Below are 72,089 nucleotides of genomic sequence, written 5' to 3'. Positions count from 1 at the left end.
CCAGTACTTTGGCCACCTCATGCGAAGAGTTGACTCATTGGAAAAGACTCTGATACTGGGAGGGTTTGGGGGCAGGAGGAGAAGGGGATGACAGAGGGTGAGATGGCTGGATGGCATCAGCAACTTGATGGACACGAGTTTGAGTGAACTCAAGGAGTTAGTGATGGACAAGGAAGCCTGGCGTGCTGCAATTCATGGGGTCGTAAAGAGTCAGACTCGGCTGAGCGACTGAAATGAACTGATCTGAACTGAACTGAATATAAATGGGGAAAGTGTAGTTCTTAACAATAATTGTAGTTCAAGAAAAAGTTGTTGGATAATAGATTGATTAGAATTTATGGTAGAAGTTTCTATATTTCTTAATACAAAAACTGAATATAAGGAGTCAGAAACTATATTAATAGGATAAGAACGTAGGTGAATAACCTGAATGAGAGCATCTAATTCGTTTTGTTGAGCAGAGTGAAATTTAGTATAAAAGATTTTATATTCTTTGAGAGACCAGAATGAGGCTTCGGCGTTTTTAGTCCCATCTATATAGAAAACATCAGTTTGAGGTATAGGTTGTGATGTGACAATGTGAGAGAGAATAAATTCAGTATTTTTGAAGGAATTCCAGAGTTTGTTAGAAGGATAATGAAATGAAATTTCTCCAAAATATTCCAGAAGGCTATTTGGAAATCAGTAGAGGTTTGTAATGTGTTTTCCAATTGAGATTTATTAATAGGTGCTCCAATTTTATGAGGATCAGAGCCAATTAGAGTCTTAGCTCTCTTTCTTCCATTGATTAGCACGATCAAATCAAGATAGGGTGTAATTGACTTTGTCCCTCTAAAATGGGTATAGATCCATTCTATTGGGTATTCTTGTTGGGTAAGAAGTCCTATGGGAGAATGAAGAGAGGAGGGTATAAATAATTCTAGAGGTAAATCAAGTCTAATATGAGTAAGAAATTGTTTTTGCAATTTATTTTGTATTAAACAGTTTCTCGTGCCTCTTGTGAAAGTGAATGAGGGCTATTTAAATCAGATCTCGTTTTAAAGTGTTCAATAAATTTGTTGATAATTTGCAATGTCTAAAGAGTGTCTAATCCAATTTACATCGCCTAAAAGTTTTTGAAAATCATTCAAGCTTGATAATTTATTAATATGAATCTGTGTTAGTTGGGGAGTAATATGTTGTCTCTTAACAACAAATCTTAAGTAATAGTAAGGTGTAGATGTTTGAATCTTTTCAGAGGCAATGATTAATTTAGAAGCTTTTAAGCATTGTTGAGCTTTGTCAAACATCTGTTGAGTTTCTAAAATAGATGGAGCTGAAGACAATATATCATCCATATAATGAATAACAAGAAAGTCAGGAAATTGTTTTCTCACAGGTTCAAGGGCGTTGGCTACATAATATTGACACATGGTGGGAGAATTCATCATTCCTTGAGGCAACACAGTCCATTTACCATTTATGATGCCCGATATGATTATGATAAGGAAGAGGGTGTCAGTTCAGTTCAGTTCAGTCGCTCAGTCGTGTTCGACTCTTTGCGACCCCATGAATCGCATCACGCCAGGCCTCCCTATCCATTGCCAACTCCCGGAGTTCACTCAGACTCCCGTCCATCGAGTCAGTGATTCCATCCAGCCATGTCATCCTCTGTCATGCCCTTCTACTCCTGCCCCCAATCCCCTCCCAGCATCAGAGTCTTTTCTAACGAGTCAGCACTTCACATGAGGTGGCCAAAGTACTGGAGTTTCAGCTTCAGCATCATTCCCTCCAAAGAAATCCCAGGGCTGATCCCCTTCAGAATGGACTGGTTGGATCTCCTAGCAGTCCAAGGGACCCTCAACAGTCTTCTCCAACCACAGTTCAAAAGCATTGCTTCTTCAGTACTCAGCTTTCTTCACAGTCCAACTCTCATATCCATGGGTATACTAATAAAGCAATCCTGTAAGTCTATAATAATAATATGCCAGTTTTGAGGAATAATGGTAGGTGATGGAATTCCTGGTTGGAATGCACCCATAGGTTCATAGATGTATTAACTTTTTGAAGATCTTTTAAAATACACCATTTGCAGATTAGTTTTTCATTCCAAAAATGGGAGAATTACAAGGGGAACAAGATTCCTCAAAATGTTTTAATTTCAATTGTGTATCTATAAATTCCTTCAGTTCAGTTCAGTCGCTCAGTCGTGTTCGACTCTTTGCAACCCCATGAATTGCAGCATGCCAGACCTCCCTGTTCATCACCAACTCCCGGAGTTCACTCAAACTCACGTCCGTCGAGTTGGTGATGCCATATAGCCATCTCATCCTCTGTTGTCCCCTTCTCCTCCTGCCCTCAATCCCTCCCAGCATCAGAGTCTTTTCCAATGAGTCAAGTCTTTGCATGAGGTGGCCAAAGTAATGGAGTTTCAGCTTTAGCATCATTCCTTCCAAAGGACACCCAGGGCTGATCTCCTTTAGAATGGACTGGTTGGGTCTCCTTGCAGTCCAAGGGACTCTCAAGAGTCTTCTCCAACACCACAGTTCAAAAGCATCAATTCTTCAGTGCTCAGCTTTCTTCACAGTCCAACTCTCACATCCATACATGACTACTGGAAAAACCATAGCCTTCACTAGATGGACCTTAGCAGCCTCTAATTTCTATTTTGAAAAGGGCCACTCTGTTTGTCTCCAAGGCAAACCATTCAATATCACAGTTATCCAAGTCTATGCCCCAACCAGTAATGCTGAAGAAGCTGAAGTTGAATGATTCTATGAAGACCTACAAGACCTTTTAGAACTAATACCCAAAAAAGATGTCCTTTTCATCATAGGGGAATGGAATGCAAAAGTAGGAAGTCAAGAAACACCTGGAGTAACAGGCAAATTTGGCCTTAGAATGTAAAATGAAGCAGGGCAAAGACTAATAGAGTTTTGCCAAGAAAATACACTGGTCATAGCAAACACCCTTTTCCAACAACACAAGGGAAGACTCTAGACATGGACATCACCAGATGGTCAACACCAAAGTCAGATTGATTGTATTCTTTGCAGCCTAAGATGACAAAGCTCTATACAGTCAACAAAAACAAGACCAGAAGCTGACTGTGGCTCAGATCATGAACTCCTCATTACCAAATTCAGACTTAAATTGAAGAAAGTAGGGAAAACCGTTAGACCATTCAAGTATGACCTAAACCAAATCCCTTATGATTATACAGTGGAAGTGAGAAATAGATTTAAGGGCCTAGATCTGATAGACAGAGTGCCTGATGAACTATGGAATGAGGTTCGTGACATTGTACATGAGACAGGGATTAAGACCATCCCCATGGAAAAGAAATGGAAAAAAGCAAAATGGCTGTCTGGGGAGGCCTTACAAATAGCTGTGAAAAGAAGAGAGACAAAATGGAAAGGTGAAAAGGAAAGATATAAGCATTTGAATGCAGAGTTCCAGACAATAGCAAGAAGAGATAAGAAAGCCTTCTTCAGCAATCAATGCAAAGAAATAGAGGAAAAGAACAGAATGGGAAAGACTAGAGATATCTTCAAGAAAATTAGAGATACCAAGGGAATATTTCATGCAAAGATGGGCTCGATAAAGGTCAGAAATGGTATGGACCTAACAGAAGCAGAAGATATTAAGAAGAAGTGGCAAAAATACACAGAAGAACTCTACAAAAAAGATCTTCACGACCCAGATAATCATGATGATGTAATCACTCATCTAGAGCCAGACATTCTGGAATGTGATGTCAAGTGGGCCTTAGAAAGCATCACTACGAACAAAGCTAGTGGACGTGATGGAATTCCAGTTGAGCTGTTTCAAATCCTGAAAGATGATGCTGTGAAAGTGCTGCACTCAATATGCCAGCAAGTTTGGAAACCTCAGCAGTGGCCAAGGGCTGGAAAAAGTCAGTTTTCATTCCAATTCCAAAGAAAGGCAATGCCAAAGAATGCTCAAACTACCTTACAATTGCACTCATCTCACATGCTAGTAAAGTAATGCTCAAAATTCTCCAAGCCAGGCTTCAGCAATATGTGAACCATGAACTTCCAGATGTTCAAGCTGGTTTTAGAAAAGGCAGAGGAACCAGAAATCAAATTGCCAACATCCACTGGATCATGGAAAAAGCAAGAGAGTTCCAGGAAAACATCTATTTCTGCTTTATTGACTACGTCAAAGCCTTTGATTGTGTGGATCACAATAAACTGTGGAAAATTCTGAAAGAGATGGGAATAGCAGACCACCTGACCTGCCTCTTGAGAAACCTGTATACAGGTCAGGAAGCAACAGTTAGAACTGGACATGGAACAGCAGACTGGTTCCAAATAGGAAAAGGAATACGTCAAGGCTGTATATTGTCATCCTGCTTATTTAACTTCTATGCAGAGTACATCATGAGAAATGCTGGACTGGAAGAAACGCAAGCTGGAATCAAAATTGCTGAGAAAAATATCAATATGCAGATGACACCACCCATATGGCTGAAAATGAAGAGGAACTAAAAATCCTCTTGGTGAAACTGGAAGAGGAGAGTGAAAAAGTTGGCTTAAAGCTCAACATTCAGAAAACAAAGATCATGGCATCCAGTCCCATCACTCCAAGGGAAATAGATGCAGAAACAGTGGAAACAGTGTCAGAGTTTATTTTTTGGGGCTCCAAAATCACTGCAGATGGTGATTGCAGCCATGAAAGTAAAAGACGCTTACTCCTTGGAAGGAAAGTTATGACCAACCTAGATAGCATATTGAAAAGGAGACACATCACTTTGCCAACAAAGTTCCGTCTACTCAAGGCTATGGTTTTTCCTGTGGTCATGTATGGATATGAGAGTTGGACTGTGAACTAAGCTGAGTCCCAAAGAATTGATGCGTTTGAACTGTGGTATTCGAGAAGACTCTTGAGGGTCCCTTTGACTGCAAGGAGATCCAACCGGTCCATTCTGAAGGAGATCAGCCCTGGGATTTCTTTGGAGGGAATGATGCTGAAGCTGATACTCCAGTACTTTGGCCACCTCATGTGAAGAGTTGAGTCACTGGAAAAGACTCTGATGCTGGAAGGGATTGGGGGTAGAAGGAGAAGGGGATGACAGAGGATGAAATGGCTGGATGGCATCACTGACTCGATGGATGTGAGTCTGAGTGAACTCCGGGAGTTGGTGACGGACAGGGAGGCCTGGCGTGCTGCAATTCATGGGATCGCAAAGAGTCGGACACGACTGAGCGACTGAACTGAACTGAACTGAGACAAAAATGAAAGGAAAACACAATTCACATGTGGGAAACTTATACCTAGCTACCACCTACCTCAGGAAATAAGGAAAAATCAAAGAATCTTTATACCTAGAAAAAGAAGAAAACCCAAAAAGATCAGAACAGACAGAAACGAAACTTTAGAAGATAAGAAAAAAGATCGATGAAGTAAAAAAAAAAAAAAGAGGGTCAAAACCTATAAAATAATAAAGAAATTACAATCCACACCACAAAATACATAAGAATAAAAAAAACTCTAGGGCAATGAAACGGATGAATATGAACCAGAAAGAAAATACCGCATCAGCTTTCAGGATGATTTCTAAATCAGACTTCACTGATTCTTCTCAAGCTATTCCAAAAAATTAGAGAGAAGGATGCTTCTAAGACTTATTCAACAAGGCCTCCACCAAACACCCTGGTTAAAAAAAAAGGTTAAAAGGAATCAGCACCATGATCAAGTGGATCTTCCATGGTCACAAAGAGACAGTCAATAATTGTAAATTCATCCATGTGATACCAGACCATATTAACATTTTGATTGTGGCATTTTTGCACAAACTAAGTAACACCTGTGGTGTTCGTAAGAAAAGACTCCAGTCAAGTAAATGTTACATGCAGAAAAAGACCTTTTCAAAAAATTCACATCTAACATCAGAGTTGAGAATGAAAAGCTGAACATTCTAAAATCAAAAAATAAGGCAAGGATGCCCAAAACCGCTTTTATTCAAGTAAAACTGTCACTGTCTGAGGACATTATAAATATATATCACCAAAACAAAAATTATAGCCCACACCAGTGAACTTGATAAAAGTTGCAGGATATTAAACATACAGAAATCTGTTGCATTTTCTATACGCTAAAAGTCAGAAAGAGAAATTAAGGAATGGCAGGCAAATGGGAGTTTTCCTTAACTCCCACTCTGCCATATCAAAAAGAATAAATATCGCAGGGCCAAGATCCCTGTTCTTCACTGAGCACACTGCATGTGAGCACAGCTAAAGGCTGGTTTTTAACAAGATTCTCTCTGCCTAATCCCACTTCCTTCCTTTCTGTGCCAGATATGATTATCAATTACCCAGTTAAAACCCCAGGCATGCAAATCTGAGTTTCACCAACCACTGTGGCACCTCACACCAATTCCTTGATCCTGAAACTACCCATAAACTCAGCCTCAGGCTTCCAATCAGACCTGAGACGTCCAGCAGTTCCACACACTGCTTGATCCCACAATCACCTGCGATGCACACCATTCACTGGGTTCCTCTAGAGCTCCACACTCTCCTCCCTCCAGGCACTGGTGTCACAACAGGAATGCACACAAGCTGCAAATCCAAGGACACTGGTTGTTCACTTGAACTTTGCAGAACAAAGATGGAACCATCCAGACCTGCCCTTATCACTTCGTCTTTCCTAAGGATTACTCAGTCTTAACCCCTGCACACATGCCTACACACATCTCCAGAGTGACATGTTGCAGGCATGCGGGGAAGAAAATAAACACTGTGTGCCCGTCGATGAAGAGAAAGGAAGGAAAACTCAGTCAAAGGAGATGGGCAGTTCTGATGTGGTTGTTGATAGGTTGTTGATAGGGAGGCCATAAAACCATGGGAAAAGTACATGATGGATGGGAAGATATCTTTGAGCCTAGACCTGAAGATCTGAGAGAAAAAGGAGAGGAACAGGAACCTCAACTTTGAGAAAGAAAAGGTGAAAGTGACCGGAGCAGAGTGAACCATGAGAAAACGGTCTGTGCCTAGGGTGGGGTTGTGACTACATGTCCAGAGGACAGACAGCTAGAAGCCCGTGGAGTACATAATTTTTCATGTTTATCCTAATGCAGAGAAAGACATATGACTCCACCAGCCTGCACTCTGCCATTTTTTGTTTTTCATTCTGAAAGGACTGGCATTCCACACGACTTGTGCATCTTAGTTCCTCAAGTTCCTGCTGGAGGCAGTGAAAATACTGAGTCCTAACCACGGGACCGCCAGAGAATGTATTGGGATCCATTCAAAATTTGAATTACAAGTAGGCACTACCCTCGTGAACACACAGACACACACCCAACCACTTCAGCAGTCTCTCAATCTCCCTCAGGCCCACCAGAGAGACATTTCTGAAACTGTCTTGAGTTGAGTGAAAGAACCAGGTATAACTGAATTCTGGAGAGGTCACATGATGGGCCAGTCAGTGGGCAATTTGTCCTTAGTGTGCATCCCACTTAAAAACACTGGGGCCATCTTCTGTGTCCATAAGCACAAAGGAAAGCTCTCTTTCAAGATCTGATCACACTGGTGGTGTCCCACTTTGCCACCCCATGGACTATATAGCCTGCCAGGCGCCTCTGTGCATGGAATTCTTCAGGCAAGAACACTGGAATGGGTTGCCATTTCCTTCTCTACAGGGTCTTTCTGTGCATCCTGCATGGCAGGTGGAATCTTTACCACTGAGCAAACAAGGAATCCCTAGTCACATATATAACAACCATGTAATTCCTCTTTGCCAGAAAAATCTAAATAAAATAATTAAAAAAAAATTCTGAGTTGCAAAAACATAGCTACTCCTCAGGAAAACAGTGAAATGTAGTTAGGTTAGAAATATGCTGAACAGACACATCTATTTATCTCATCATGAATAGATAGATTCTCATTTACAGAACGGACTTAGGTGAATGTCTATTTAGTACCTCAGAGCTCACTGTTTTACATTATAAAAAAGGGAAGAAAAGAGACTGTTAAATGATCATCAACTTTCTTTACTGGGCTTTCCTGGTGGCTCAGATGGTAAAGAGTCTGTCTGCAATTCGGAGACCCTGGTTCTATCCCTGGGTCCAGAAGATCCCCTGGCGGAGGGCATGGCAACCCACTCCATCATTCTTGCATGAGAAATCCCATGCATAGAGGAGCCTGGCAGACTACAGTCCAAGTACTTGGTAATACTTGGTAATACTTCTTTCCAAGTACTCATCAAAAGTGTAAAATTATTAAGTTATTACCAATGAATTTTTTCAACATGTAACATAAAGAGGAGAAAGCATGCAAGTCCTGATCTAAACTTGAAATGAATGAAAAAAAAAAACTATAAAGTTTTTTTTTAATTTAAAAAAAGTCTGGTGTCACATAATTACAGCTACCCTAGGGGTCCAGTGGCTAAGATCCCACATGCTACAACTAAGACCCAGCATAGCCAAATATTTTTAAAACTTTTAGAATATAGCATAAGAATATGAGTGGATTATAGGAAGGCAGCAAAGTACATTTCAGAATAATTCTTTGTAGAAAACAATTCAATGTAAAGCAAAAAGAAAAACCATCACCAGAAGGAATAAAAGCACCTTTAACATTCCTTCAGAGAGGCACTGCATGGTGACAGATGTCACTTCTGACTCCACCAGTCTCCCCGTCCTCTACTCCACACCAGGAAACAGAAGGGGTGAGCCACAGCTGTCTGAGTCCAGTCACTGTCCCCTGGGCTGAACAGGATGGCAAATGGAAACTCTATTATGATACAAATAATTACAAGATGCACACATACAGACAGGACATTTTCAATTCTCATCCTTATCAGAATAATTTTAAAAGGTATTTTTTGGAGTCCAAAGCCACAAATCAAATACATCACAACTTAGTCATGCATAAGAAACAGCTCAGCACTCATCTGGGTCCAGATATCCACCCCCTCACTTCCCCGTCTTTCCCTCTCATTTGGTTTGTCTCTCTGTTCCCCTCTGCTGTCCTGCCTCTCTGCACGTTGTTCCCCCTCAACCTTTCTGACCTGTTTCCTTGTGTCCCTCTCTTTCAGTCCTCCAGGTCACCACCATTGAATCCGTGACACGCCCTTCATCCCCACTCTGTCCCGCCTCTCGTGGCCGAACTACCTTTCCACCCTCTCTTCCTCTGCTCACTTTGTCCCCACTCCAGCCCTTCTCCCCAGCATCAAGTCTGTCCCTACATCATGTCTTCCACCCTTTTATACCCTCACTATGCTGATCAGCCGTGGAGCAGGAAACGGCAACCCACTCTAGTATTCTCGCCTGGAGAATTCCAAGGACAGAAGAGCCTAGTGGACGACAGTCCATGGGAATCACAAAAAGTCAGACACGACTAAGGGACGAACCTTTCCTTTTCATACTGATCAGGGGCTCCTCTCCTATTCTGTCTTTACTCCTTCATGTCCCAAGAGATCCCAGCTTTCTTTCACTTTGTTTTTTACCATCTGCTACTTTCACTGTTTGTTCTTTCATTCTTACCATCTCCTTGCAGAACACCCATCCTCCACACTGCCCTCTGATCTCTCCACTCTTCTGTTCTCCTCTCGTTTCTATTTCTCTCAGTCACTCTGTCTCCTGATCCCTCTGCCCACACATTCAGAGTAGGTGGGATGCACTACGATGTCTGCCTCCTGAGAGACCACTGATGAAATGAAAACTCAACAGTTTAAGGCAAGACAGGAAAATTAAATGCAAACTTTTCCTCTGCCCATTTTGGCCCCCTCCCTCCTCTCCCATGAGCCCTCTGTTAACCAGACATCGGTGGAAGAACCTGCTCAACCATAAAGATCAATTTTTCTTCCTTGGAACCACGCCATATTACTCCTTAGAAGACAACATTCTCAATATTCTTAAGGATCACAATGAGACAGAAGGAAGGGGCAGGGCACAACCATTAAAAGAAGTGGGGGGACGGGATGACACAGTCATTGAGAAAAAAAGGATATGACAAAAACTAGGCACGAGATGGTGGAAGAGTCTACTTCCAGTTGACCTTAAACCTCATTACACTTCACCTAAACACGGACAGGCACAATGATAGTTCACAGGATAACCATAAAAGGCCAAAGGCAGGCAGAGGCCCAATTCCCAGAAACCCTGCCCCTTAAATAGAATAGTCCTCCCATCTACTTCTGCTTCATTGAATAGCCTTTGACTGTGTGGATCACAACAAACTATGAAAAATTCTTCAAGAGATGGGAATACCAGGCCACCTGACACGCCTCCTGAGAAATCTGTATGTAGGTCAGGAAGCAACAATTAGAACTGGACATGGAACAACAGACTGGTTCCAAATAGGAAAAGGAGTACATCAAGGCTGTATATTGTCACCCTGCTTATCTAACTTATATGCAGGGTACATCATTCGAAATGCCAGGCTGGATGAAACACAAGCTGGAATCAAGAATGCCAAGAGGAATATCAATAACCTCAGATATGCAGGTGACACCACCTTTATGGTATAAAGTAAAGAACTAAAGAGCCTCTTGAAGAACGTGAAAGAGGAGAGTGAAAAAGTTGGCTTAAACTCAACATTTAGAAAACTAAGATCATGACATTCTGTCCCATCACTTCATGGCAAACACTTGGGGAAACAATGGAAACAGTGAGACACTATTTTGGGGGCTCGAAAATCACTGAAGATGGTGACGGCAGCCATGAAATTAAAAGACACTTGCTCCTTGGAAGAAAAGCTATGACCAACCTAGACAACATATTAAAAAGCAGAGACATTACTTTGCCGACAAAGGTCCATCTAATCAAGGCTATGGTTGTTCCAATAGTCAGGTATGGATGTGAGAGTTGGACTCTAAAGAAAGCTGAATGCTGAAGAATTGATGCTTTTGAACTGTGATGTTGGAGATAACTCTTAAGAGTCCCTTGGGCTGCAAGGAGATCCAACCAGTGCATCCTAAAGGAAATCCGTCCTGGGTGTTCATTGGAAGGACTGATGCTGAAGCTGAAACTCCAATAGTTTGGCCACCTGATGCAAAGAACTGACTCATTGGAAAAGACCCTGATGCTGGGAAAGATTGAAGGCAGGAGGAGAAGGGGACAACAGAGGATGAGATGGTTGCATGGCATCACTGACTCAATGGACATGAGTTTGAATAAGCTCCGGGAGTTGGTGATGGACTGGGAAGCCAAGCATGCTACAGTCCATGGAGTCGCAGACAGTCAGATATGACTGAGAGACTGAACTGAACTGAACTGAACTGAGAGCATTACAGTATGTGTATCTGAGCAGGTCTTTGAAAAGGAGTACCCAGGCAAAAGAGCTTAGATAAATTCAAGAGATACACCAAAAACTCAATGACGATCCATCAGTTTCTAGAAAGAGTTTATCATACTTATAGGCACTGCTCTGATGCAAACCCTGAGGCCTCTGAAAATTTATGAGAATGGTAAACATAACCTTTATTGGACAAACCTCCCCAGACATAAGAAAATCACAGAAGTTAGATGGTCCACTTGGAATGACCCCTTCTCAACTGGCAGATGTTGCTTTAAAAGTGTTCAACAACAGGGAACAACAAAAGAAGCAAGAAGATGCAAGACTGAAAGCCACATTACCTGGTGGCAGCAGTGGATTCCCAGAGCATGAGTAACCTGAGGACAGGTGAGCCACCGTGGGGGAGGGAACAATGTGCTTAGTGTAAGAAGGGCACTGGAAAACAGACTGTCCTTGGCTAAGGAGTAAGAAGGAAAACAGTAACAGACAGGAGCCTGTCACTGCAGTAGAAAGAGATGAACACTCTGATGATGCCCCAGGAGCCCCGGGTACCTGTGACAGTGGGGACAAGCTGACTGACCTTCTGATAGCTACAGTGCGGCATACTGTGGTAGATACCAAGATGGCACAGAGAATGACTCAGTCCATCTCGGTCACAGGAGTTTCGGGAGAAGTGCAAAGCTGTTCTTTCTTACAACCTCTGCAATGCCGATTAGGGGACCTCAACCTGAAACACAGTTTCTTATATATGCCAACATGTCCAATACCTCTTCTGTAAATTAAATGCACAAATGATTTTTTCACCAGAACAGCTTGACCTCTGCATCCTGTCATGGCACCCTGTAAGCAGGCAGATGACATTTGTGGACACTCTGGAGAAGGAGACTGATTTCCCCTCCCCAAGTATACGAAACGGTAAGGCAGGAAGTGTGGACTGACAGCACCCCAGGGAAGGCCGACAAACACGTGGCCAATACAAATCCTGTTATTAGGGACACTGGAGGGATTCCCTGGTGGGTCAGTGGTTACAAGTTGGCACTTTTGCTGCAGTGGCCCAGGTTCAATTCCTGATGAGGGAACTTAGGATCCTGCAAACTGTGCAGGACAGCCGCAAAAAAAAAAAAAAAAAAAAAGGACACTGGGACACCTAATTTAAAACAATACCTTCTGAGGCAAGAGACCCCAAAGATAATTCAGACAATTCTTGAAAACTTGGCTTAACTGGGACTAACTAAACCTTGTAGATTCCTATACCAAACTCCTATCCTCCCAAAGAGCCGAACTCAGCAGTGTACGAATCATTGTCCAAGACGTGAGGGCCATTTGTGAGACAGCCCAAGATTTGCAGCCTGTAGTAAGTAATCCATATATGTTCTGCTCACAACTGCTGTGGGACAATACTGCTGGTTCTCAGTTCTGGACTTGAAGCATACTTTTCCCTGCATTCCTACTGCAGAAGAACCACTGCAGCTGTCTGCCTTCTGGTGGCAGGACCCAGAAACACAGGGAGTCCAACAGTACTCCTGGACATTGTTGCCTCAGGGACTGAAGATTCCCCCTACCTTGTTGGGGGAAATGTTGGCTCGGGCTCTTACTCCAATGTGTGTGGATGACTTGCTCTCAACAAGCAAAGTGTCTAAAAAATACCATAAGAACCCTGAACTCAGCCAATTGTGGATGGAACGGCTCCCAGAAGAAGGCTCAAGTATGTAAGTAACAAGTCATGTACCTGGGTTTCATCCTCTGCCTGACAGAAAATAGGCAACTGCTGGCTTGGGAACACCCAAGACACACAGAGCTGAGGGGCTTCTGGGAAAGACAGGATTCTGTCCAATTAGGATCTCGAATTCAGGCTTTAAAAGAAAATATGTTGAGCTCTTACTTTGACAAAAGAACACCAAACAGCCTGGGAAATGATAAAAACAAGGTTAGTCTCGGCTCCAGCTTTGGAACTAGCAGACTTAAACCTTGCACACTGTAGGTCCATGAGAGACAAGGCCTGAGTCTCACGTATTAATTCGAGCTCCGGGGAACATCCCTCAGCCCACTACTTACTTCTCAACTAAAACAGAGTGTTCAGGGTGGCCCCCTAGCCTTCGAGCTGTGGCAACTCCTTGTGCCAGACTTCAGGAAACCGACCAGTTCACCATGGGGCAACCCACCACTCTGTACATCTCTCACCATGTCCTTTCTTCAGGCTTCCCTGGTAACTCAGTTGGTAAAGAATTTGCGTGCAGCGCAAGAGACCTGACTTTGATTCCTGGGTCAGGAAGATCCCAAGAGAAGGGAAAGGCTACCCACTCCAGTATTGTGGCCTGGAGAATTCCATGGACTGTATAGTCTATGTGGTTGCAAAGAGTCGGACATGACTGAGTGACTTTCACATCATGTCCTTTCTTCATTGGAACAAAAAGGGGGCTATTGTCTGACTTCTGGGAGAATGGGGAAGTACCAAGCCATTCTCTCAGGCAATTCCACTCTAAAACTTCAGGTCACTTTGGCCCTGAATCCAGCGTCCCTGCTCCCGATGGTTGCTGCACAACCCCCTGAGCATGCCTGCCTCGAGCAGACTGGGCTCTAAACACAACCCTTGGCTGAGCCAGAAGGGGACCTGTTCATAGATGGAAGCAGCTTCGTGGACCAAGGCAGGGGACGTATTCGGTATATAGTGAAAACCCTTTGTGTGTTTTTTGCCACACAGCCTACAAGATCTTACTTCCCCAACCAGGGATCAAATCTGCACTCCCTGCAGTGGAAGTGCAGAGTCTTAACCACTGGACTGCCAGGGAAGTCCTGTGGTGCTAACCCTTGAAAAGGTGGTAGAAGCAAAAGCCCTGCCCCTAGGGAGCTCAGCTCAGGAGGCAGAAGTCACTGCTCTGACAAGAGCCCTACTGCTCCCTGAAGGCACGTGAGTGATACGTACAGAGGCTCCTGCTCTGCTTTCTCTGTGGTGCCTGCTCACAGGACCATCTGCAGAGAAGGAGGCTCCTCGCTGCAGACAATAAAGACAGAAAACATGCTTTGAGATCCTGTCACGATGAGAAGCCTTCCACAAGCCCTTACTGGTGGCCACAGTGCACTGTCCAGGCCACTAGAAGGGTGAAAGTCATATAATCCAAAGCAACCAGTTAGCTGACCAAGCTGCAAAGGCAGGCAGCAAAGGCAGGCGATTCTCAAGCCATGAGAGGGTCACTACAGATCAACTTGTCAAAATACCAGGTGGTGTATCCAGAAAAGGAGTGGGGATTCACTCTGGACCACACCACACTCGGGAGAGATGTGTGCATGTGGAACTGTCCTGACTCCTGAGGCCCTCTTGTACACTGTGCCACACCACACTGTAACAGCACCCACACCAGGAGAGATGCCACAACGGATTCACAAGTTCCTAATGGAGCCTAATCTGCGGAAGACCATCCAGCAAGCCCCTCAAACTTGCATGATTCATGCTAAAAATAAAGGCTGCTGTCAGGCCTCCCCAGATGGGGACCCAACACAGGAACCTTGGTCGCCCAGGACTGCCAAGTAGACTAAAGTAAATCAAGTTGGTAAGGACAGAGAAAAGAGACAAGAGTAGGTGACTAAACAGTTAATGCCACTAGGGGATTGTAAGTAAAGAGAAAAGTATGGGAGACTCTGTAAGTTAAAGGATCCACTCAAGAAAGCAGGTTTGCTCAGCAACAAAACCATGTGGCAAAGGCACAGGACCTGCCCCCAAACAATAAAACAGCAGTGGCATGAGCCCCACATCCGACCCAGTGGGCTCAGTAAGTTAATGACCCCCTAGGACATGCTTCTTTGTGTGCACTAAAAACAAAAATATAAGGAAAGTGTGACATTATGCTGAAACCTGAGATGATTTACCAAATTTTTGTGCATTTCCATTGAGCCATGAGAGTCCAAGCTTGACCATGTAAGGACAAGAAAATTCCCCAACCCGATGAGGAGGAGGAGCTGATGATGGAAGCTGACTTCTAATCAAGAAGTTTGAACTTAACTTTTCTACTGGGTGAGATGAGTGCAATTGTGTGGTAGTTTGAACATTCTTTGGCATTGCCTTTCTTTGGGATTGGAATGAAAACTCACATTTTCCAGTCTTGTGGCCACTGCTGGGTTTTCCAAATTTGTTGGCATATTGAGTGCAGCACTTTCACAGCATCATCTTTGAGGATTTGAAATAGCTCAGTTGGAATTCCATCACCTCCACTAGCTTTGTTCACTGTAATGCCTCCTAAAGCCCACTTGACTTCACATTCCAGGATGTCTGGCTCTAGGTGAGTGATCACACCATCATGGTTACCTGGCTCATTAAGATCCTTTTTTGTAAAGTTCTTCTGTGTATTCTTGCCACCTTTTCTTAATCTCTTCTGCTTCTGTTAGGTCCATGCTATTTCTGTCCTCTATTGTGCCCATCTTTGCATGAAATGCTCCCTTGGTATCTCTAATTCTCTTGAAGAGATCTTTAGTGTTGGAGATTGGAAGTGAAATGACACAAAGACAAGACACGCACAAGATACAGACACCACTCTGGCCAGAGGAAAAAGCACTGTGCAAGCAAGCAAGCTTGCGGTTTACTTTTATATAGCCCCCCTGGGCAGAATTCCAGACTGTATGACTAAGCCTTTTCAGTATAGCGCATGTGCATAAATGTTATCGTACAGCAAAAGGGAGTGAAATTTCTGCTTACTGCAGAGTCTGTCCAGAGCCCTTTCTTTCTTCTTATCACAAGAAGGGAATGTTCCCTCGTTTGCAAGGGACCATTCAACTCAAGGCTCTGTCCAGACTCCTTGGCAGAACGCCTCGTTTGCAAGCACGTTCAGCCCGAGCAGAGAGCCCCGTTTGCAGGCACATCTCCACTTTCCCTATTGTGGCTGCATTAACCCTTCACTTTAGCCTTTCCCATTCTATTGTTTTCCTCTATTTGTTTGCATTGCTCACTTAAGAAGGCTTTCTTATTTCTCCTGGCTAGTCTTTGGAACATTTCATTCAAATGGGTTTACCTTTCCTTTTCTTTTGCCTTTCACACCTCTTCTTTTCTCAGCTATTTGTAAGGCCTCTCAGACAACCATTTTGCCTTTTTGTATTTCTTTTTCCTTGTGATGGTCTTGATCACTGCCTCCTGTACAATGTCATAAACCTCTGTCCATAGTTCTTCAGGCATTCTTTCTATCAGATCTAATCCCTTGAATCTATTTGTCACTTCCACCGTGTATTCATAAGAGATTTGATTTAGGTCATACCTGAATGGTGTCTATGGTTTTCCCTACTTTCTTCCATTTCAGTCTGAATTTGGCAGTAAGGAGTTCATGATCTGAGTCACAGTCAGCTCCTGGTCTTGTTTTTGCTGACTGTATAGAGCTCTCCCATCTTCAGCTGCAAGGAACATAATCAATCTGATTTTGGTATTGACTATCTGGTGATGTCCTTGTGTAGAGTCATCTCGTGTTGTCGGAAGAGGGTGTGTCAACTAAAAAAGATGTACAACTTGAGAGTTGCGAGTTAAGTTTTATTTGGGGAAAATGAGGACTGCAGCCAGGGAGGCATCATCTCAGATAGCTCTAACAGGTGTCCAGAGATCTTTGACTATTAAGACCTAGTCCAGTAATAGCACATTGAGTGGCGTATCAGCAAAAATCTTCTTCAGAACTGGGAATGAGCCTTCCCAGCAATGTGGGACCAAATGGTCATGAAATGCCCCCCAAAGAGGGTCATATTTGCTAAATGATCATATCACCAGGACTTCCCTGGTGTCTCAGAGAGTAACGCGTCTGCCTACAATGTAGGAGACTTGGGTTCAGTCCCTGGTTGGGGAAGATCCCCTGGAGAAGGAAATGGCAACCCACTCCAATATTCTTGCCTGGAAAATCCCATGGACGGAGGAGCCTAGTAGGCTACAGTCCATGCGGTCGTAAAGAGTCAGACACGACTGAGCGACTTCGCTTTCATACCATAGAATAGTCTGAGCACTCTGAGAGACTGCTCCAAAGCAGCAGTGGGGGAAGTTCAATATATAAGGTTTTGGTGAAGGGGAAGTTCAATACCATGAAGCACTCGTTTCACAGAAACTTTTTTGTTAGTCATGAGGATCTGATGTCACCATGAAGGGATTTAGTGCTTCTATAGATAGGAGGAGATGCAAGGATTGAGATTATAAAATGTGTTCCTAAAAACATCCAACTATCTACAGACCAGTCCTACCAGTCCCTGGAACAGAGTGCCTCACTCCACTCCGAAGTCCCTCCAGGGCTGTTGAAAGTCAACAGCTTTAGAAGAATGGGGTTCAATCTCCGTGGAGGCAGAGGGTAAATACTTTTGCCATTCACTCGTTGGCAACGCCCTTGGTTCAGTTCAGTAGAGTTCAGTCACTCAGTCGTGTCTGACTCTTTCTGACCCCATGAATCACAGCACGCCAGGCTGCCCTGTCCATCACCAACTCCTGGAGTTCACTCAGACTCGCATCCATCGTGTCAGTGATGCCATCCAGCCATCTCATCCTGGGTCGTCCCTTCTCTTCCTGTCCCCAATCCCTCCCAGCATCAAAGTCTTTTCCAATGAGTCAACTCTTCACATGAAGTGGCCAAAGTACTGGAGTTTCAGCTTTAGTATCATTCCTTCCAAAGAAATCCCAGGGTTGATCTCCTTCAGAATGGACTGGTTGGATCTCCTTGCAGTCCAAGGGACTCTCAAGAGTCTTCTCCAACACCACAGTTCAAAAGCATCAATTCTTCAGCACTCAGCCTTCTTCACAGTCCAACTCTCACATCCATACATGACTACTGGAAAAACCATAGCCTTGACTAGATGGGCCTTAGTCGGCAAAGTAATGTCTCTGCTTTTGAATATGCTATCTAGGTTGGTCATAACTTTTCTTCCAAGGAGTAAGCGTCTTTTAATTTCATGGCTGCAGTCACCATCCGCAGTGACTTTGGAGCCCAAAAGAATAAAGTCTGACACTGTTTCCACTGTTTCCCCATCTATTTCCCATGGGGTGATGGGACCAGATGCCATGATCTTCTTTTTCTGAACGTTGAGCTTTAAGCCAACTTTTTCACTCTCCTCTTTTACTTTCATCAAGAGCCTTTTAGTTCCTCTTCACTTTCTGGCATAAGGGTGGTGTCATCTGCATATCTGAGGTTATTGATATTTCTCCTGGCAATCCTGATTCCAGCTTGTGCTTCTTCCAGTCCAGCATTTCTCGCGATATACTCTGCATAGAAGTTAAGTAAGCAGGGTGACAATATACAACCTTGACGTACTCCTTTTTCTATTTGGAACCAGTCTGTTGTTCCATGTCCAGTTCTAACTGTTGCTTCCTGGCCTGCATACAGATTTCTGAAGGCGCAGGTCAGGTGGTCTGGTATTTCCATCTCTTTCAGAATTTTCCACAGTTTCTTGTGATCCACACAGTCAACGGCTTTGGCATAGTCAATAAAGCAGAAATAGACGTTTTCTGGAACTCTCTTGCTTTTTCCATGATCCAGGTGATGTTGGCAATTTGATCTCTGGTTCCTCTGGTGGTCTGTATCTAGTAAGACTCATTCCCTGGATAGTTCTTTGCTGTTAGGGTATATTAATGTAAATTTTAATTAAATTATTAAGGATACTCTAGGTTTGTCTCTGAAGGTTATCTCAGTAATCTCTCTTTGGATGAAGATCAGATGTCTCATGCACAACCTGCAACCAAGACTGGAAAAAAACTTAAGTTGAGAAACTGTCTCAAACCTGGATGGCAGGACCTTTTTATAGGTACTCTTAACTAGCTCATGCATGGTGAAATTGAAGGGAAACTGACTCATAGATTAATTCCCACTTCCAAAGGCCCCTAAGCTGGACTAGTCTATAGAGAGGCCTGTTGACCTCAAACTCACCTTAAAGCAATGCTCAATCAGATGAAACTGCACTACAGTAGGATGAGAAAACGACGACATCAGTAGACAGCTTGCCCAAGATGCTGACCTGACTGGTATGATCATTTATAATGTTTTCATCATTCCTTGAACCTGTGCGTATCAGTCAAATGTTTTCTATCATAGGTACAATTCTATGCTAGTTTAAACCTCAGTCCAATTGTTGGGTTGTGGCCAATTATCTGTGTCTAGTACTTCTGGGTTACCTTGCTGGAGTTCTGTTCTTCAGGGCTCTGATTGGATACCACCTAGGAAATTCATTTTAGATGAGCATTCAGTCCTGTTCTGTCTATTCATAATATTACTAATAGGATCCTCTCACCTGGCCAGTTAATAATACCTGCTCTGATGTTACTTCCCTGGTGGCTCAGACAGTAAAGCATCTGTCTACAATGCGGGAGACCTAGGTTCAATGCCTGGGTCAGGAAATTCTGCTGGAGAAGGAAATGGCAATCCACTCCAGTACTATTGCCTGGAGAATCCCATGGACAGAGGAGCCTGGTAGGCTATCCCCATGGGGTCGCAAAGAGTCGGACATGACTGAGTGATGTTGGCCATAGATTTGAATTTTCTCAGGGTCATTCAAGCTCAAATTTCTCTTAAGGTCATTCAAAATCAGAGTGACGAGCTAAGTCTCAAAATTAACCTCTCATCTATTAAAAGGAAAACTCTCACAATTATGGGATGTATTCTGTATGGTTAACACAAGGCTATGGTTGTTTAAGTTTAAAAGCTCCTATATGTTGGGAACAATTAAATCATGCTAAAAGTGATCAACCTAGTAATATTACGAGACACAGCCAGGTGCTTATGAACTACGCCTATTATTACCCTTAGAGAGAGTGATTGGTGTAAAACTCAGTGGATTTGCGGAACTGATTTATGGCCTTGACATCTACAGGGACGGGTACAAAGGTGTAGCCTGGGATTCCCATGAATTTAAGGTCATACACATTAACAAATTAGAGGTAACCCCAACCAAACCTACCATTGGTATGATCCCAAAGGGTCAAAAGATCTGTGTTCTACTGGTATGACTATTTAGCAGCTGTTTTCTTTGTGTGTGTGTGTGCCTTCAGTGGGACTGGAGGATGTAATTTGCCATATCAAAGCCTTGACAACTTACATAAGCTTTAAATGATAGTAACTGGGCTATTAACCTATTGAATTCTGAGATCTCTATGGTGAGAAAGACCATGCTGCACCACTCCAAAGCCCTTGACACCTTACAGCATCTCAGGGAGATATCAGTGCTACAATTCAAAGTGAATGTTATAATTTCATACCTGATAAATCCTTTAATGTAACACATTTGATGAACCATATGAAAAACCAGATTTCTGCTTTAAGTGACCATTCCCCAGTCTTGATGATCTTTTAAAAAACTGGTTTGGTGTGGGAGGCTCATGGCTAAATTATTTACTTTTAATTCCACTAATGTTATTAGCTATACTATTTGTATTTTGCCTGTTTCACAAGATTATTGTTTCTTGTATAACCAAATGTATGCTGCTGCTGCTAAGTTGCTTCAGTAGTGTCTGACTCTGTGTGACCCCCATAGACAGCAGGCCACCAGGCTCCACCATCCGTGGGATTCTCCAAGCAAGAACACTAGAGTGGGTTGCCATTTCCTTCTCCAATGCATGACAGTGAAAGGTGAAAGTGAAGCCACTCAGTCATGTCTGACTCTTTGCGACCCCATGGACTGCAGCCTACCAGGCTCCTCCGTCCATGGGATTTTCCAGGCAAGAGTACTGCAGTGGGGTGCCATTGCCTTCTCCAAGTAGAAGTTTAGAATGTGTACTAAAGGAACAATGTGGTTTTCATCTATTTTTAAAGATGCATTGCTCTTTTTGGCCACATGATGCAAAGAGCGGACTCAATGGAAAAGACCCTGATGCTGGGAAAGATTGTGGGCAGGAGAAGAGGGCAACAGAGGATGCAATGGTCGGATGGCATTATCCACTCAATGAACACAAGTTTGAGAAAACCCTGGGAGATAGTGAAGGACAGGGAAGCCTGGTGTGCTGCAGTTCATGGAGTTGGAAAGAGTCAGATTCGACTTAGCAACCGATCAACGAAAATTGCTCTTTTTAAAGCAATGGTTAGTAAACTTCGTCAATGTCAAGATTAAAAAAAAAAAACAAGGTACCGCCAGAAGTTCCCATCCCATACCTTAGTCCTGCAGTCTCAGACTGTAGGTTTTGACCTTGTGTCTCTGGAACTGAGCCATGTGGAAAGAGGAAAAGTTGTTATACAGAATATCACTGTAAAATGGCACGTTTTCCCCAGGGATAGTTTTGTATTTCTTATTTTAGTTTGCAGTACAGAGAGAAATCCAGAATATTTTCATATTTTCTTAAGATGGTTAAATTATTTTAATGGCAGGAAATGATCTGCATCCAATTACCACCCTATAGGAACTCTTCGGAGACCCAGGTTCCCAACCCCTGAATTGCCAAGAGCAGGACAGCAAGAACCTGCTGACAAAACCATTTCTTTATTTATTTATTGCACTTGAAAATATGTGGGTTGTTTTCAAATACCTTTTGGTATTGATTTCTCACATAGTTTCACAGTAATAAGAGAGCAGGCCCTGTATGATTTCAGTACTCTTTATGTAGGCCATGAAACTTTTGCACCTTGTTTTACGTCATGTTCCAGTGTCTCCTGGTTAATAGTCTATGGGAACTTGAATAAAATTTGTATCCTGCTCTTGTGTGAAAATTGTATAAGTCTTAATTATGTTGAATTGGTTCACAATTCTTTTTAGGTCTAGTATACCCTACTTTCCTGTCCATTCTATTAATTTTTGAGAGTTTAATATTGAAATTCGAACGAAAACTCTTAATTTGTCCACTGAAAAAAATTGTAATATATAGTGGAACTGTCTGTAACTACTTTCAAAGCCTCATGTAAGTGTGTTGTCATACTTTTGTAATTTCAAAAAATTTTTAAAAGGAAAATAAAATCTTTATTGAAACTTTTCTACTTGTTAGGAGGACATATCCTAGTTTCCAGCATACTGGTCTACAAAGTTATAGGCTTTTGCCTTAAAAGTGTAACGGGGTGACACAGCGACCTGGGAAGGCAGGCCGCCTCTGCTTGCATGGCCGCGTGGAGCCCCACCACAGCGGTGCCTCTGGTCTGCGGAACCCAACAGCTTCCTCCTCTCCACTGTGCTTAGGGCATGTTTTCCTCACATCCCGAGGGGGAGCTCAAAGTGACCCAAGTCCTCAAAATTTCCAGGAGGCTGTGCGGAATGTATAAAATTCAAATTAAATCGGAAGAATTTAAGGAGAAGAGAACTGTCTAGCAGCCAATAGGCACGAAAAGAAGAACTCAAAGGTGGGCACGGATTGCAGATTTTTAAGTCTATCCCCATACCCTGGCTGCTTAGATGTTGTTGCTAAAACACTGGATGAGTCTTACTAACAGGGGTTTCCCTTGTGGCTCAACTGGTAAAGAGTCCCCTTGCAACGCGGGAGACCTGGGTTAAATCCCTGGCTTGGGAAGATCCCACGCAGAAGGGAAAGACTACCCACTCCAGTGTTCTGGCCTGGAGAATTCCACGGACTGTATGTATAAACCATGGGGTCGCAGAGTCGGACACGACTGAGCGACTTTCACTACTACCACCGTTCTTTCCTCAACATATGACAAAAAATTTCTTTTGTTCATCGACACTTCCATATTGTAATTATAGAAGAATATGCTATCTATTTAGATGTTAAAGGCAACAAATTAAAAAAAAACAGGCTGTAATTTATGGGGCATCACAGGACTGTTAAACACCTCCCGGCCCCTTGCCCAGCCTTGCTCTCGCTCTGCAGACCTGGACGTTCCTCGCCCCGCCCCTCGCCTGCAGCGAACCGCCCAGCCCCCGACCCGGAAGCTCCGCCTCGGAATCCGCGTGTGCGCAGTTTCCTGCGGAAGCGGAAGGCCGCGAGAGAAGGTAGCCCGGCGGCCCTTGAGGTTTTTTCTTCTAGTGTAAAGGTATGCTGTGCGCTTAGCCGTCCAACCCGCCCTCGCCAGCCCATCTTCAGGGTCCCGCTGGTTCTGCGGAAGTAACATCCCACTACCGCGCCGTCCACAGCAAATAAACCCAGAGGCCGCGGTTGCACGTCGAGTGTTCGAAATCGCTCTGAGGCTTGTCCTTGCCGTTTGCTTTTCGGCCTTCGGCCCCAGAGACACCGCTTTTCGGGATATTTTCCTGCTTAAAACTTAACCGTTAGTACCTACGCCTGTGCCCTGTAAAGTCCTCGGGCGCGAGGGGCATTCGGGCACGCCCACCTCCACCGCCTCACCCTGTCGGCCCCTGGAGGTCGCGTCGACAGCCCCGCTCCCGGAGAAGCCGCGTCCTCTCCCCGGTCCTGAGATTCTGGAGAGCCCGCCCGGCCCGAGACCCCTCTGGCTCCCAGCCTCTCTGCCCTCGCGTCTCCTCAAGCCGATCGTTCTGCCCCGCAGGCCTCCCTTCCTGGTCAGTCCCTTTTCCTCGCCCCTGGGCTGGCCGTGTGACATCCAGTGTTTTTCCGTCACGAGTCCGTCTCGTTGGAAAAGGTGCTCTTTTGATAGGCGGGCGTTTCATTTACTCATCGTTTCTGTAGACACGTGGGCGAGGGGGATCAGAAGAAGCAGTGACTGAGAGTGAAAGGCAAAGTCAGAAGTGGAAATCAATGAGAGAACCGACGGGGTCGCCCAGGATGGCTGAGGCGGTTGCAAAGGGATGGTAAAATGAAATAGAGTTAGCCCCTAAAACAGCGGGTGGGTGAAAGAATAATGGACAAAGGCGTGGGATCTCCAGGAGTTGGAGACAAGGAGTCAGGGGCCGCGCGTCTGCGGTAGGAGAGCTGACAGGGGTGATCCTAGGAGAGAAACAGGGATGGGTGTTGACTAGAAGAGAAGAGAAGGAAGTAAGCCTAGACACCTGGAGTGCCCCAGAGTGGGCTTGTAACAGGGAGAGAAGGGGTGTGACTAGAAGGCAGAAAGGGAGCAGAGTTGGAGAAAGAAAGAGACAGATGTATAGATGTTTAGGACAATTAGAAGGGTGGGGGTGGGGAGAAGAGCAGCAAGAGGAGAAACATGCTGCCGAGGGGGGCAGGACATGTGTGAGGGAAGAAATAGGAGGGCAGAAACAGCATCGCACCTGAGGCAGTGGACACCAAAGGACTGTTCCACATAGTGAGGTCTTCCTGTTTTTGTGGTTGTGGCGAAGGAAGGGGGGACGTTGATTCTAAGCCTGAAGCAGCCTGTTTTCCACTTGCCAGATCAACTTCTAAAAACTTACATTGTCTGAGGAAGAAACTGGGAAGAGGAGGAAAAAGGCAAGAAAAGAGGAATGGCTCTTTCCCAGGTAAAATCATATTCTCAGTTGATTCTCAGTCTGTCCTTCCTGAAATCCCTTCTTTGGACTTACTAATCATCTCTGACTCTGAAGTATCCTTCCTGACCCTGGTACATGCACACTCAGCAGGGAACTTCCCTCAGGGCCTGTCGTCTCCACTTAGATCCCAGCTCCCCATGACCCAGTGGCCTGGACCTTGTGTGGAGGGCACCATCCTGGGCAGGGCTTCACACCCACAGGTTTGAGAAGGGCTCTCAGTGCTGTTGGGCAGCAGGGATTGCCTCGGGTCCTTCTGGCTGTGCAGTCTGCTCTCTGTCAATCAGGATTAAGAAGCTGTGGGTGGAAGTCAGGTATTAACATGCACAGTACCTGGTAAAATCTGGAAGTAGACCTAAAAAGGGAAATTTGTTCTAAGGTAATTGAAGCGAAGTGAGTGAGTCACTGACTTCAAAATCTTGATTGGAAATGGGATGGAAAGTTCAGAGTCAGGTATCAGTGATAGAGAGTGTGCTATTCCATCATCTGTTTGAAACTGTGACATGAATCTAAGTCTCTGAGAGCTGGAAATTCACTTTCATTGCCTTCATTCTTCAGATTTTGTCTTTTCACTGTGTTCATTTTGTGGTTTGGCACAGAGATGTTTTTACTTTTGATGCAGGTGAGATTTCCTCTTCATTGTTTAACCCGTAGATTCACCATTTGTTATGGCAGCTGTCTTTTTTCCACTGGGTTTTCTTGGCATCCTTGTTATTAGGTTTTAAATATATGCAAATATTTATATGCATATGGTTATATTTTAAATATAGGCAAATATATGCAATTGGTTATTTCTGAACATTCTCTTCTGTTCCCTTGGTGTATAAATCCGTGTTTATGCCAGTACTACACCATCTGGATGATATTGTGATATGGCTTGAAATTTTAAAAAGGGTGGCCTTCATCTTTCATCTTTGTACTTATTGAAGATTATTTTTGCAGTTTGTCATCGCCTTGAGGTTCTTTATGATTTCTGGCAAGTTTTTTCTATTTCTGCCAGCATTTCTATTGTACACTTCATAATGAATTCATTAAATCTGTGGGACACTTTGAGTAGCTTGGAAATAGAGAGTGCTGAGATTTCCAGTCCATGACTACTAGATTTATTTGTTTATTGTGGATTTCTTTTAGAAATGGTTAAGTAGTTTTCAGGTATATGTTTCACCTCCTTGGTGAATTACTCCTAAATGTTTCATCCATTTTTAGTATAATAGTAAATAAAATTATTTGATTTTCTTTTATTGTTCATTGTGTATAGAAATGCAGCTGATTTGCACATTGACTTTTGTATCCTGCAAGTTTGCTAAAGTTGCTATTTGATGTGGCAGGGGGTTTTTTGTGTCTGTGTGGAATCTACAGTTTATACATAAAAGTCCTTGTCCTCTAGGAAAGAAGGTAACGTTCTAATTTTTCACTTTGGGAAGCTTTGATTTCTTTCTCTTGTCTAATTGCTCTGGTTAGGGGTTTCAGTCCTTTGTTGAACAGTGTTGCAGAGTGTGCGTCCTTGCCTTCTTCCCGATCTCAGAGGCAAAGTTTTCAGTCTTTCACCATTGAGAACAATGTTAGGTGTGCTCTTTTCGTACATCATATATTTTAGTTTGAGATACTTGTTTTGAAAACAAAACAAGACCCCAAATGGATGGGAATGTATCAAAAGTGTGAATAGACATGAGATCTCAGGGCAGGGAGGAAAGCACAGCTTTAATAGTGGTTGGAAATGTCTTGTAATGGTACATAGAAATGATAGCTTATGGTGAACAACATCGGATTCATGATCTCCAAAGAAGATATAGCTTTGGAACCAGGGACCAGGCTTGATCACTCAAGAGCTTTTGTGTAGCAGAGTTTTATTAAAGTGTGAAATGGGACAGAGAAAGCTTCTGACATACACATCAGAAGGGGGATGGAGAATGCCCCCCCTCGCTGTTCTTAGCAAGGGAGCTATACAGTTTCTCAACTGCTTATTACAGTAAGTCAAAAGAAGGTCTCAAGGTTGTAAAGCTCTTACCAGACCCATGCCCAGAATTTACATTTCAAGATGACAGGATTAGTCAGAAGGTTCTCAAGAAGGAGAAACCTGTCCTCAAGCAGGAAACGTTGTTCTATTATCTTCAGTTCAGTGCAGTCGGTCAGTCATGTCCCACTCTTTGTGACCCCATGAAGTGCAGCATGCCAGGCCTTCCTGTCCATCACCAACTCCAGGAGTTCACTCAAACTCATGTCCATCGAGTCGGTGATGCCATCCAGCCATCTCATCCTCTGTTGTCCCCTTCTCCTGCCCCCAATCCCTCCCAGCATCAGAGTCTTTTCCAATGAGTCAACTCTTCACATGAGGTGGCCAAAGTATTGGAGTTTCAGCTTTAAAATCTGACATAGATTCTGTTCCAAAGAACACCCAGGACTGATCTCCTCCAGAATGGACTGGTTGGATCTCCTTGCAGTCCAGGGGACTCTCAAGAGTCTTCTCCAACACCACAGTTCAAAAGCATCAGTTCTTTGGTGCTCAGCTTTCTTCATAGTCCAACTGTCACATCCATATTGACCACTGGAAAAACCACAGCCTTGACTAGACGGACCTTTGTTAGCAAAGTAATGTCTCCGCTTAGTACAGAGTTTAATACAGTTATTTTGTTGTGTAATCATCAGCTCTGGGCTTAAAGAAAAAAGTTTGTCCTTTTCTCCTCCTTGATAATTCCAGACCAATTTCTATCCTCCTCGAGAGCCCCAGACCCCTTTCTCCACCTCGGGTACCCCGGACTTCTCAACCTACCTCAGAATTGACTCTCTCAGCTCTTTGGCCAGAGAGAAGTTTGTTTATTAAAGTCCCAGAGGAAGCTTAACCTTTCCCCACGTCCTCAGCCTGTCCTTCAACATGTATCATGTATTCTTTCACCCACCAGTGGTGCTGCAGCTCCATCAGACACAAAGGCAAGGTTTGTATCCACAACACTCACCATCTCCCTGCTGTGAGCTGGTTGTTCTCGAGTGTGAGGAGCATGAGGTGGGCTGCCTCCTCTTCTCTCTTTGTGGGCTTGGATGTATTGGCTACTCAATTCTTGGTCCATATAGATCAGAGCTGATGCCCCAAGCGTCTAACCCCTGATCCGGGGCTGCTTTCATCACAGTTGTCATATTTGGAAGATAGAATCGGAAAATGGGAAAGTACTGGCTGCTGTTTAATTTTATCTGGCACCTCAGAACCTGTAATGAACTGTCTTAGTCCCTGTCTGCCTCTTGAGATCACTCAGCCATTTCTGCTGTTCTCCTTTTGCTGCCATACATGTCAGGGTGTGTGGAATAAGCTGGTGGATTGGATCTTCTGTGCCTGTTACTTGGGAAAACTGTAAGGACAGCAGTCCAACAAAGGGAATACATGTGAATCTTTCAGGCTCTTAGCTTGGCATCTCTGGGTGGACCAAATAGTCCCGTCTCAAGGTCTTAGGATATAAGACCCCATATCTCATAGTTTTCCACTCTTGTACTGGTCTTATTTTTTTTTAATTAATTATTTTTTTATTTTACTTTACAATACTGTGTTGGTTTTGCCATACATTGACATGAATCCGCCATGGGTGTACATGAGTTCCCAATCTTGAATCCCCCTCCCACCTCCCTCCCCATATCACCTCTCTGGGTCATCCCAGTGCACCAGCCCCAAGCATCCTGTATCTTGTATCAAACCTAGACTGGTGATTCGTTTCTGACATGATAGTATACATGTTTCAATGCCATTCTCCCAAATCATCCCACCCTCTCCCTCTCCCGCAGAGTCCAAAAGTCTGTTCTGTACATTTGTGTCTCTTTTGCTGTCTCGCATACAGGATTATCATTATCATCATTCTAAATTACATATATATGTGTTAGTATACTGTATTGGTGTTTTTCTTTTCTGGCTTACTTCACTCTGTATAATCGGCTCCAGGTTCATCCACCTCATTAGAACTGATTCAAATGAATTCTTTTTAATGGCTGAGTAATACTCCATTGTGTATATGTACCACCACACTCTTATCCATTCATCTGCTGATGGACATCTAGGTTGCTTCCATGTCCTGGCTATTATAAACAGTGCTGCAATGAACATTGGGGTACACGTGTCTTTTTCAGTTCTGGTTTCCTCTGTGTGTATGCCCAGCAGTGGGATTGCTGGGTCATGAGGCAGTTCAATTTCCAGTTTTTAAAGGAATCTCCGCACTGTTCTCCATAGTGGCTGTACTGGTTTCCATTCCCACCAACAGTGTAAGAGGGTTCCCTTTTCTCCGTACCCTCTCCAGCATTTATTGCTTGTAGACTTTTGGATCATAGCCATTCTGACTGGTGTGAAATGGTACGTCATAGTGGTCTTGATTTGCATTTCTCTGATAATGAGTGATGTTGAGCATCGTTTCAAAAATATGGAATGCTTCACGAATTTGTGTGTCATCCTTGCGCAGGGGCCGTGCTAATCTTCTCTGTATCGTTCCAGTTTTAGTATATGTGCTGCTGAAGTGAGCACTGTACTGGTCTATCTAGTCTGGGAGTGTAGACTCTTCCTGACTTTGCCTTCTCCTTAGTTTGTGTAATTTTTCCTTTTAAATTTGATTTGGAAGTATGTGGCTCTAGGGTCTGAAGTCATGTCCAGTTTCTTTGCTGTGGTAATCCGCCTGTGTTTACGCGGCAGCTCCTCATGGACTCTCTGTGGTGTGGGTTTACTGGGTAAGAGAAAAGTTTTAAAGGAGAATACTTTCCCTTATTGGTTGTAATATTTTCCTCCTGCATACAGAATTACCTTGAAGCTACTTAGTATAGAGGTCAGCGTGTTCTGTGATATGAGAAAGTATCTGAAGACCTTGACCTGTACATCTTTTTCTGGCTTTGAGTGATGTCAGAGAAGCCTGCGTGAAGGGCACTGTGATAGTGGTGTTCACGTGTACTATCACCATGCCCTTTGAGCCTCACCAGGAGGTGTAGGAACTTCTCCTGACAAGGGTACTGTCCAGGTTCACACCCTCAGAGTTGTGAGGCTGTTGACTAAACTGTTGCTGTTGCTGCATGCTTGTCACCTGGGTGCTATTGATCATTCTGCCTCCACATTTAATTTTGTAGCAACTTAATGACAGAGCTTATGTAGCGGAGTGATAACTTCAGTGATGAACCATCATTTGTTTTTTTTCAAGGCATAGCTACTTTCCTTTTTTTATATTTGTATGCATTATAAATGATTGTCTTTTATTTTTGTCATTAAATTTCTATTTTATGTTACTCTTTGTATTTTATTTGCAGTATGTGGGATGGTTGGTTAAGAAAGCTCCCCTACCCCTATGATGGAATTGGTGATTCGTACTTTTTAGAGTTCTTTATGTATTCTTGATGTTAAACTATTATTGAATATATGCTTGGCAATTTTTTTGTATTATAGTGTACATTGTTTTTTCACTGCTGAGGATGGTTTACTGCACAATATTTGATAATTAGGATGTGTGCAATTTACCTCTTTTGATTTTGTTGGCGTGAGGTTTTGGCGTTGTATCTGATAAATCATTGGTGAATCCACTGTCGAGAATCATTTTAGGTTATCTATACGAAATTATGGATGCTAGGCAAACTTATTGTGATAATCGTTTCACAGTATAGGTATCAGTTAATTTTTTGTCTGTAGCTTAAACTTACACAGTGATATTTGTCATTGTAAGAGTTGCTTATACAACCCCCTTTATGTCACTGTTTAAAGAGTTGGGTTTAGAAAGGGGAAATAATTAAACACGTTGGATGAAAGAAACAATAACGCAGTTTATATTCATTTAAAGTGTCTTCCTCTTAAAGTCTGTGGTTAGTGACCAAAATGATCACATCCCTTAAGTCCTCCATCTCAGACACCCAGGTACTGACCCTGAATTTGTTGAACTCAGCCCTATTCTATGTTTGCTGTTTTGTAGCGTGTGAGTAGGGAAAGGCCCATTTCTACCCAGGCAGAGTTTTGTATTTGTAATACAGAGACTAGTCCCATTCTTGTTTCTTAAAACTGCCCAAGTTCCCCGATCCCTGAATTGCTTCTGCCTCACTAGCCGGATTAGAGCACGACATGCTGTGAAAAACAGCTTTTTATTGAGAATAAACCCTTTTAAGAGGAAGTATCTTGGCTTCCAACATAACTTGAAGCTTTTACCTGAGCAGTGTTGCAGAGGGTAACTTAATGCTGTCAAGGTAACAGGCCCCGCCCCCTCCGCGCCCCGCCCCTCCCACGAACTCTGCGCACGGCGGGTGCTCGCCCCGCCCCTGGTCGGAAGCCGCGGCTCTAAAACCAAGAGCCCTTCCCCACAGAGCCGGAAGTTGGAGAGCGCGGAGCCGAGGTCCCCGAGCGGCGCGTAAGCTTCCTTCTAGAGTAAGTTTGCAGAGCTCGCCACCCCTCCAATCCCCACCTCCGCCCTCGCTCACTCGTCCTCATGGTGTGGGAATTGCTAGCGACCTGAACACCCTGGCACCCGGTGCTCGGGCCCGAATTAACGCTGCAGCTGCCGTTGCGGCCCAGTTATCTTTTCGTTTGGGTTTTAAGTGTTGCTGAGCGGTTTCGGCCCTCGGTGCGCGTAGACACCGCTTCTGGCGACATTTTCCTGCTTAAAACCCTTGTTTACCTCTGCCTCGCCAAGTAAAGCCCTCTCTCGCGAGTTGGACTCGCGCTCGCCGCGTCACCTTCTCGACCGCTGGAGGCAGAGCCCATAGGCCAGGCGCCCTCTCCCCGGTCCTAGGATTCCGGAGAGGCCGCCGCGCTCCTGAGCCCCCTCCCTCCCAGTCCTCTGTCCTCGCGTCTCCTGAGGCCGGTCTTTTTGCCCCGCAGCAGCCTCCTTTCCTGTCAGCCCGTCCCCTCACCCCTCATAGGGTAGGTGACCTGGGCTAGCCATGTGACAGCCAGTGCTGTTCCAGGCCCAATTCAACTCGGTCGGAAAAGGTGATCTTCCGGTCCGGGGGCGTCTCGTTCTGTCGCCCACTCAGTAAATTCAGGAGGCAGGAGGATCAGGAGAAGCAGAGTCAGAAGGACTGAGAGAAATAACTGAAGCTGAGGAGAAAAGCATCAGGGAGAACCAGTGGGAAAACAGAATGGCTGAGGGATTTGCAAAGGGATAGTCAAGTCAAAGAGGTTAAGCCTTGAAAATAGCCAAGCGAGTAAAATAGAGAAGTATTAACAATTTAGAAAGCCAGATCTCCAGGGACTGGAAAACAGCACAGGGAACACTGCCCTGTATCAGTAATGGGAGCGGGGAGGCGAAGGGCGATGAGGGACGTCAGAGCTGGAGAGACCCTAACAGGGTTTCAGCCGGGTTTGAGTCCAGGCCTCTTGGGTCAGCGTCCCGAGTTGTGTTTTCACCCGGTTGGAGTCCTGCCACAAGGGTTCAAGTCTCAATCTGAGGTGGCCAGTTTTACGGTGTTGGCAGAGAAAGGTAAGGAGCAGAGGAAGAAAGGGCTGGAAGGAAGCATAGCCACATGGCCTGCCAGGGAGCGGGGAGGAAGGGAGAGTCACAGCGAGAGAAGGGGAGTAATCTGGAGCGCAGAGAGGGAGCCCAAATGGGGGAAGAAAGAGGCAGACATAGGTATGGATTTTTGAAAGACTCAGGAAGGTTGGAGAGAGAGCATTTGGAGGGGGAACGAATTGCAGCAGCCTGGGACAGGACACGCGTGAGGGAGGAAATAGGACGGGAACAGCAGGAGAGCAGAGGGGGAGAAAAAGAGACACGGAGACCCAGATGAAATAGGGAGCTAGGGGAACAGAGGGGTAAGCTCGATGCAGGTGTGGCCAGTTATTTGGATACAGATGATTTTTTTAGTTATACAGAGGAGGATGAGAATTTCAAAACTCCTGTCTATAATGCTTGTGTCTTTTTTTATTAGTTGTGGCAGAAGATGACTTTCATTTGCAAACCCTGTTGAGCCTGGGGCAGTGGCTTGATTCACTGAGTTGTGAGTGACCCCCTTCCCTTGTCCTATCATAAGATAGAGGTCAGGGAAGAAGAGACCTGGGGCAAGAAATGACTGACTCTAGAGTGTCACTCTGTGGTCGCATTTTTTTGTTTTTTTGATGAATTTTTTGGGCTGTATTGTGCCATGGGCTCAGGAGTTGTGGTTCCCAGGTTCTAAAGCACAGGCTCAGTAGTTGTGCACAGGCTTAGTTGCTTGTGCTTGTGGGATCTTCCTGAACCAGGGATAAAACCCATGTCCCCTGCATTGTCAGGCAGACTCTTATCCACTGTATCATTATTGGATAGCATTTTTAAAGAAACACTTTGTTTTAAAAACGGATTCACAGTTTCTGTTTTCTTTATGTATGGTGCTTTTTGTAGCTTGGAATAGGTCTTAATTCATTCAGTTTCTGTACTCACTTTTAAGTTCAGAAATAAACTTTTTTAGTTTCCAGTATACTACTCTTATCATCCTTTTCTAACTATGATTATTCTCCACATATTTTTAAACTTTGACACCAGATTTTTAGATTAGAAATATTTGTTTGTTTGTTTGTTTGTTTGTTTTCAAATTTTTTTCAGATTCATTCCTTGCCTGAGTGCTTTCTTCCCTTCATCTCATACATTTGAAATTTTCTTTGGTAAGTAGTAAATCATCTTAGACAATTTTGTGCCATACTTAGCAAAAGCGTCACCTCGTTTATCAGTTCTAATGAGTTAAATGAACCCAGAGCCTATTATACAGAGTGAAATAAGTCAGAAAGAGAAAGACAAATACTGTATATTAATGCATGTATATGGAATTTAGAAAGATGGTACCAGTGATCCTACATGCAGGGCAACAAAGGGAGACACAGATGTAAAGAACAGACTTTTGGACTCAGTGGGAGAAGGTGAGGGTGGGATGATTTGCAAGAATAGCACTGAAACATATAAATTACCATATGTAAAATAGAATGATCAGTGCAAGTTCAATGCACAAAGCAGGGTACCCAAAGCCAGTGCTCTGCAACAACCCAGAGAGATCTGGTGAGGAGGGAGGTGGAAGAGGGTTAAGAATGGAGGGGCTGTTTCTGCTGCTAAGTCATGTCAGTCGTGTCCAGCTCTGTGCGACCCCATAGACGGCAACCCAACAGGCTCCTCTGTCCCTGGGATTCTCCAGGCAAGAATACTGGCATGGGTTGCCATTTCCTTCTCCAGTGCATGAAAATGAAAAGTGAAAGTGAAGTCGCTCAGTCGTGTCTGACTCTTAGACTCTTAGTGACCCCATGGACTGCAGCCTACCAGGCTCCACCATCCATGGGATTTTCCAGGCAAGAGTACTGGAGTGGGGTGCCATTTCCTTCTCCAATACATGAAAGTGAAAGTGAAGTTGCTCAGTTGTGTCCAACTCTTAAACTCTTAGCAACCCCATGGACTGCAGCCTACCAGGCTCCACCATCTGTGGGATTTTCCAGGCAAGAATACTGGGGTGGGTTGCCATTTCCTTCTCCAATGCATGAAAGTGAAAGTGAAGTTGCTCAGTCGTGTCCAACTCTTAAACTCTTAGCAACCCCATGGACTGCAGCCTACCAGGCTCCACCATCTGTGGGATTTTCCAGGCAAGAATACTGGGGTGGGTTGCCATTTCCTTCTCCAATGCATGAAAGTGAAAGTGAAGTTGCTCAGTCATGGCCGACTCTTAGACTCTTAGCAACCCCATTGACTGCAGCCTACCAGGCTCCACCATGCATGCAAGAGTACTTGCATGGCAAGTACTCTTTGCAGGCAAGAGTATTGGAGTGGGGTGCCATTATAGTCACTAGCAGTCTGTTAATGAAGAAAAGGAAGGTTTTAAAACTCAGAATGGCACCCGGCTCCTCATCCATAAAATGCATTTTGGGATAATCTTGGCACCAGATGATTCATCCCAGGCCATAAAATGATTAACTTGAATCTTGTAGAAGGGCAGATTACCATACAAATAGTTTTGTTTACATAGAGTAGGGGAACAGTATCTGAGTATAACCTACTGGTTTGTGAAGTAGGTGCTCAGCCATTAGGTGGAACTGACTTGAAGACAGAGTCTGGGGTAGGTGCATAGTCCATTCACATAGTTTAAGACAAACATTTCCATAAGAAAAATGGATTGGTTAACTCAAGGTTTGAGAATAGTTAACTTCAGGTGAAACCAGGTGTCATTATGGCAACAAGTATGTTAAGAGAAACCTCCTTTTAAATTTGTATAAAGAAGGAAAAAATTATCACTAGTTTATTTGCTCCTGCCGCTTAAGAGAGATAAAAATGTCTGACACTCTCAGCCTATTTCCTCCATTTGGAGACCCCTGGCCTTCCTGCCTGTTACCCTCTCAGTCCCCCCTTTTCTTTTAGAAGAATTATGTTTCCTAGGAAAAAGGGGCATCGTTCTTGTTCCATAACTACTTCCAAGCTGACAAGGGGCATTGTCCTTAAATTGGTGAGGCAACATATTCTCCTAACCCTCATACCGAAGGTGTCTGATCCAGGGCCCCCAAATAGTAGTTGGAAGTAGCTGCAGCCATAGCAGGAGTTTGAGCAACTATTGCAGGAAGGGGGACCCCTTCCAGGCCCTGAAACTGAGCTCTTGTCTAACACTTGGAAATGAATTGTCTGAGGAGACACCTGTGCTGACAAAGCAAGAGATTTTATTGAGAAAGGGCACCTGGGTGAAGAGCAGTAGGGTAAGGGAACCCAGGAGAACTGCTCAGCCGTGTGGGTCGCAGTCTCGGGTTTTATGGTGATGAGTTTAGTTTCAGGGTGGTGTTTGGCCAGTCATTCTAATTCGGAGTCTTTCCTGGTGGCGCACGCATGGCTCAGCCAAGATGGATGCTAGCCAGAGAGATTCTGGGAAGTGGACAGACACTCCGTGTCTCCTTTCGACCTTTCCCGAACTCTTCAGGTTGGAGGTGGCTCATTAGTTCGTATTCCTTATCAGGATCTCCTGTCATAAAACAACTCATGCAAATAGTTACTATGGTGCCTGGCCAGGGTAGGCGGTTTCAATCAGTGTGCTTCCCCTAACACAGCCATTTGTAACTTAAAAGCTTTCATGCAACTAGAAACAAATCCAGTTACACAGTTACAGATGCAGGGAGCAAACGGCAAAAAACAAAACAATCAGAATTATTGTAAGTAAGATAGTTTTCCACCAGGGGGCACTAGTTAACATCTCCCAAAATGAGGCAATTGAGGCTTCAGGAATATCCATAGCCTCAATCTTCTTGTTCATGTGTTTAGTCAAATGAATAACATTAGTGCTCATATCAGGTTTATATGTACAGCACTGGGTATGAATAATGGCACAAGTTCCTGCTTGCACAGCTGTCAGAATATCTAAACCTAATCTGTTTTGTAAAACCACCTTTCTAATTTGTGCTTGTTCAGCATTAAGAGCTGAAATAGCTTTTTGAGAATCTTGTAATGGCTGTTGAGTAAAATTTGTCAAAGATCCACTCGTAGCATAACATCTGTAGTTCCCAAAGAGGGAACAAAGACTGCAGCCAAATAATGATACCAGTGAAATACAGACCTTGCCCACCGAGTTTTAAGGTGGGGTAAATTAGCAGGCTTTTCTGGAAGCTCTGAAAATATAAAGCCATGAATAAAGGCTAGGCGCAGGGTGCATCTCCCTATCCAACCAAGAGGAAGCCATGCCTATAGGTAAGAGCCACATATCCAATAGGTCCCGTTTGGAGCAAGGCAGCTGACTGAGATATCCAGTCCCAATTAGTGCCTGGCCAGACAAAGGGAGGACTTGAATTGGGGTTGGAAGACATGGAAATGATTACATTGCATAGTTCCTGAGGTAAAAATCCCTATTGTTTCCAATCATTGTAATGAAGTTGTTGGCTAACTTTTGAGGATGGCTCTGTTTGCTCCCAGCATATAGTGGCAGTAGATACTAGACATCCTTTTTCAGGAGTTAGCCATATAACCTCATCCCATATTTGGTAAACGTCAGGTAAAAAACCATTAGATCCAGACCTGTTTGCCTTATGTGTAGCGAAATAGTCATTAAACCGAGACAATGTATAATCAAAATTAAAAGTCACCTTATGTCCATAGTTAAAGTACAGAGTGTTGCACCAGTCCATTTTAGGGTTGGTAGATGTCATCAGATGAAGAAGAGGCATCACATATGATTGTTGTCGAAGGTATTCAGAGACTTGGAGAAAGTCTTTTTCTTGAAGTGGAGATGTCCACCACAAAAGCCTTTCATGATGAAGAGGGGAGCGCTCCGCAGATCCAGCAGTTAGACCAATTGTGGAATGCAGCGTAGGAGTGAGCCCAGGACAGGAAGGCATTGTCTTGAGGATCAGACGGCACACTCAGGATTTTTGGAGTCAGCAGAAGTAGGCTCACATAGATTATCAAGCCCGTCTGAAAAGTACAAAGTCAGAGCATAGAAAGTAAAGACATAAAATGAAGTCACTTAGTTCTGGTCAGGTTGCCACCTCTTAACTCAAGTGTGATGTACCCACGAATCAATTCCTGGCACTTTGACAGCTGTGGAAGAAGAAAGAATAACCTGGTAAGGGCCTTCCCAGAGGGGCTTGAGGGATGGGGCCCCCAGATCCCAGTGTTTTTATGAGGACCTCGGTTCGTGGCTCAAATAAAGGCTTGCTTGACTCAGAGGCTGGGTCAGGAGTCGTCTCCCAGAGTTCTGTTATTGCCTGTTGAAAAGCTGAGAGCTGAGTTACATAACTAGTTAATTCCAAGGCTTCAGGGTCTATAACGATGTCTGTGCGTAAGAAAGGCCTTCCATAACTACATTCAAAGGGGGACAGTCCCTCCTTTTGGGGGCAGTTCAATCCCTCATTAAAGCTATGGGTAAGACTTTAATCCAATTGTCCTGGGTCTCTTGAATTAATTTGCGCAGATGTCTTTTGATAATGTCATTAGATTTTTCAACCTTTCCTGAGGATTGGGGTCTCCAGGAACAGTGTAAGTGATACTCTATTTCTAGAGCTTTAGATACTCCCTGAGTTACAGCAGCTTTAAATGCGGAGCCATTGTCACTCTGAAGGCTCCGTGGCAGCCCAAACCTGGGGATAGTTTCATGGATTAAAATCTTTATAACCTCCTTAGCCTGCTTAATATGACAGGAAAGAGCCTCAATCCATCCAGTAAAAGTATCTACCCAGACTTGTAAGCAAGAATATCAATTAGCTTTTGGCATATGAGTAAAATTCGATTACCCAGCCCTCTCCAAGATCCTTTCCACTTCGTTGTAATCCAGATATTGCTAGCTTCTCAGTCTTTGGGTTATGTTTCTGACGAACCTCACACCTTTTGATAATGTTCTTTAAAGTTTTCATTACATTTTTACATTTACATTACAAGTTTTCATTTACATTTTCATTACAAACGAGAAGCCATCTGGTAAATACTCTCTGCACCCAAATGAAAACTCTGGTGTAAACCCTTAAGAATTTTCCATTGAGCACTTGCAGGAATTATTAATCGTCCATCCTCAGACTGTAACCATCCTTTATCTGTAATCTTTGCTCGTCTTTTCTCATGTCTTTCTAATTCTTCCTCAGTATATTGTGGTGTTTCCTGTTCCACAGGATCTGTCCAGATCAAAGGCATCTACAGTGAAGGGGTTTAATAAAGTGTCAGCTTCTCTGGCTTGACAGTCAGCCAGCTGATTACTTTCAGCTGCTTTACTCCCATCCCTGCTGTGCCCTTTGCAATGCAAAACAGCTACTTCTTTAGGACAATATATAGCAGTTAAACGGAGAAGGCAGTGGCACCCCACTCCAGTACTCTTGCCTTGAAAATCAGAGGAGCCTGGTAGGCTGCAGTCCATGGGTCTCTTAAGACTCGGACAGGACTGAGCGACTTCACTTTTGCTTTTCACTTTCATGCATTGGAGAAGGAAATGGCAACCCACTCCAGTGTTCTTGCCTGGAGAAGACAGGGACAGTGGAGCCTGGTGGGCTGCCATCTGTGGGGTCGCACAGAGTCAGACACGACTGAAGCGACTTAGCATAGCAGCAGCAGCAGCAGCAGCAGCAGCAGCAGCAGCTTAGCAGTTAAAAGTCTCTCAATCTCTTTGAAATGCTTTATACGTTCTCCTGTTGCTGTTTTAAACTGTCTTTCTTTCTGTATTGCACCATGAGCATGTAAAGTCAAATAAGCATACTTAGAATCCATGTAGATTTACTCGCTGCTCTTTGCTTAACTCTAGAGCTCGGGTCAGAGCCACAAGCTCCGCTAACTGAGCACTGGTTCCCTGGGGGAGAGATTTTGTTTCTGAAACCTGTTCAGCAGTCACCACGGCGTAACCTGCTTTATGCTTTCCATCCCGAACAAAAGAACTGCCATCTGTAAATACTTCCATGTCAGGATTGTCTAATGGGATATCCATTAGATCCTCCCAAGCTGCATAGTTTAAAGTTAGGAATTGGGAACAATCTAGGTCAGGTGTTTCATTTGCCTTCTCAGGAAGGAAAGTGTCAGCATTTAAATGTCCACAGACTTTAAGGTTAGTTACTGGTCCTTCTAACAACAGTGACTGATATTTAAGAAGCCTACTGTCTGTCATCCAAATATTAACCTTAGAATTTAAGATTCCACTCACATCATGAGAAGTCAGGACAGTAAGATTTCGTTGATTAATTAGTTTTAAAGCTTCAGGTGCTAATAAAGCCGCTGCCCCAATTACTCTTAGGCAGTGAGGCCAACCATGTGAAATTACATCTGATTTTCTGCTTAGATAAGCAATGGGTTGCTGGTGAGGCCCTCAGGCTTGTGTCAAAATTCCCAAGGCCACACCTTTTCTTTCAGTGACAAACAAATTAAATCCTGACCCTGTGGGCAAGCTCAAAGCGGGAGCTTGCAGGAGGGCAGTCTGAAGAACCTTAAAAGCATTCTGAGTATCTGAAGACCAAAGCAGTTTGTCTGTTTGGGCCTGCTGAATTTCAGCTATAAGTTTATATAAAGGCCGGGCAAGTTCCCCATAACCCAGGATCCAAATATGACAGTTGTCTGTGATTCCCAGAAATCGTCTCAGTTGTCTTAAAGTCATAGGTAGGGGATGATTTAGTATGGGTTTAATTTTCTCAGGGCCTATGGCCCTAGTCCCTTCTGATATGATTAGGCCCAGATATCTAACAGATTGTTGACGAAGCTGAGCCTTTTCTCTTGATGCCTTATAACTGCAGCCTGCCAGAAAGTTTAAGAAATCTGAGGCTCCGGAACAAGCTTCCTCTGTCTCAGCACAGAGCAAAATATCATCTACATATGGTAACACGACTGCTTCGGAGCTATTAAAGTTTTGGAGATCCCGTGACAAACTTTGTCCAAATAAGTGAGGACTGTCACAAAATCCCTGGGGCAAAACTGTCCAGGTTAACTGAGAAGCTGGCTGCATAGGGTCTTCAAAGGCAAATAGAATTGACTTTCCTCTGCCAAAGGCACAGAATAGAAAGCATCTTTCAAATCAATTACTGAGAACTATTTGGCTCGTTCAGGAATTTCAGACAATAGAGTATAAGGATTAGGCACCATGAGGTGTAAAGGAACTATAGCCTCATTTATTATTTGCAAATCTTGAACTAGTTTCCATTTACCATTTGATTTCTTTATACCCAAAATAGGAGAGTTGCATGGACTGTTATAGGGAACTAATAGTCCCTGCTCCTTAAAATTTTCGATGATGTGTTTTAATCCTTCCTTAACCTCAGGTTTCAGTGGATACTGCTACTTATGTGGAAATAAGTGGGTCTTTGAGCTTGACAACTACAGGAATAGCATTTTGTGCTCGACCCACAGATATTCCATCAGCCCATACTCTAGGATTACATTTTGTTCAACTAAAGAGAGAAAGGGAGGGCTCCATATTTATGAAAACAGAGGCATGGACCTTGTTCAGTATATTCCTCCGCAAAAGGGGTGAGGTAGACTCTGGCACAATCAGAAACTTGTGTAAAAATAGCCCAGAATCTCAGTTACAACCTAAAGAATAACTGAAATAATACCCTTTGGCTAGTCCAGACAGTCCTATTATGGAAGCGGATTGGGAAGGATGTGGGCCACGTGCTTCAGTAAGCACAGAGGAAGTTGCCCAGTATCTAAAAGGAAATCGACAGATTGGCCCCCCACAGTTATTAATACCCGGGGTTCCTCAGGTGTAATTAGGACAGGAGCTTGTGTGGGGACCCCCGGGCACCTTCAGTCCTGATTGTCTTGAGAGTCTGACCCCAGGTGTCATTATGACAACACAGTATTTTAAGAGAAACCTCCTTTTAAGTTTGTATAGCAAAGGAAAAAAAATATCGCTAGTTTGTTTCCTCCTCCTGCTTAAGAGAGATAAAAATGTCTGACACTTGCAGCCTATTTCATCTCTTTGGAGACCCAGTTTGTTTCCTCCTGCCGCTTAAAAGAGATAAAAATGTCTGACACTTGCAGCCTATTTCCTCCATTTGGAGACCCCTGGCCTTCCTGCCTGTTACCCTCTCCACATCGTGTAATAAAATAGACATATTTTCAACTGTGGTTTTACCAAAGACATGAATTGTGTGTATGTGTTTATGTGTGCACACGCAAATGGATATTTCTGGTCTCAGCTCTTTACCAGAGAATGACAGAGGTATGACATTAGATCTTGTGAAATTAAAGGCATTTCTTTGAGAAATGGAAAAATAAAAGAACATTTAACATGATAAAACCAACAAAATGCTTTATTCTTTCCTTTCAAAAAATGAAAAAAAAAAACACAAAACACCTAGTTTAACTGGTTAGTCTAATGGTCTGTTTTCTCCATTGTCTATGATCAGTGAAAAAAAGTGAGCTGTGCGGTGATATGAAGATGTTTCCCTCAGGTCCCTTTGTGACTTTTCTGTGCAAATGAGGAAGGATGGGCTGGATTAACCTGGAACCTTCCAACAGAGCCTCTCTCTGCATAATGAAAAAGATTGCTCAGATCCTATTCCCAAGCTGACCCCTTACAATGTTTGTTGTACCAGTGGATATATATTTGCAATTCTGTATTTTTAAAATATTTTACTGCAGTCATATAATAAAGAATTACCTGCTTGGTATCAGTTTGACCCAATCTTGAAGGAAAAATTTCTTTTGCTCAGATACATGACAGATGTTCCTGGTCTTAAATGGGATGGGCATTAAGGACAAACTTGGCCCAGTTGCCCTTCAGCCTCCCATTTCATTATTCAGTTATACCCGGTTCTCTTCACTCAGTTCAGACCTTCTCATAAACGGGCCTGAGGGAGCCCACTTGTAACATGCAGATGAGAGACTAGACCAGAATCTCTGAGTGTGAACAACGCTGACCCCTGAAATGATTAGCTAATTGGCTGTGTGTCTATGTGTGGCAGTTCTGGTTGGGAGGGAGTTTCTGGTAGTAATGAGAATTTGAAATAGATCCCAGTCCTCCCTGAATGAAAAACGAAAAGAAAAACTGTAGGATAGAGGGAGGATCACAGGCTCAGAATTAGATGACTACTATGAATAAGGCTAAATCTGAAGGGAGATTTTTTTTTTTTAATGTCCTGACATTCAGACCTCCACTGGCTTTCATTTGTTCTTGGGTCAAAAGCTTGACTCCTCACTGTTTCTCCACAGCTGTCTGTCAAGCTCAGGGCCCTGTCAGTGTCTCCAGCCTCATCCTGGGAGCTGACCCTTTGCTCGTGGTTCAGCCTGTCCTTGTCTCATTTACCTTTTCTCTGTTTCCAAATACCCAAACCATTTCTGTCTGACATTGTAGTTCCTTTTCTCACCTTCACGTCACCGTGCCTCAGGCCCTTTGTCACCCTTCAAGTCTAGGCTCAGAGAGGTCTCTATCCCCTCCTAACAGTCTCATGTTACCCAGGTTTATTGCCTCTATCAGTTGCCATCAGCAGAAATTAATGCCCTTCTTCATGGGTTATTTTGAGTCCTTCCTGGTTCCCCTTTTTTAGGGCTCATAGTATTCCTCTTCTTCCCAGCGTGGCTGCAGTACCTGTTACTGGAAATGTCTGTAGATGACAGGACTATGGGTTGGGCTGAATAATCCTCAGGGAAGACCAAGAGAACAGGGCAGGTGATGAAGATATTTCCCATGTGTTATGGACATTTCAGCTGTAATTGATCTTTACCCCATGTGACTACTTAATTACTCAAAAGATGAGCCAAGAAATACAGGAAGTCCTGAAAAGCCCTACAGAACTGGTGTCCTCAAGCAGTGGGCTAAGATGTCCCCATGTTTAGTCTGCTGGGTTTCATCCTCTGCAGCCCCCAGATCTAAGTTCTGTTGGTACAGGACCAGTCACCATCGTGGACAGCAGCTTTGCCATCTAGGAGTTCATGTGCTCAGTGTCAGCGTTGTGATTTCAGTGCACTGAGGATGAGCAGAAATCCAAAACCTAATGGGGCAGGAAGGAGACGCTGAGCTCGAATATCTTCCAAGTAGGTGTGAGTGGAGAAAACAGGAGAGAGTGAGACCTGGAGACCCTTCCTTTGAGAATTCCTCATCTCAAATGCCTTTGTACGTGGACTCCATAATGTCCCCAGGTGGTGGCAGACTTTCCCAGGAGGGTCAATCTCTTGATTTTCATACTACATGTGCAGTGTCCTTTGGGTGGTAGCTAGTGGGCACTCCTCTTGTGCCTCCTTTGCCTGGAAACTCCTGTGTGCTTTAGTCTTGCTTAGTCCAGTCATAAGGAAGGAGAGGTAGACAAATGGGGAAAGCAGAGGGAGCCTGGTGGGGTCTGCAGGAGGGTTGTGCCAGTACTTGGGGGCATCAAGGTGAGCCCAGTGAATGGAGCGTGTGCCCATCCCAAGTGTAGTTGCAGGGACAAGGGGTGTGTGGATCTGTTGGAAGAGAATGTCTCTGTTCCAGGCTGGAGCACCAGGAAGCGGGTTTGTTGGAGAGCCCGCATGGAGTGGTTTGAGGTTCTACTGCCTGAGCTCATGTTCCCTGGGACAGCAGTGCTGAGGCTGACATGTGCCTGCACAGGTTTGATTTGACAACTCATGACCACACGTGAGCAGCAATGAAGAACGTGGAATTCAGCCAAGAGAAGTCTTTTCCACTGTTAGAACTGTGGCTTGGGCTGAGCCTGCAGGGAGCTGTGGATGCAGGAGGATGGGAGCCTTGTGCTTGAGGGGCTGGTTCTAGCAGGTGCCCCCAGCATCCACTCCATGCCCTGGCTTTTGTTGGCTCTTTTAGCAGGCAGGCACTGTAGAGTAACAGGGAAAATCTCAGGTCATTTTCTGCATCAGCTTTGGTATCATTGTGTACTTGGGGTTGCCGGTGCAGAAAGGTTCATGTGCATTTGGGAGGATACCAAGAGAATCTGGAGTGTTTCCTTGGAAGATGCTGAGATCTCAGTGGGCCATGTGCATCATTGGAATTATCCCTCTTTTTTATAGTCTTTGGAGATTTTGATGTTTGACCTGGATCACTCACTGTAATTGAAAATATCGTGTCGTGTCTGTGGATCCTTGGGTGTCCTCTTTTGTATTTTGCCTCATGCATGAGCTATCAGGGCTTGGAATGCTTTTTGTTTGTATAAAAGGGTTCAAGGCTCATTATGGGCTCTGGACACTGTTGGACACCATGAAAGTTTGCAAGTTTGTTTTGAGTCCCCCTGGGAAAATAGGAGTTCTAAGGTTAAGATCACAGAATGCTTGTTATAAGGTGGTCCTGCTTGGTAGGAATCTCTGGGCCCAACCTGAGAAGAGTCATAAAGTCCTGTGACGTAGGGGAGGATGGCTCCAAAAAATCCGAGGGCAGCGATGTCACAGTGATCTGTATCCTGGAACCTTGTCCTCTAGAAGATGCAGCTGCAACTGTCTTGCTGCCAGGCTGAGTTCTATGCACTCCTGTCCCTCCCAAAATAAGCACACATACAGCACAGTACAGAAAACACGGAATCTTAACTGCACTGTTGGTGATAATGTAAATGGTACTGCTATGTTGGAAAATAAAATGGAAGTTCGTTAAAAAATTAATATAGAACAGGCCTACAGTGTGTCAAACTCATTTCTGACCACAATTCTAACAGTGGAAAAGACTTCTCTTGGCTGAATTCTATGTTCTTCATTGCTGCTCACGTGTGGTCATGACTTGTCAAATCAAACCTGTGCAGGCACATGTCAGCCTCAGCACTGCTGTCCCAGGGAACAGATATCCAAAGGAAAAGCAATCAGTTTTTCAGGGATATGTCCACAGTCCCAAGAGTGTGACTGGATTTGCAGTATCCAAAGCATAGACACAGCCCAGATGTCTCTTAACAAAAGAATGGGTCACAAAAGTGTGGTATAGAAATACTTATTATATACTGTATATTCATGAACTATTGTTTCTCTGTATATAAATATAAAAATCAAGGATCCTGCATTTATGCCAGAATGAATGAACCTAGAGAACATTATGCCAAGTGAAATAAGCCTGACAAATGAGGACAAACGCTATGTGGAAACTAGACCTGTCGAACTCATAGAGCCATCGAGTAATAAGGCTGTTACCACGAGGTGGCTGAAGGGGGAAATGGGGCACTGGTAGTCAAAGAGTAGAGATTTTCCGTTGTAAAATAAGTAAGTTCTGGGGATCTGACGTACTGCATGCTGCCGGTAGTGTTTCTATATCCTTGAAATTTGCCCAGAGAGAAATAATACAGTGTAGTCATAGGTGGAAGTGTAACTTCCTTGACTATAATAATTTTTCATTGTATGAGTCTATCACATGATCACTTTGTACACAGTACATTTATACCAAGTTTGTTAGTTACACCTTAGTAAGGCTGGGAAAGAAAAAGAGAGTTGGGGGTGGGGGGGCGATGATTTTCTCTTCTGAATGGTGCTCAGTCCAGGCTTCACGTTTCATTGATGACGCATTTTGCATACACATGTGCTGGAGTCCAGCTCCAGCAGCCAGGGAATCATCCTGAAGAGATGAGCGGTGTCGGCAGACAATGATGCAGCCTCTGACTCAAGGTACAGGACTGCATGTAAATTTCAAGCTTCAGGTTCTGTGTTATACTTTGAGAAAAGCATTAGATCAGAGGTTTGGCATTTTCAGTTTCCCCTCACCCAGATTTATTGTCTCCATAAAAGATTGTTGCCCTTCCAACGGAGTTTCTGCTTCAGCGATTCTCTCAGAATCCTGTTTACTTTAACGTGTGATTACATTGTAACATGCTTTTGTCTGGGCTGCAAACCAGATTCCTCAGTTTATTTCTTATCGTTCTAAATCCTGTTTGCCCTTAGCATCCTAAGCTCACTATCGCCTAAAACGGCTTCTAGCTATTAATATCTCTGATTCCTAATCTGTATAAGCTAGAGTAAAACATGCTAGCACTACCACATTCCTTAAATTTTTAGCTTCTAACTATTCTTCAGTTCAGTTGCTCAGTTTTGTCCGACTCTTTGCGAACCCACGAATCGGAGCATGCCAAGTTTCCCTGTCCATCACCAACCCGGAGTTCACTCAGACTCACGTCCATCGAGTCAGTGATGCCATCCAGCCATCTCATCCTCTGTCGTCCCCTTCTCCTCCTGCCCCCAATCCTTCCCAGCATCAGAGTCTTTTCCAGTGAGTCAACTCTTCACATGAGGTGGCCAAAGTACTGGAGTTTCAGCTTTAGCATCATTCCTTCCAAAGAAATCCCAGGGCTGATCTCCTTCAGAATGGACTGGTTGGATCTCCTTGCAGTCCAAGGGACTCTCAAGAGTCTTCTCCACCACCAGAGTTCAAAAGCATCAGTTCTTCGGCGCTCAGCCTTCTTCACAGTCCAGCTCTCACATCCACCATACAACACTACTGGAAAAACCATAGCCTTGACTAGACGGACCTTTGTCGGCAAAGTAATGTCTCTGCTTTTCAATATGCTATCTATCTTGGTCATAACTGTCCTTCCAAGGAGTGTCTTTTAATTTCATGGCTGCAGTCACCATCTGCAGTGATTTTGGAGCCCCCAAATAAAGTCTGACACTATTTCCACTGTTTCCACATCTATTTCCCATGAAGTGATGGGACCGGATGCCATGATCTTCGTTTTCTGAATGTTGACCTTTAAGCCAACTGTTTCATTCTCTTTTACTTTCACCAAGAGGCTTTTTAGTTCCTCTTTACTTTCTGCCATAAGGGTGGTGTCAGCTGCATATCTGAGGTTATTGATATTTTCCCGGCAATCTTGATTCCAGCTTTTGTTTCTTCCATTCCAGCGTTTGTCATGATGTACTCTGCATAGAAGTTAAATAAGCAGGGTGACAATATACAGCCTTGACCCACTCCTTTTCCTATTTGGAACCAGTCTGTTGTTCCATGTCCAGTTCTAACTGTTGCTTCCTAACCTTCATACAGATTTCTCAAGAGGCAGGTCAGGTGGTCTGGTATTCCCGACTCTCTCAGAATTTTTCACAGTTTATTGTGATCCACACAGTCAAAGGCTTTGGCATAGACAATAAAGCAGAAATAGATGTTTTTCTGGAACTCTCTTGCTTTTACCGTGATCCAGAGGATGTTGGCAATTTGATCTCTGGTTCCTCTGCCTTTTCTAAAACCAGCTTGAACATCAGGAAGTTCACGGTTCACGTATTACCGAAGCCTGGCTTGGAGAATTTTGAGCATTACTTTACTAGCATGTGGGATGTTTGCAATTTTGCCGTAGTTTGAGCATTGTTTGGCACTGCCTTTCTTTGCAATTGGAATGAAAACTGACCTTTTGCACTCCTGTGCCACTGCTGAGTTTTCCAGATTTACTGGCATATTGAGTGCAGCACTTTCACAGCATCATCTTTCAGGATTTGAAACAACTCAACTGGAATTCCATCACCTCCACTAGCTTTGTTCATAGTGATGCTTTCTAAGGGCCACTTGACTTCACATTCCAGGATTTCTGGCTGTTGGGGAGTGATCACAACATCGTGATTATCTGGGTCGTGAAGCTCTTTTTTGTACAATTCTTCTGTGTATTCTTGCCACCTCTTCTTAATATCTTCTGCCTCTGTTAGGTCCAGACCATTTCTGTCCTTTATCGAGCCCATCTTTGCATTAAATGTTCCCTTAATATCTCTATATTTCTTGAAGAGATCTGTAGTCTTTCCCATTCTGTTGTTTTCCTCTATTTCTTTGCCTTGATCGCTAAAGGCGGCTTTCTTATCTCTTCTTGCTATTCTTTGGCACTCTGCCTTCAGGTGCTTATATCTTTCCTTTTCTCCTTTGCTTTTCACTGCTCTTCTTTTCACAGCTATTTGTAAGGCCTCCCCAGACAGCCATTTTGCTTTTTTGCATTTCTTTCCCTGTGGATGGTCTTGATCCCTGTCTCCTGTACAAGGTCACGAACCTCATTCCATATTCATCAGGCATAGTTCATCCTATCTGTCAGATCTAGGCCCTTAAATCTATTTCTCACTTCCACTGTATAATCATAAGGGATTTGATTTAGATCATACCTGAATGGTCTAGTGGTTTTCCCTACTTTCTTCAATTTAAGTCTGAATTTGGTAATAAGAAGTTCATGATCTGAGCCGCAGTCAGCTCCTGGTCTTGTTTTTGTTGACTGTATAGAGCTTGTCCATCTTTGGCTGCAAAGAATATAATCTGATTTCGGTGTTGACCATCTGGTGACATCCATGTGTAGAGTCTTTTGTGTTGTTGGAAGAGGGTGTTTGCTACGACCAGTGCATTGTCTTTGTAAACTCTACAATTCTTTGTCCTGGTTCATTCCGCATTCCAAGGCCAAAGTTGCCTGTTACTCCAGGTGTTTCTGACTTCCTACTTTTGCATTCCAGTTCTCTATCATGAAAAGGACATCTTTTTTGGGTGTTAGTTCTCAAAGGTCTTGTAGGTCTTCATAGAACCGTTCAGCTTCAGCTTCTTCAGCGTTACTGGTTGGGGCATAGACTTGGATTACTGTGATATTGAATGGTTTGCCTTGGAAACGAACAGAGATCATTGTGATGTTTTTGAGATTGCATCCAAGTACTGCATTTCGGGCTCTTTTGTTGACCATGATGGCCACTCCATTTCTTAATTATTCCTAAACCCTAAGTTCCACAAACTTCCTTTGCCATGAACATTTCCCTCACAAATAGGTCTCAGATGACCATCCTTCCCATGGCCTCAAGCTGCGGCCTACATGCTCATCCTGGAACACTCTTTGTAAAGATCCTTGAAGAAATGTCAATGGTTAACTTTATGGATTATTCTCTGGGCACAACTGCAGAAGGTTTGTGCCTTCTCCTGCTCCTCTCAAGGACAGTAAGCACCTGAACATTCTTTCAGTCAACTTAACCGAGTAAAGCAGAAACAAGTCACAATCACAAGACCTAACTCCTTCATCCCGGGTCCGTGACTGCGGGACAAGGAGAGGGGGTTGCAGCCATGCCTCCATTTTCTCAGTAATGCCTAACGCGGCTCCCAACACACGTTTTGTACCCTCTGATGAGAGATTCCCCTTCAGATAGTTTGTGTTGGTCCACAGCTCAAGAATGTTTAAGATGGCCCAGTTGATTTCAGTCTGGATCCGTCACTGAGGATCAGGACTCTTGAGTCCTCCCAGTCCTGAGGGCTGAGATCTGAGCTGAGGAGGGGGTGCTCTGTTCTGAGTCGGGATGGATCAGGGCCTGCTGTGTGACCTGAAGGCGATTGCCTGGTCAGCGGAGGTGCCTCCTGCAGCTGTGTACATGAGGCCTCATCAGGAGGGGAGTGTGATCCCGAGGGAAAGTGTGGGAAAGTTCCATGTTGGTCTCTCTGTGGAATTTGACTGTCCTGAGTCCCTCCTGAGACAGTGGCCACAGGGGCCTGTCTGTTCCTCTTCATGAGGGCTTCCCTGTGTGTGTGGTTGGGGCTCAGGAAGGGTGCTGGGGTCCAGCCCCGGTGGATCCAGGGTAATTCGAAGTGGGGACAGAGTCAGCGATTGATTTAGAGAGTGATAAGGAAAGAATGTTGTAAATAAGAAAATAGAGGAGAGAAAGAGGCTGATATCCCTTGGTTTACATAGTAAGCCAGTAAAATCCCAGACAAGGAGTTTGCCCTGTTCACGGAAGCCACAGGTTCCCTCCCGGTCTCCTGAGGGAGTGAAGACACAGAACGTCTTCCCATTCACGTCTTAGAAATCCGGGCATTAAGTGAACGCAGGGAGCCTCTATGCTCCAAGGGATCAGCCAGAAAAAAGAGTAAGTGAGAGTAAAAAAAGACACAGGGTGACCAAGCTTCTTCTAGCGAGGCCCGTTACTTTTATTTTCAAAAGGGACTTTTATACCTTTCCCACAAATGATGTTGTGAACGTTATCTTCTGGCCTTGGAGGCCTGTGAACATTTTATGACCCTCTTTTGATAAAGGCTGTTCAACCAGAAAACTTATTTTCCCTTGAAATATTTTTTCTTTATATTTCTAATCTATGTCAGCCTCAGAAAATGTTAAACAGAGTTACATTTCTCACGGAGCCAAAGTGCAGTGAGTTACAAGAAAGAACCAATTAGCTCAGAAGTCTGATGTGGTTAATTTCAAGGCTACACTTGTTTTTCTTACATTCCAACTATGTTAACTAATGCAGTCCCAGGTGCACAATGGATAAGAGATATGGGAATTTAGCAACAAGCATTGGCCCAATAATGAAATCGTACACCAGGACTACTCTAAGAACTTTTAACTCTTATAAAAGGCTCTATGTTTTAGGCTTCCCGTGCCTCTCACAGCTGGAAGGCTGTGAACAATCATATGCGTAGCTGTAAGAGTCTGGATAAACCTGCCCAGCAAGCTAGAATGCTAACAGAGGGGGTTTGATTTGAAATATTCCTCTCATGTCCAGGAGACGTATTAGCTAGAGCCCTAAGTTGATTTTTCCAGAGAAAGGTGGTCGGGGATAGCCCTCTGTTAATGTCAGAAGAGTTGGTGAAAGGCATGAAATAGTAAAACAGACAGATTCTGGTTTTGGGATAGATGCTCGAGAAGGGGGTCCCCTTGAGGCCTGATCTCGCCTTTGCCTATCAGGCCTTTTCCTCATGACCTTTGCCATGGGCGGGATTCCCCACGCTGGCTCCAGGCAGAAGGGCATGTGTTGACTCTAAGCATAAAACAGCATGTTTTCAACTTTCATGATAGACCTCTGAAGACTCGTGTTGCCTGAGGAAGCCCTGAAGTTAAGGAAGAGGAAAGAAAAGGAGTGAGGCATGGCTCTTTCTCAGGTAAGGTCATATTTAGTCTGTCCTTCCTGAAATGCCCTTCTCTGGACTCGCTAATTGTGTCTGACTCTGGAGTGTCCGGTGTGACTCCTGTACACGCACACTCACCCGGGGCCTTCCCTCAGGTCCTGTCGTCGCCACCTAGATCCTGTCTCCCCATGGCACGGTGACTTGGCACTTGTGAGGAGGCTCCCCTGGTCACCGTCCTGGGCAGGGCTTCTCACCCACAGGTTGGAGATGGGGTCTCAGTGCTGTTGGCAGCAGGGATTGCTTAGGGCCTATCTGGGTGAGCTGTCTGCTCTCTGTCAACCAGGGTAAAGAAACTGCACCTGGAAATCAGGTGATAGTATGCACAGTAGCTGGTAAAATCTGGGAATCAGAGCAATTGAGCCTGTCCTTTCCCTTTTGTGTATCTTGACATCCTTGTGAATATACCTTACATATACACAAAGAATTATTTCTGAGTACTGTGTTCTGTTCAGTTGGCTTATTTGTCTGTTTTTATACCAGTACCACATCACCTTGATTACCTTGTAATAGGTGTTGAAATAGAAAGACGTCCATCTTCCTTCTTCAAGAGTTTTGCTGTTTGCTCTTTGAATAGTTCTGTGACTTTCACCATATTTTATTCTGCTTCTACAAAGATTGCCATGGCAGCTTTGATAATGAGTTAATTGGTTGATTGACCTTTTGTGTGGTTATTAAAGACTCTTTTATGATATTACATGTTTGTTTTTTAATCTCTATGATTTTTACTGAGGAAACTTTGTCATGTGGGAAAGAAGATACATTTCCTTCTTTTTCAATTTGGAGACCTTTGATTTCCTTTTCTCATCTAATTGCTCTAAGGGTTTCAGTGCTTTGTTGAAGTGTAGTGCAGAGTGTGCGTCCTTGAGGAAAAGCTTTCATTCTTTCCCCATTGCTGTGCTCTTTTCATAATGGCATTTATTATGTTGATGTTGGTATATTTTATTGTTTGTAGTTTGTTGAGTGTTCCATCTTGAAAGGTTGTCAAATTGTTGTCGAATGTTTTTTTCCTGCATCAAGATGATCCTGTTTTTTTTCTCCTTTAATCTGTTAATGTAGTGTGTCATATTAATTGATTTTTGTATGTTGACTTCTCCTTGCCTTATATGAATAAAATCCACTTGGTTATGGTGTCATATCTTTTTATTTGTTTATTTAAATTATTTTAATTGAAGGATAGTTGCTGTACAGAAGTTGTTCTTTTCTGCAAATATCAACATGAATCAGCCATAGGTATACATATGTCCCCTCCCTCCCATCTTCTTCCCTATCCCACCCCTGTAGGTTGTTAGAGAGCCCCTGTTTGAGTTCCCTGAGTCAGTCAGCAAATTCGCATTGGCTCTCTACTTTATATATGGTAATGTAAGTTTCCATGTTACTCTCTCCATAAATCTCACCTTCTCCTTCCTCCCCTTCCCCCTCCATCTGTTCTCTGTGTCTGTTTCTCCAGATCTTTTTAATATGTGTTGAAGTGGGTTTGCAACTATTTTAATTTTGCATCAGTATTCATCAGGGGTATTGGTTTCTAGTTTTCCTTTCTTGTGTCTTTGGGACATCAGCAAACTATTGGAATCATGCTTGCTTCATAGAATTAGCAGGATTGGTGGTAATTATTTTGTAAATGTTTGGTTGAATTTGGTCCTGGATTTTCCTTAGAGGTTTCTGACTACTTTTTAAATCTCTCTAGTTATAATTGGTTTCCCTGATGGCTCAGATCATAAAGAATCTGCCTGCATTGCGGGAGACCCAGGTTCTATCCCTGGGTTGGAAGCTTCCCTGGAGAAAGGAATGGCTGTCTAGTCCAGTATTCATGTCTGGAGAAATTCCATGGACAGAGGAGCCTTGTGGGCTACAGTCCATGAGGTCACAAAGAGTCAGACACGACTCAGTGGCTAACACTTTCACTTTCAAGCCTTCTCAATTATTTTATTTCTTAATAAGTAAAATAGTTTGTATGTTTCTAAGAATTTGCCAGTATCTCCTGTATACTGTCACTTATAGGCATTATTGGTCATAGTACTTCCTTATCTTTAGAAACTTTCTTTGACATCAGTTGTAATCCCTCCTGTTTCATATCTGTTTTTAGTTATTTGGATCTTTTTTTCTCGTCCTTAGTCTAGGTGGGGGTTTTCCTATACAGTTTTTTCAAGACATCAACTCTTGGTTTGTTGATTATTACATTTTTCTACTTTCTATTGTATCTCTGGTTTAATCTTTCTTACATGTTTCCTTCTACTGAACCTGAGTTTAGTTTGTTTTCAGTTTTTTGCTTCCTAGAGGTCTAAAAATAGATTTCAGATTTAAGATCTTTTCTTTTTTTTACTGTAAGCATTTAACCTTTCAGCCTTTCCTTTTAGTACAGTGGTCTCTGTGTGTTATAAGTTTTGTAATGTTGTTTTTTCGTTTTGATCCATGTATTTTAAAATTTCCATGTGATTTTTTTTGTAGAGCCATTTGTGGTGTAAGAGTGAGCTGTTTAATGTCCACATGTGAGGAAGTTTCTTTTTTTCTTGTGTTTATTTCGTTGTTGTTAGGGAAGATACTTTTATGTTATCAGTCTCTTAAAATGGTTAATTTTGGCCTAACATGTGGTCTCTCATAGAGAATGGTTTCTGTGTCCTTGAGATGCATGTGTTTTCTGGTTTTCTTGGGCCGTGTGATCTGTACATGCCTGTTCAGTATTTGCTTTATTTTTCTGAGATATCCAATGTTAGATGTATATATATTTTTACTTGTTACAGCTTTTTGGTAAATTGACCGTTTTATCATCATACAATATTTATCTCATTGCACTTTTTTTTCCTTCATTTTATTTTGTTGATATAGCAGTCTCCCGTGCTCTCTTTAGGATGGACTGTCTTTTTCCATCCTTTCACTTTTCACCTTTCCATGTCCTTAGGTTTGTGAGTACTACCTGTTTCAATTCTCTGACAAACTCTGTGTCTCTTGCCCTGGTTTTTTCCTCCTGTTAGTTCTTCTAGTGGCCCCTGCTCCTGTGCATCGTATGGTGGTGAAAGACAGGCACCCTGGACAGCTCCTTTTGTGCCGCTGTAATTTCACAGGGAATGTATTGAATGTTTCCTTCCTATCATGATGTTTCTTCAGATAGTCTTGCTTAATGACTGTATTTTTTTCCATATTATTTTTTGCCATGATTTTTAATTCTCTGAGAAGTTTTTTTACTTTGCTGTTGTGATAATTCTTTTTTGTCATAATCTAATGACTCTTCTAATTTGAAATCAGTTTTATTAATGGAAAAAAAAAAACAAGAAAGTCTTTGGCTTCTGTTAATGCCTTGCTATGTAAATTTAAATGGATAAAATTGTATCTTTGTATATGGTAATGTTGTTATGAATTGAGTTCAAGTATTCTTTTTTTTTTTTTAATGTTTTTATCAGTTTTCTTTTGGTAGCCTAGTATAGAATCCTGTTGACAAACTCAGCTGAGTACAAAAAATACATTTTTATCATCTGAAGGATGCTAAAATACATGTGAATAAAATGATAATATAAAATTGTCCAAAAAATCTATCAAAAGACGAATCCTCTTATTTCAGTTATTTTTTTATAGATAAGTATGCATGCATGTGCAAGTCTGGTTTAGATAGAAGACATCATGATTTAAAAACTAAATATCACCTTTTTTTTCAGTTGAAATTATGTTATCAGTATAATCTGTGGCCTTGAAATTTTCTAAACAATCCTTAGTGTTTTAAGTAGTAAATTACTAACAGTTGTGTTTCTGTATCCACATCTATAATGACCTTTCATGCCATTTCACATTGTTCACCTTGGACTTTTTTTTTTTTTTCATATTAATACAGTATTTATTTGTTTTCCTTCTGTCAAACCCTGAGCCCACCACTTTGGCCAGGCTGCCTGGGGAGTTACAGGAAAGGGAACATACAGGGCAGACATAGGAGAAAGAACTATGGGAGGTGGAAACAGCTCCTTCATATCGTGAAGAAGGTGAGCTAGACCACCATCAGGCAAAAGAGCCCCATGGCCTTTGAGAGGGCCAAGCCCGTGGTGTAGAAGAGCTACTGTTTCAGGGAAGGGTTCCTGGCGTAACAGTGATGAAGCTCCCGAACACAGTCCCACTTCCAGCCCCGGAGCCAGCCACCCCTGCTGTGGCAGCTCCAGCTCCAGGGAACTTGGCTGCTGTGTCAAAGTCCTTTGAAATGGCACTGGTTTGGAAGCTCTGGGTAGGAATAAGTGAGATGGTCCGGGGATCTGGGGCTGCCAAGCTGCTGTGACTCTCATTGGTCAGTGTCTCCAGTCCTTCACCACCTCTGTGGACAGTGATCACTCAACAGTGGGGAGGTTCTCCCGATCAGGGAGGGGGTAGAGACTAATTTGACACAGGTGTCCATTTTCAAGGGATGAAGGCCCGAGGCCTGAGAGCTGCTCCCCCTACAGAGAAGAAACAGGGGCAGGGAGGAGGCTCACCTTGGACTTCTTTCAAGTTTTCTTTAGGAGCCCTCTGTCAAAGGACTTGTAATGTTCTCGGTATTACTTCACTGTTAGATGCTTAAGCTTCAGTTGCTGAGCCCAAGCTTCTGAGTTCAGGTGCTTCATGTAACATTTCTTACCTTCTTGATCTGAGTCAAGTTTCTCAGAGTGTCTGTGACACAGGTTTTCTTCTCTAAGGTGGGAACAGATGATTCTTTAATGAGCTATTATATTGATGACAGGTTCTTGCCTGTAAAGTACTTATTTAATGTTTAGAGTAATACTACAGTAATTTAGAGCAACAGGAAGCCTTCAGACACTTTTGTTCCTTGCTGCTGTTATCAATATCATACCTGAAAATTTTGACCTTTCCATTAAAAGTGCCATGGACTTTGTCATCTCTGAAGACACCACTCATGCTGTACCTCATTGAGATAATGAATTGCACTCACTGGGTAGAACATAATATCTGACACTTCTGTATAGCCAAAACAGTGTTGAGCTTTATTTTCATATATTTCATGGATTTTGAACAGTGATGAAAAATCCATATTAATTGGAGGATCTCATAAGGCCATATGAAACAGCATAAGAAATTAAACTTAGAGATGCATACTTTCTCCAGATAGCCCTGCATGGATCTGTTAGAACACATACTTCAACCAAGTCAATCCTTGCCCCTTACCGCCCTTTCTCTTTTGCATGAAAATGAGAACTTTTCATGGCCCTTTTGGTGACATGTGGTTTCATTTCAGGAACGACTGACCTCTGAGGATGTGGCCATCGAATTCACTCAGGAGGAGTGGGAATTCCTGGACCCTGCTCAGAGGGCCTTGTACAGGGACGTGATGCTGGAGACCTACAGGAACCTGCTGTCTGTGGGTGAGGATGACTTCCTTCCAGAGCTGCCCTTGGGTATCTGCATTTTCCCTGTGTGCCCCTTGGGAGGCCCTGATGTCTTTCATCTGAGAGTTCTGGTGACTCAGGCATGACACAGGTTCACAAGGTTAAACGGACCCTCTTCAGATGCTGTGTCTGTTTCATGTCATATCTGAGGTTGTCCTTGAGCTTAATTATCTACAAAGCTCACTAGCAAATGTTAACCAAAAAATACCAAAAAACCCGATTTCCTATTTTCTACCTTTTGACTTTTGGCTCAGTGTTTAAAAAAATCCACAGCACGTTAGATTTCTTTCTTCTGATAATGCTGAATATCTACTTGTTTGTTTTTGCTTACTTGTTTACTTTTTTTTGGCTGCACCATTCTGCATGTGGGATCTCAGTTCCCTAAGGATCAATCCCGCACCCCCTGCATTGGAAATGCAGAGTCTTAACCACTGGATCACCAGGGGAGTCCCAGAATTTCTGTTTCTGATCTGAATATTATCTCCACATTGGAGCCTGAGAAAAAGCTCTGGACAGTGGGGAGTGATGTAAAAGTAGCCAAAAATACAACATATAAAGAAAAAAGAGTATCTCTAAAGGGCTGTTTTTTTCTGTTTAGGAGTGGGACAAGATGGTGGATTGGATCCTCTCTGGTTGTTACTTAGTAAATTGTAAGAGTGGGTAGGGAGATCGTCTTTTTGATCCTAGATCCTACGAGGGGAGCATATGTGAATCTCGCAGGCTCTTAGCTTGCCATCTGTAGGCTGAGCGCATGGTCCCATCTCAAGATGCTGTAATGTCTGACCTTCATGTTGTATTAGTTTTACTCTTGTGCTGCTGCTCTTCCCAGTCTGGGAATGTCAACTGTTCCTGATGTTCCATTCTCCTTACTTTGTATCATTTTACCACTTCATTTTCTTTGAAATATATTCCTGAGGGTCTGAAATTTTATCTGGTTTCCTTGCTGTGATAATCCACCTATGTTTAATTGGCAGCCTCTGGTGAGTCTCTGTGGAATGGCTTTAGTAGGTAACAGAAAACTGTGATGGAGACACTATTCCTAATGTTATTTTCTTGCTCTGTACAAAGTCACCACTTGAAGTCTCCACTTGAAGCTATCCTGTAGAGTGGTTAGTTCTTGGATTATGAGAGAGAAAGTATCACGAGAGCCTGATACATCTTTCCAGGTTATTTTCTGGCTTTGGAGACTCTGTCAAGGGCACCATGACAGTGTTGTTGATGTGTATCAAGGACCATATATTTTAGCCTCTGTAAATGGTATGGGAATTTATCCCAGGACAACTTTGTCCAAGTTCACATTCTCGTATCTATGAGGCTATTGGATGCACTGTTGTTCTGTGCATTGTAGGTATTTTTTAATTTTATCACTGAGTTCAAATTTCTGTGTTACTCTTTGTGTTTCTGTTTTGTATTTGCAACACGTTGGATGTTTGATTGGGGAATGGTCCCTATGGTGGAACTGGTGATCAGTCCCTCTTAAAATTCTTTATATATTCTTTGTACTCACTTACTCTCAGATGTATGATTTCCACATATTTTCTCTTCTATTGTTGATTGTCTTTTCAAACTCACTGCAGTGTAATGCAGAGTAGTTTATAATTTTGATAGAGTTCAATTTATTAATATCTGGTTTTATTTTGTGGCCTGTGCTTTTGGTGTTATATCTGGTAAATCATTTGTGGGTCCAATTTCCAGAAACATTTCCTGCACATTTACTTCTAGGAGTTTTATACATTTGGGACTTAGGTTTAGGTCTTTGAACCATTTTGAGTTCGTTTTTGTCTGTAGTGTAAGATAATGTTCCAAGTAAATTCTTTTGCTGGTGGGTATTCAGTTTTGTCAACATGTCTTGTTTCATAGACTGCTTCCCCCATTTAGTAGTTTTTATACCCTTGTGAAACATCTTTTAGGAACATCTCCGCAAGAGGTGTTTTTGTTTTAACCATTCTTTTTAGGTATGCTGCTGCCTCTGCTGCTAAGTTGTGTCCGTCGTGTCTGACTCTGTGCGACCCCACAGACGGCAGTCCACCAGGCTCCTCTGTCCCTGGGATTCTACAGGCAAAAACACTGGCGTAGGTTGCCATTTCTTTCTCCAAAGCATGCATGCCAATTTTCTTAAGCTGTGTCTGATTCTGTGCGACCCCATAGACAGCAGCCCACCAGGCTCCTCTGTCCTTGGGATTCTCCAGGCAAGAATACTGGAGTGGGTTGCCATTTCCTTCTCCACTTTTTAAGCATAGTTAATTTACAATTTTGTGTTTGAGGTATACAGCAGTTTACAATATATTCAATATAGTTCCCTGAGCTATATCGTAGGTTCTTGTTGTTTATGTATTTTGTATATACATTAGTTTGTAAATATTCAGACTCTTAATTTATCTCTCCCTTTCCTGCCTCCATCACCATCCTGTAATATCCCCTTTGGTAACCATAAGTTTATTTTTTATTCTGGTGAGCTTATTTTGTGAATAAGTTCATTTGTATCATTTATTTCAGTTCAACATATAATATCCTATGATATTTGTCTTTCTCTGTCTGATTTCACTTAGAATAATCCCTAAGTCTGTCTATATTGCTGCAAAAGGCATTACTTCATTGTGTTTTCTGCTATGGAGGTGGCAACTCACTCCAGTGTTCTTGCCTGGAGAATTGCATGGACAGGAGTCTGGCAGCTGCAGGTCACGGGGTCTTAAAGAGTTGGACATGGCTGAGCTACTTTCACTTCACAAGATTCCCTTGTATATATGTACCACATATACTTTATCCCTTTGTCTGTCAGTGAACATTTAGGTTGCTGCCGTGTTTTGGCTGGTATAAATAGTGCTGCTAAAAACATTGGGGTGCATGTATCATTTTGAATTAGTTTTCATCCTTTCTGGATATATGCCCAGGATTGGAATTGCTGCTTCATGTAATAGCTGTATTTTTAGTTCTTTATGGAAACTCCATGCTATTCTCCCAAGTGGCAGTGCCAATTTATGTTCCTTCCAACAGTGTAGGAGGGTTCTCTTTTCTCCACACCCTCTCAAGCATTTATTGTTTGTAGACTTTTTGATGGTAGTCATTCTGACCAGTGTGAGGTGATACAGTTTTGTGGTTTTGATTTGTATCTCTCTCATAAGTAGAGACGTCAAGCATCTTTTCAGGTTGACTGTTGGCCATCTGTTTGTCTCCTTTGGAGAAGTATCTGTTTTGATCTTCTGCCCAGTTTTTGATTGGGTTATTTGTTTTGATATTACGCTGTATGAACTGTTTGTATATTTTGGAAATAAATCCCTTATTATAGGTAGCATCATTTGCATATATAGTCTCATAGTCCACAAGTTGAATTTTTGTTCTTTTTTTGCTTTCCTTTGCTTTGCAAAAAGGTTTTAAATTCAATTAGGTCTCATTTGTTTGATTTTGCTTTTATTACCATGACCCTAAGAGATAAAATTCAAAAAAATTTTGCTGACATTTAGTCAGTGTTTTGCATTTGTTTTCCACTATGAATTTTATAGTATCTGGTATTGCATTTAGATGTTTAACACATTTTGAGTTTATTTTTGTATGTGGTGTTAGAGAATGTTGGAATTTCATTCTTTTTCATGTAACTATCCATTTATCCCAGCATCACTTATTAAAGAGACTTCTTCATTCTATATTCTTTCCTCCTTTGTTATAGAATAGTTGACTCTAAGTAAGTTGGTTTATTTCTGGGTTTTCTGTCCTGTTCTACTGATGTGTGTTTCTGTTTTGTGCCATCATCATGTAACTTCCCTGCTGGCTCGGATGGTAAAGCCATCTGCCTACAATGCAGGAGACCCAGGTTCAGTCCCTGGGTCAGGAAGATCTGGAGAAGGAAATGGCAACCTATTTCAGTATTCTTGCCTGGAAAATCCCATGGACAGAGGAACCTGGTAGTCTACAGTCGATGGGGTCACAAAGAGATGGACACAGCTAAGCGACTTCACTTTCACTTTGTTGACTGTCAGTTTGTAGTATAGTCTGAACTCAGGGAACATGATTCCTCCAGCTCTGTACTTCTTTCTCAAGATCATTTTAGATATTTTGTATTTGTATTTTGTATTTTGTATCTGTATTTTGTATTATTTGTATTTTGGTACAAATTTTTTCTTTCTTTTACGAAATATGTCATTGTTAATTTGATAAGGGTTGCATTGAATATGTAGATTGCCTTGGATAATATGGTCATTTTGACAGTCCAAGAATATGGTATATGTTTGTGCCATCTGTTTGTGTCATCTTTGGTATCAGTGATCAGCATGTTGTAGTTTCATGAGTACACTTCTTTTGACTTTTTAGGTAGGTTTATTCCTTAGAATTGTATTGTTTTCCCTGAGATGGTGAATGGGATTGTTTCATTAATTTCATTTTCTGATATATCATTATTAGTGTATAGAAATGCAGCAGTTTTCTATATATTTTATATCCAGCAAGTTTATCCTGTTCATTGAAGAGGTCTAGTAGTTATCTGGTGGCATCTTCGGGATTTTTTGTGTGTAGCATCATAGTGACAGTTTTACTTTTCCTTTTTTTTTTTTTACCTTGAATTCCTTTTATTTCTTTTTCTTTTCTGATTGTTGTGGCTAGGACTTCCAAAAATATGTTGAATTAAAGTGGCAATAGTGAACATTCTTGTCTTATTCATGTTGTTAAGAGGAGTGCTTTCAGTTTTTCCCTGCTGAGTATGATGTTAGCTGTGTGTTTGACATATACAGTCTTAATTATGTTGAGGTAGGGTCCATCTGTGCTGACTTTCTGAAGGGTCTTTGTATCATAAATGGCACTTGAATTTTGTCAGAAACTTTTCTGCATCTATTTATGATCATATGGTTTTTAGTCTTCAACTGTTACTCTGGTGCATCATAGTGATTAACTTGTGGATATTGAGAAATCTTGCATCCCTGCAATAAATCCCACTTGATCGTGGTATGATCCTTTCATGTCCTTTAATGTGTTAGTAACTGTTTGAATCTGCTCTTTTGAACTCAGGGAAGGTCTAGGAGAATAAAGCCTTTTTCTACAAAAAAGAGTTGGATGCCTCAGAAAGGCTTTTGTAACTGGGAAGGTCTTCCAGAGTCAGTGTCAATCCCTCGTTTCCTTTGATGCTCCTCGATCTTGAGATGACCATGTGTGGAAGAAGAAACGAAGTAAATGTCCAATAGAGAGGTTAATCGAACTTGGCAGAGGAACCCAGGTTTAGATAGCCTTTTCCTGGATTTTCCTTCTGATTTCTGCTAATAAGATTCTTACACAATATCCTGGAATATTGTGTATGTTTTCTTGAATATAAGCATTCCGTTGTAAATTACAAAATCAGAGTTGGATACATTACATTGTAAATAGTATAACAGGTATTATCCTGCTTTCTCCATATATCACATGTTTAAAATCTCTCTTGTTTCTGTCCCATACCCATAGTATAATGCCCATAAAGTTGCTGAACCAGTTCTTTTCTCTTAAGGTCAGTATATTAGTTTACGCTCTCAGTTATTTTCACAAAGACATGCAGTCACAAGCTGATATCTGACATAAACCTGTGTGCCCTATGCTCCACGCAGGCCCTTTCTTAGTCCTGACCAGTCCTCACATAGTACCTTGATATGGATGGAAACATTGTTCTTACCTATCACATCCCTCCACCTTCTATATACTCTCACTGTAAAGATAATCTCTGATCATTTATTGAACATGTTTCTCAGGACATGACCTAAATCACTCTGGATCCATGATGACTCACAGCCCACTTTGAGATGGGGTGGTTGAATAATAGTTAAACAGACTACTTCTGTCTTGTATCTTCTTTGATATTTTCTTTCTAAGTTCCTTGTATTTATTTTTTAATATTTTCTAGTCTATTCATTTGGTGAGTGGTCATGTTTACAAATAAGTTTTTCCAGTCGTCCCAGTAGGTTCAGATTCATATCCTGGTCCTCTTAACACTTTGTGGGCCAGTTGGATGTGTCTCCTACTCTGATTAGAAGAAAGCTTGTTAGTTTACCTCAAGCCTTTTAAAGAAAATTAATGCTGTCAGTAGTACATGTTTTATAGTAAATACTCAAAATTTATTTGTTTAAAAAAGGTAATATCTATATTCTGTCATGTTCTTTATGATATGACTTTATCTACATTATATCTTTTTTTAAATATAAATGTATTTATTTTCATTGGAGGTTAATTACTTTACAATATTGTATTGGTTTTGCCATACATCAACATGAGTCCACCACAGGTATACACGTGTTCCCCATCCTGAACCCCTCTCCCTCCTCCCTCCCTGTACCATCCCTCTGGGTCATCCCAGTGCACCAGCCCCAAGCATCCAGTATCATGCATCGAACCTGGACTGGCGATTCGTTTCATATATGATATTAAAATATGTTTCAATGCCATTGTCCCAAATCATCCCACCCTTTGCCTCTCCCACAGAGTCCAAAAGCATGTTCTATACATCTGTGTCTCACTTGCTGTCTTGCATACAGGGTTATCGTTACCATCTTTCTAAATTCCATATATATGTGTTAGTATATTGTATTGGTATTTTCCTTTCTGGCTTACTTCACTCTGTGTAATAGGCTTCAGTTTCATCCACCTCATTACAACTGATTCAAATGAATTCTTCTTAATGGCTGAGTAATACTCCATTGTGTATATGTACCACAGCCTTCTTATCTGTTCATCTTCTTATGGACATCTAGGTTGCTTCCATATCCTGGCTATTATAAACAGTGCTGCGATGAACATTGGGGTACACATGTCTCTTTCACTTCTGGTTTCCTTGGTGTGTATGCCCAGCAGTGGGATTGCTGGGTCATAAGGCAGTTCTATTTCCAGTTTTTTAAGCAATCTCCACAGTGTTTTCCATAGTTGCTGTACTAGTTTGTATCCCACCTGTAGTGTAAGTGGGTTCCCTTTTCTCCACACCCTCTCCAGCATTTATTGCTTGTAGACTTTTGGATCGCAGCCGTTCTGACTGGCATGAAATGGTACCTCATTGTGGTTTTGATTTGCATTTCTCTGATAATGAGTGATGTTGAGCATCTTTTCATGTGTTTGGTAGCCATCTGTATGTCTTCTTTGGAGAAATGTCTGTTTAGTTCTTGGCCCATTTTTTGATTGGGTCGTTTATTTTTCTGGAATTGAGCTGCAGGAGTTGCTTATATATTTTTGAGATTGGTTGTTTTTCAGTTGCTTCATTTGCTATTATTTTCTCCCATTCTGAAGGCTGTCTTTTCACCCTGCTTATAGTTTCCTTTGTTGTGCAGAAGCTTTTAAGTTTAATTAGGTCCTGTTTGTTTATTTTTGCTATTATTTCCAATATTCTGGGAGGTGGGTCATAGAGGATCCTGCTGTGATGTATGTCGGAGAGTGTTTTGCCTATGTTCTCCTCTAGGAGTTTTATAGTTTCTGGTCTTCCGTTTAGATCTTTAATCCATTTTGAGTTTATTTTTGTGTATGGTGTTAGAAAGTGATCTAGTTTCCTTCTTTTACAAGTGGTGACCAGTTTTCCCAGCACCACTTGTTAAAGAGATTGTCTTTAATCCATTGTATATTCTTGCCCCTTTTGTCAAAGATATGGTCTCCATAGATGTATGGATTTATCTCTGGGCTTTCTATTTTGTTCCATTGATCTATATGTCTGTCTTTGTGCCAGTACCATACTGTCTTCATGACTGTGTCTTTTTAGTAGACGCTGAAGTCAGGCAGGTTGATTCCTCCAGTTCCATTCTTCTTTCTCAAGATTGCTTTGGCTATTCAGGGTTTTTTGTATTTCCATACAAATTGTGAAATTATTTGTTCTAGCTCTACATTATATCTTCTTAAAATTTTATTTATTTTTTAATTGAAGGATAATGGCTTTACCAAATTTTGTTTTCTGTCAGACCTCAACTACATTATATCTTGTATGCATTTCACTTGCAACGTTTTTCAGCAATATTGTGTCTGACCCTGGTCAATCACTACACAGAGCACTCGCTTTTTATTTGTTATATTTTGGTGCCATTAAACTAGGTTATTAAGAATAGTGCATGGCTAGAGATTAGCCTTCCTTGGTGGCTCAGTGGTAAAGAATTCACCTGCTAATGCAGAAGATGCTTCCTGATTCCTGAGTCAGGAAGATCCCATGGAGAAGGAAATGGCAACCCACTCCACTATTCTTGCCTGGGAAATCCCATGGACTGAGGAGTCTGGTGCACTACAGTCCACAGTGTCACAAAGAGGCAAACACAACTGAGTGACTGAACAACAACAACATAGGTGGAGACTGCATTGTTTATTGGCTGTTAGAAAACCAGTGAATATTTTACATCTTAATTTATGTGTCATTTACAGATGATGGTCTTTTAGTGTGTATTCTTGCAATACAGTTGACACATACTACTTGTTAACATTGTAAAATGCCTTTTCTTTTTGGGTATGTAGTTTTATAGCAGATTTTAAAAACTATGTTGTTTCCAAAAAATTGTTTTAGTCATATTCTTCATTTTCTCATTTGTTTTCAATTGTAAACAACCAATTATGAAAAGTTAATTATTAATTGGGTAAGCTTGGTTTTGGATTATTTACTGTTAAAATATGTATTATATTGTTTAGAATGTATTTATGTACAGTAAGTTTGCAGAACACAATGATAGTGTTGTATTTTTCTTCTCAATTTGAGACAATTGTTGATTGATACGTTGCCGGGGACCAGCCCCAGTTGATCCAGGGTAATTCAAAGTGAGGACGCCGTGGTGAAAGAGATATATAGATTTAGAGAGAGATAAGGAAAGAGTTTGCAGTTAAGAGAAGAGAGGAGAGAAAGAGGCTGTATTCCTTGGTTTACATAGAAAGACAATAAAGCCTCAGATAAGAGACTTTCACTGTCTGTGTAAAGCCACAGGTGCCCGCCTGAATAGCGGAGGGGGCCCTGCCTTGGGCTTGCTCTCATGTGGCTCTTTGAAGCCCAGGCAAATAAGTAGACATGATGAGTCTCTGCTCCAGCCAGGAATCAGCCAGAAAATAGAGTAAGAAAGAAAAGAAGACATGGGGGAAGCCAGTCTTTCCAGGAACTGGTCCGTCCTTTATTTTCCAGGAAAAGCTTTTATACTTCTAGTTGTACATAGATATCAATGGATAATACAAAGTCATGCAGGGTCAGCAGCCCTGACCCTTATCGAGACCAGGCTTTCTCTCTGCATACTTAGCTGTATACACAGGTCTTAGGTGATTTACATCATCTTCTGGCCAAGAGGCCTATTACCATTTCATGGCCCTTTTCTGATAAGGGTCCGTCAACCAGAAAACTTATTTTCCCTAAAAGTGTTGTTCTTACTAAAGTCTGGTGCCACTCTCAGAAAGCACTAATCAAGGTTACATTCTTACATAGCAAGGACACAACAATTTATAACAAGGAAAGAGTAGTATAGTGATTTATAACAAAGAGAAAATTCATTAACTCAAAAGTCTAGTATTGCTAACATCAAAACTACTATGTTCTTTTTTTTCTATCCTAATTACATTGATTAATATCCTCCAGGTACCTAAAAGATAAAGGATATGGAGGCCTGGCAGCAGTCATTAACTCAACATTGAAAACCTACACTGATGTAATTCTTAGCTCTTTAAGAAAGGCTCTGTATCTTTAAGATGTTTTAAGCTTCATGCCTCTTGCGGTTATGGGGCTGTAAACAATCACATGCATAGTTGTAAAAGTCAGGACAGATGGGTCAGGTAAGTTAGAAAGCTATCAGAGCCGAGACATTCTTTCTACGCCCAGGAGACTTACTGACTGGAGCTCTATGTTAATTCCTTTTAGGGGAAGGTGGTGGGGGACAGCCCCTGTTAATGTCAGAAGCATAAGCGAAAACCATAATGCACTACGTCAGGCAGACTCTGGTTTTTGGGGTAGATGCTCAAGAAAATCCAACAAGGTTCCCTTAAGGCCGGACTCGCTTTTACCTGTCTGACCCCTTAACCTCATGACCTTTGTCACTGGCAGGACTCCTCGTGCTGGCTCCCAGCAATACGTTCCTAAGGGTCCTGGTAGAAAAACACTCTGTTTTTGAGAGTTGGCATAAGGTTGTCCAATGTGAGTGTGTTTGGCATATGGTTAATAATACTAGGCTACTGTAATGGTGAATTTATGTTATGCTTTCTTAAGTTAAGAATTCTATTCCTTTAGTGTTTCTAAACACTTAAGGTGATCATTGTGGTGTTTCATAATCTGATGTAAGTATTACTTTTGGTGTAATACATATTCAACATGAAACATTTATTTTTGAATTATTGTGAGCAGGATACCTATGATTCTTTTTATCTTGTAGATATCTCACCTACACATGTGATCAAGCTTTTACAACCCAAAGTGAACAGAGATAAACGAGAAACATTCCAAACATTGATGCTGGGAAGACCTGAAAGCTGTGAAATCAAACATTTTCATCTTTGGGAAAGTCAGGAAAATATGTGTGACTTTGAGTGTCAGGGGAGAGATGACAAAAGAAATTACAAAGGGACACCTGTAAGAGTTAATGGAAATGTGCCTGATGGAAGAGATTTGCATGATAGAAAGGATGCAGGCATCAAGCCCTTTGCAAACAGGTTTGGATTTAACTTTCAGAATAAACTGCAGATGTTTCAAACTGGTGGAATAATTTCTGAATATAATGAAGTTAAGAGTTCTGTCAACAACAATTTCTCATTTTCACCACTTCAAAGAATTCCTCCTTGTGTCCAAACCAGTGTTTCTAATATATATGGGAATGATTTTATGAATCCTTCAGTAACAACACAAGAACTCAAAGCACGCAAGGAAAAACCTTACAAATGTGATGAGTGTGGCAAGGCCTTTCGTGTAAAGTCAAGCCTTTTAAGTCATCAGACAATTCATACTGGAGAGAAACCTTACAAATGTGATGAGTGTGGCATGGCCTTTCGTGTAAAGTTAACCCTTTTAAGTCATCAGACAGTTCACACTGGAGAGAAACCTTACAAATGTGATGATTGTGGTAAAGCCTTTCGTGTAAAGTCAAGCCTTTTAAGTCATCAGACAATTCATAGTGGAGAGAAACCTTACAAATGTGATGAGTGTGGCAAGGCCTTTCGTGTAAAGTCAACCCTTTTAATTCATCAGACAGTTCATACAGGAGAGAAACCTTACAAATGTGATGAGTGTGGCATGGCCTTTCGTGTAAAGTCAAGCCTTTTAAGTCATCAGACAGTTCATACTGGAGAGAAACCTTACAAATGTGATGAGTGTGGCATGGCCTTTCGTGTAAAGTTAACCCTTTTAAGGCATCAGACAGTTCATACTGGAGAGAAACCTTACAAATGTGATGAGTGTGGCAAGTCCTTTTGTGTAAAATCAACCCTTTTGAGGCATCAGACAGTTCATACTGGAGAGAAACCTTACAAATGCGATGAGTGTGGCAAGGCCTTTCGTCTGAAGTCAACCCTTTTAAGTCATCAGACAGTTCATACTGGAGAGAAACGTTACAAATGTGATGAGTGTGACAAGGCCTTTCGTTTAAAGTCAACCCTTTTAAGTCATCAGACAGTTCATACGGGAGAGAAACCTTACAAATGTGATGAGTGTGGCAAGGCCTTTTGTGTAAAGTCAAGCCTTTTAAGTCATCAGACAGTTCATACTGGCGAGAAACCTTACAAATGTGATGAATGTGGCATGGCCTTTCATGTAAAGTCAACCTTTTTAAGACATCAGACATTTCATACTGGAGAGATACCTTACAAATGTGATGTGTGTGGCATGGCCTTTCGTGTAAAGTTAACCCTTTTAAGTCATCAGACAGTTCATACTGGAGAGAAACCTTACAAATGTGATGAGTGTGACAAGGCCTTTCGTGTAAAGTCAAGCCTTTTAAGTCATCAGACAGTTCATACTGGAGAGAAACCTTACAAATGTGATGAGTGTGGCAAGACCTTTTGTGTAAAGTCAACCCTTTTAAGTCATCAGACAGTTCATACTGGAGAGAAACCTTACAAATGTGATGAGTGTGGCAAGGCCTTTTGTGTAAAATCAAGCCTTTTAAGTCATCAGACAGTTCATACTGGAGAGAAACCTTACAAATGTGATGAGTGTGGCAAGGCATTTCGTGTAAAGTCAACCCTTTTAAGTCATCAGACAGTTCATACTGGAGAGAAACCCTACAAATGTGAAGAGTGTGGCAAGGCCTTTGCTCACAGCTCACACCTCAGGAGACATAAGAAAAGTCATACAGGAAAGAAATTATTTAAATGTGATACATGTGACAAAGTCTTTGGCCAAAATTCAGCCCTTTTAAGTCATCAGACGGTTCATACTGGAGAGAAACCTTACATATGTGATGAGTGTGGCAAGGCCTTTCGTCTAAAGTCAAACCTTTTAAGGCATCAGACAGTTCATACTGGAGAGAAACCTTACAAATGTGATAAGTGTGGCAAGGCCTTTCGTTTAAAGTCAACCCTTTTAGGTCATCAGACAGTTCATACTGGAGAGAAACCTTGTGATGAGTGTGGTAAGTCCTTTACTGACAGCTCATACCTCAGGAGACATAAGAAAATTCATACAGGAAAGAAATTATTTAAATGTGATACATGTGACAAAGTCTTCAGCCGAAATTCAAAGCTTGCTCGTCATCACACAGTTCATACTGGAGAGAAACCTTACAAATGTGATGAGTGTGGCAAGGCCTTTCGTCTAAAGTCAACCCTTCTAAGGCATCAGACAGTTCATACTGGTGAGAAACCTTACAGATGTGATAAGTGTGGCAAGGCCTTTCGTGAAAAGTCAACCCTTTTAAGTCATCAGACAGTTCATACTGGAGAGAAACCTTACAAATGTGATGAGTGTGGCAAGGTCTTTCGTCTAAAGTCAACCCTTTTAAGGCATCAGACAGTTCATACTGGAGAGAAACCTTATAAATGTGATCAGTGTGGCAAGGCCTTTCATCTAAAGTCAACCCTTTTAAGCCATCAGACAGTTCATACTGGAGAGAAACGTTACAAATGTGATGATTGTGGCAAGGCCTTTCGTCTAAAGTCAACCCTTTTAAGCCATCAGACAGTTCATACTGGAGAGAAACGTTACAAATGTGATGAGTGTGGTGAGGCCTTTCGTCTAAAGTCAACCCTTTTAAGTCATCAGACGGTTCATACTGGTGAGAAACCTTACAAGTGTGATGAGTGTGGAAAAGTCTTCGGTCGAAAACCACATCTTCAACTTCACTGGAGAATTCATAACGGAGAGAGACCTTTCAGATGTAATGAGTGTGGCAAGTTCTTCAGTCAAAATTCACACCTTAAAAAACATTGGAGAATACATATAGAGAAACCTTTCAAATGTTTCGAGTGTGGAAAATCCTTTATTCAGGTCTCAGCACTCAGTAAACATCAGAAAATCCATACATGAGAGAAACTCATGTGAATGTGGTATATGGTAGAACTCTTGAAGTTTCAAAGTTCAAAATTCACCCCCTACAGTTGCTCAGAGAATTCATCTTACTTAAAAACCATACAAATATCATGAGTGTGGCAACATCTTAGGCTTCATGAGAAAATTCATACTGGATAGAAGAGAGATATAAATGTATTTATGAAAGATTCCTCACCAATTTCAGAAATGTTAAAAAAAAAAAAACAACCCTATCCTCACATCTCACCAGTAGTATCAGAGTATTTATCCTGGAGAAAACACACAGCAATGTAATGTGTGTGGCAAGGATCTTACCCAAAAGTCACCAGATAGGAACATAGTGGAGCCATACTTCCCAGACTCAGTGGTTGTGGCAAATCCTTTACCTTTTTCACTCTATATATTCTCTGATGACTTTAGTTCAGGTACTCTGCAACTGCAATAAGTCCATATTTGAAGAGAAGCTATAGAGATCTTTTTGTGTAAAAGAAACCTGAATTCTACCTCAGCAAAGATGATTCTTTGGGACAGTAGTCCACCATCTTTTTGGTCTCCTGGCTTTCTGAATAAAGTCACTATTCCTTGCTCAACAAGTAGTCTCTCTGTTTATTGGCGTGTTGTGTGGTGAGCTCTAAGAGCTTGGCTTTGGTAATACATTGATCAAATGCATTTGCTACATGTGTTTCACGATGGTCTCTGGGAAGGATTCAATGAGATGTAGGGACCGACTTCATTAGATACAATTCATTCACATCTATGTTTCCTGGAAAAGCACACAGCCTGAATTACAAAATTCAATAGTTTGTGTGAATTAGCAACAGGGAGGAGAGAAAATAATGTAATAGAACATGACTCATCACTGTCAGTAGGATCAGGAAGCCCTTCCGTACATCGTTCAGCCTGTTATAAAACCTAATGTTCTACCAACTGACCTTGAACAGAGTAGGCAAGATGTTAAAAGGCCTGGGCTTTTCGTAGGAGGACAGGGACAGTTACCAGGGACTGATGGTGTGCTAGGAACAATGCATAGGAATAGGGTCATGTTCTCCATTGGATAGAAATAACTGTTGTATGTATGATTAAAGAAGAGTTACTCTTATTTGTGGAAATTGAAGACAGAGCTGTCACGGTCTTTGTAGACCGGGACCTGAGGAATGGAGTCAACGAGAAGAAGGAAGCAGGGGCCCCAAGTCTCGAGTGAAACAGGGGTGCTTTATTTGCAAAAACGCATGTTTATATATCTTTCTACAAGGTAACTTTAGGCAGTAAAAACATTGGGGAAAAACAAAGCGAAGCAAATAACAGTCTTGAAAGGGCCAGAAAGCAGTCCGTATCCTGAGGAAGAGGGGCATAACTGAATAGATTACCTTCAAGTAAAAGGTCACTGAAGGGAATCCAAGCAAATGCTCTTTCTCATGACCTCAGTCCTGAGAACTGGGTACAGCTCTGCTTGTTCCTGTTTTCCAGACCTGATAAAGAATAGAGTCCTTGAGATTTGGCACACAAAACAAGAAAATATCATGTTGGGTCCTTTAAAGTTGAATGTCCCCTGACAGTTCCCCCTTTTTTACTTTTTCATAATTGGGGATGACTGTAGAGACTTTTGTGAAAAAGGCCCTGAGCAAGTGAGTTTGTTTAGTTTGAACAATTTTAGTTGAAAGGCATCGGTATGTTACAATTATAATCACCAGGATAATTATCACCGTTATAGTTCCAGATCCAATACTATGTGTAATGCCTTGAAACCATCTTTGAGGGTCTAGCCCAGATAATTGATCAGCTAGCTGTTCAGCTAAGGTTTCCAAATTGTTGGAAGAGGGTAGACTCTTAGAGAAGGTTTCAAGGATTTCCTTTTACAACAATTGTACATTTAAGGAAGCATTATTATGCATATCTTGCAAATGAAATTTGATTTTTTCCCAATTGTAAGAACTGTGGTTGAACCGAAGAGGAGTGATACAAAATTGAGTAGAATTCCAATCACAATTTAATAATACTTGTTTTTGTAAATCTGCTAATTGATCTCCAACCCATTGGATGGCTGTTTTTTAATTCCTGATTTTTATCTTGAACTTTTTCATCTTTCTGAACCTGAGTGACCCATATAGTATGAGCATCTTTAGTCCAATCTTGAATAAAGTTTTGTGTTTGAAGTTTGTAAAGCAGTGTCTGTGACAGCGGCAGTGGTACAAATGGCTGTTGATCCCAAAATGCCAAGAATCAAGCATCTAATTAATCACTTAGATCGTCAGAGTAATTTAGTGAGTAACTGGGAGGTAAGTCTTGACATGGGATCCTCTTTCCAGGGTCATTGGAGATCTCCTGGCAACCACAGACTACGTTGAGATCAAAGAATCAAAAGGGATTTGTGTTTTTAGAGAAATAGAGGAATTAAGACAAGTATACAATTTGCAGTCTATACAAATCACAGAACGTAAAGTCTTATTAAATTGTAAGTTTCCTATAGCAGTAACGAAGGGGAACGCAAACTTGTATAAAATATGAATGATTATAATGGAAGGAATAGTTATGACTATGACTCGTCCCTGTGAAATATCCAGTCCAAGTTCCAAGTTTTCAGTGTTTGTAGCAAGTTTCCAGATGTCCCATTGTTCAGGCCCAATTTGTTTTTTGAGGACAAGTTGAGGGCGAGGAGGTGCCATTTCACCATCAAGTCAGCCAAGGAGTCGTTTG

At 42.4% G+C, this 72,089-nt stretch overlaps 1 protein-coding gene, 1 non-coding gene and 1 pseudogene across 3 annotated transcripts; 1 reads left to right on the top strand and 2 right to left on the bottom strand.

The window, feature by feature from the left end:
* The first annotated feature begins 23,612 nt into the window (after nt 1-23,612).
* On the top strand, nt 23,613-69,918 carry LOC138096199 (zinc finger protein 665-like). Of its 2 annotated transcripts, XM_068992278.1 has the most exons (4): nt 23,613-23,630; nt 24,418-24,503; nt 55,849-55,975; nt 66,310-69,918. In XM_068992278.1, exons 2-4 carry the CDS (start codon nt 24,489-24,491, stop codon nt 69,390-69,392), a joined length of 3,225 nt encoding a protein of 1,074 aa, XP_068848379.1. In that variant the 5' UTR covers nt 23,613-23,630; nt 24,418-24,488; the 3' UTR covers nt 69,393-69,918. The 2 variants fall into 2 exon arrangements, with proteins under 2 accessions (XP_068848379.1, XP_068848378.1); XM_068992277.1 differs by lacking the exons at nt 23,613-23,630; nt 24,418-24,503 and adding an exon at nt 50,507-50,618.
* LOC138097269 (U6 spliceosomal RNA) lies at nt 28,919-29,025 on the bottom strand. The gene has a single exon (XR_011146469.1). It is a non-coding gene; the product is annotated as a U6 spliceosomal RNA (small nuclear RNA).
* LOC138096112 (ATP synthase F(0) complex subunit C2, mitochondrial pseudogene) lies at nt 54,616-55,014 on the bottom strand (annotated as a pseudogene).
* Nucleotides 69,919-72,089: the final 2,171 nt, after the last annotated feature.

Source organism: Capricornis sumatraensis, chromosome 20 (genome assembly GCF_032405125.1).
Source record: "Capricornis sumatraensis isolate serow.1 chromosome 20, serow.2, whole genome shotgun sequence".
In the NCBI taxonomy this organism is placed as follows: domain Eukaryota; kingdom Metazoa; phylum Chordata; class Mammalia; order Artiodactyla; family Bovidae; genus Capricornis; species Capricornis sumatraensis.
Note: the sequence above shows the minus strand (reverse complement) of the source record. Positions and strands in the feature narration are given on the sequence as shown.

What these genes read in the sequence shown, in the direction of transcription:
- LOC138096199 (XM_068992278.1), top strand. An exon ending in CAGGAACCTGCTGTCTGTGG is followed by an intron (nt 55,976 to 66,309) that starts GTGAGGATGACT and finishes TTTATCTTGTAG; the next exon opens with ATATCTCACCTACACATGTG.